The sequence below is a fragment of the Gymnodraco acuticeps genome, unplaced genomic scaffold (assembly GCF_902827175.1).
Source record: "Gymnodraco acuticeps unplaced genomic scaffold, fGymAcu1.1, whole genome shotgun sequence".
NCBI lineage: Eukaryota > Metazoa > Chordata > Actinopteri > Perciformes > Bathydraconidae > Gymnodraco > Gymnodraco acuticeps.
The window spans coordinates 32564-104652 of NW_022990229.1; the positions used below are offsets into that span (position 1 = coordinate 32564).

A 72089-nucleotide genomic window follows, 5' to 3' on the forward strand; every position below is an offset into this window, starting at 1 on the left:
CCACAAGATTACGTTTGGTTGTGCGGCGACAAGCTCTATCAAATGCTGGCTCCCCTCTGGATAGGTACATGCACTCTAGTGGATTTGAATCCAGTAGTCACTGTCCTCACGTCCTTAATGCACACGACACATCATTACCCAGTTCCAACACCACGACCACCACAAGGTAAAAAGAGATCTGACGTCCGCTGGAGCTAAATTCTTTGGCGGCCTGTTCCCATGGTGGGGTACAGTAAACAATGCCCATAACATAGATACCTTACATGTTCGACTAGAGAACCTCACTTACGAGACGACGCAAGGCTTCCAGGCATTGCCCCCATTCATAATAGCCTCTAGGAATATGCTCATGCAGCACCAATTTGTTCTTGACCTTTTGTTCGCCTCAAAGGGTGGCCTGTGTCATGTGATCGGTGACTCCTGTTGCACTTACATTCCCGACGCCACCAAGAACATCACTGACACCGTGCTGCATCTTAACAACTTGTTAGCCGACATGAAAGCGGATGACATATCCAACGCAGGCGGCTGGGACTGGTGGTCCTGGCTTACATCGGGGGGTGGCAAGGATGGCTGGCTAGGATAGTTACAACCCTGGCGATCATTTTCGACCTATTAATCAGTTGTACCTGTTTGATTATCCCAATACTGAAGAAGTGCGTTTCCAGCATGGTATCCTCAGCGTTCGTTCAGTATGCTGCTATTCCATTACAGGACAATCCTACTTTGCGCCACAGCTACGAGAATCGTATACCTTGTACATTCCACCGTACCCCTGTTTGTGAGCAAGAATCAGAAGAGTCTGATTCCGAGACTACAATATAATCAATATAATCATGTGAATCGAGTGTACTCTCCTCTTATGCTTACATTATATTGGAGTCTGTCCTCCACAAAAACAACCAGTTTTCTATGATATATTTGTGATGTGTTTACTTAAACCAGTGATGGAGTGTATTCATTGATGTGTTATATCCAGGGCTGCACATAACTGGTGCGCAGGTGCGCATGCGCACCTCCGCCAAAAAAAGAGCACCGGGTCATTTGACAAAAGGCGCATTTGTGTACCAACATTGAGAGAGGGAGAAGAGAGAGAAGAGAGAAGAGAGAAGAGAAAAGATAGAAGAGAGGAGAGAGAGAAAGACATTTGCATATGAACTCAGGGCCGGCCCGTAGCTCTGGCGTTATAGATGTTCGCCTAGGGCGCCAGATCTGTGGAGGCTCTGCGCTGACAGTTCTGGAAGGGAAAAAAACATTTTTGACCGTTGGGGCTCATCCTAATTTTCGGTCTTGATTTAACAACATTCATAATTAAGTAAATGTAACACCCTTTTCACCCCGGTTACACGTTTCATTTGCCCTGTACAATGGGCGCTGTAAGTGATGAAAATGGGGGATGTTGGCTTATCTGGCACCCACAGCTCACAGCCAAAATGCGAGGGAGAGAGGGAAGGTGCACCGGTTCCGGCGCAGTTGTTATTAGAATCTGGTGCTAGCTGCTCTAACGGATATAAGAAGAATATGTTTCTACAATGATGTGGAGGGAGAGTCCTCTCCAGTCAGACTGAGAGGCTGATAACTACAGCTCAGTGAGGTAAAGGACTCTGAGTGTTTAGATAGTTCACTTTAGTCTAAGTTATCTCAGTGGGTCTCAAACGTTTTGATCACAATTGATGTAAACACATATTTCCAAGGCACTCCTTTATAATTATTGGGATAAACAGGTTTGAAATCATTCCAATGTATACTATAGGACAGTAACCAAAAATATCCTTTAAAACTGGAGAGATAAAAAAAAATGCATAAATAAATAAATGTTAAGGTAAAATAAGATATGAACAACAAAAATAAAATAAGTTACATTCATTTGTTATTGGCTATGGTAGGTTATTGGTTATGTTCACATACTTATTTGATTACATCCACTTGTCTAAGATGACAACAGAGACTTTCGACCCAAAACCAGCTGTTGACTTGTGGATGCAAGCAGCTAATCGCAGACTCAACCAGAGAGAAAGTAGTAGGCCTACATCATCAGCTACCATGTCTGACAGAGAGGAAGACAGTGAGGAGAACAGTCAGGAGGGTATGACAGCTTGTAGGATTACTGGTCGTGCTAATGTTGTCTTGTGTTCACCTCTGCATGTGTGTTCTGTGTTCACCTCTGCATGTGTGTTCAGCGCGTGTGTCTGGCAAATAAAGACCCCCTCAAAAGTTACGGTTTATTTCATTTTAAGGATGAGCACCAAGCAACATCTCAAGGTGCTCCTTTGAGAACCAGGGCAAAAGAGTTATGTGCACCCCTGGTTATATCAGTCTATCCTGTCATTTGTTTTTTTTATTGATCAAGTATGATCAAAAGGGGAGAATGTAGTGGAAATATTTACTATATCCTTATATGTTCAAAGTAACAAAATGCTTCTCATTTGGTTAGATGTGCTGTTTGCCTCTATCTACTCTACTTCAAGGCCACAGCTGCTATTATGAATGGACTCACACATAGTCACACGAGAACTTGCCTTTCCTGAGATCTACAGCTCAAGGACATGTGTCTAATAACAATGTGACCATGTGAAGACAGATTTCTTACCTTCCCACCATTTCTTGTATATAAGCCTTGCTACCATATTGAACTGCGCACACTCGCGCAGACTATTTTATACTCTGTGAGACCTGTGTCTATATTTGATTGTATCTAATGTTTGTTTGAAGCTTCAAATAAACATCACCAGAAAGACAACTCTGTCTGATTCACCATTTATTTGTTTTGATCACTCTGACTTGTACTCTACAGTATTGGGGTTTTTAGATTTCCATAACAAAATGCAGTTAATTTACCATTTACCATCATCTGACCTTTTGCCAGATTGAAAAAATGTTTGATGATTTGATTAAATCAATTTGGCCACCCACAGCCATAAGAATGGGGAATAAGGAAGTAAACTCGTACAAACACATTTACATACAAGGATGTAAGCCACACACACAAAATATATATGTATAAGGTATATATTCTAAAATGTTTTATATTTATTATATATATTTATTATATATATATTCTTTCAACCTTTCTATCCCTAGCTACTCATGTTCCTTCTCCCTGATGTTGCCGCTGCTTGGGATGGCTATGTCTTTCACGACGGCCTACTGCTGTTTGTCAACCACAACAATATGTTTATTTTATCTTTGACCGTGTATTGTTGTTGAAAATGTGAAAAATCTGTGAAAATTAGGATTAATATCATTTGACCTCCAAGGAGCGACAGGGCTCCATAGCTGAGATTGGTGCATTGGCATCTTGGCATCATCTTGGCCCCCAACCTCATTTTCCTTGTTCACGTAAACCAGATAATGAAAACGACCTATTTTTAAAGAACATCGCCTGTATCCCTCCTTTTTTTCCTTCACCGGTGCTGGAACTTTGATCCATTCATCCATTAAATTTCAAACTTGATTACTGCAACAGCATTCGTTATGGTTCACCTGCCTACATTCTGATAAAACTTCAACATGCTGAAAACTCTGCTCCACCTCCACTCATCCCTCCAACCACATCACCTTTATCCTTTTGCTAAGCAAAATAATGACCGTTGCCGAGAAGGATCAATCAAGAGAACGAAAGACAGAGCTTTGGACGTCAGATATGTCAACAGAAAAAGACAGACAGGCGGTAAACACTAACATGAACACGGTATGGGTTGTTTAAGGACTTGTTAGTTGAAAACAAACTATAGGTTACTTACGTAACCCCAGTTCTCAGAGTAACATGAAGTGAGATGTCTCACTATGGGATGCGCCTCAACGCGTATGCAAACAGAAGCATCAATCTCATTACGCCAATCATGATTGGCTGGTGATCTTGACGTCTACGTCAGGGAATCCACCCACCCTTTAAGTAGCTTGCGCTACGTCGCAGCGTCATTCAAAATAAGCACCTCTTCTCGCTTCGCCTTAGCAAGAAGGGCCGTCTGGTGAGACATCTCACTTCATGTTACTCTGAGAACAAACCTATAGTTCTCATTCATAACACTCCATTCGATGTCTCACTATGGGATATTGAAACTCCCGTATTGCCAACCCAGTCTCATAAAAAAACGTGTAATAACTACGTTGGTCCACAATGTAGGACGTAGTATTTCTACAAAAACGCCTCTGAAATTGTAGGATCCCTACGGTTTTTTTCACCATTCATTCCAATGGCTGGCGTCTATGTCACGTGATCTTCACAATTCTCCCTGCAGAAAAAAAAAACATGGCCCGACATTCGTTTTAATCTCGGTGGAAAATGCCTATTTTAAGGTTAGTTTGGCGATTAAAATGCCTTTTGATGTCATTTGATGCGAGAAATATGAGTTGTTATTTCAGATTATGTGTGCAGTGGATGTACACGATCTTTAGTTTGCTAGTTATTACGAAGATTACTTCAGGAAATTGTGTCTATACAACGTTTTCATTGTTACCAAGGTGGTTGCTAGGGACGCTGCTATCGATATTATGTATGTTATGTTGTGTAAAATGGTGTTATCTTTATTGCTACCCCCTTTCCCGTCAATGTATAGTGTTGGTCCACAGTGCAAACGTATTAGTTTAACAAAATCCGCATCTAAAATTGTGGCATAGTGTGGTGCCGAGAGATGGGAGTCGGAGGCGGGGTATCAAAGGTACAAGCTAGACTTTTATTTAGCATCTAAACAACATGTAAACAGCTTCATGCCCGGGAAGCGAAGGCGGAGACAGGAAGTCCGGCTCACTAAAATGTCCGTGCAGAACAATACCCTAACGCAGGGGTTCCCAAACTTTTTCAGCATGAGACCCAAAACAGAAATGTTGTGGTCCTAAGGGACCCAAGCTCAAAAAATGTCATGATTTTCCATAATATCTACAGTTATAAACAAAGAATGCAACACACCATGAATTTAAAATGAAAATATTTATTTAATTATAAAAGTGCATCGCAGCAATTAGGTTTCTCACCATAACAACCTTCCCTTTGAGCTTGCCCAGAAAAAACAAGGATCAAAGTAGAAAGACGAAACATGGGAAGTGCAGTCAAGTATATACAGTACAAATCAAATTTAAATTATACAATTATCAAAAGTGCAATATTAAGTTTGTCATTAGCTCAAAAACTATGTACACACCATTTTAAACTATTTTAAATGAACAAAGAACAAACATGTTGTAAACAGAAAGGGACAAAACACTAACTATAGGAAGTGCAGTCAAGTGTAGTACATCACAGGTGAAACCACATTTAAATGATCAGAAGTGCAACATTAAGTTTGTTACTAGATCAAAAACTATGTACACACATTTTTTAAACACTTTTAAAGAGCCTGTGACAGCATCCCAACAACTGTTGTGCAATGAAATATTGGGCTACTAGTAATCTCGAACCGTCAGTTTAAAAAAGAAAAAGCGATACCGTTCCGTTAAATATCAATAATTTCGAACATCGCGGGGAAATTCCTTCGACTCACTTTGAAGTTTTGGGGGAAGCCGGAAGTGACGTCAATGCGGGAACGCTTCACTGTGCGGCGAGAGAGCCAAACACGGACAAAGTGTGTTGTCATGCGTAGAAATGGTGAATTACTGAGTTTAGGCACGTTAATAACGTTTTAATGAAGTTGACTACAGTATATTCATATTTGTCATACATGTCAATTCGCCGAACATAAACATAAATGACCGTGGTGAAGATAATGATTACATTAGGATTAAAAATCGGTAGTGAGAGCTACTGAATTTCCTCCCGTCGGATGTGATATAAAAACAAATCGATTATTTTTGTAGTTGTAAACTCAAGTGGATGAAACTACATGTATTAGTGCTTTCATGTCAATTCGGCGAACATATGATACATTAAATGATCGTGAGAATGATGATTAAAAATTGTTTGTTTGAGCCGGTCTGCATTTCCTGATGAGAAAACAAACCGATGCTCACAATTAGCATCACAACTAGCATCTCTTCCGCTGCAGCAACAACTACGCGACGACAACAGAAACCATGGAGACAGCGGAGACCGAGGAATTAACGGAGACTTCGTCATTCCGCTGACAGACAGACACGCATGAGGCAGTGACGAGAGGAAGAGAACCGAGATCCGAGGGAACAAATATCCACCATGTTGTTAGCCACCCTGCTAGCATATCAACGGCTAAAGTTACAACGGAGCCTCCCTCCCCCCACCACCCCACCTCTCCAAACACCACGGCAGGCCGCAAGCCGGTTGCTGTAACGGACAAAGACAAATATCTGCAAGCTGACAACATTGTGCATTTAAGCAACAAAAATGGACTACATATTTTTCATCTGAACACTAACAGCCTGATACACAAACTGGCTGAACTCAGGCAGCTATTCATGAACGGTAAGGCAAGCATATTATGCTTTTCTGAGACCAAATTGGACAATTCCATTACAGATTCAGAGATTGAAATTGAAGATTATCTTGTAGTGAGAAGGGACAGGAACGTGAATGGAGGTGGAGTCTGCATGTTCATACATAAAGACACCAATTTCAAAAACCGTACTGACCTGCATCATGAAAATATTGAATCTGTGTGGGTTGAAATTCTTTTTGACAATGCTAAATCTGTAATAGTCGGGACAATCTATAGACCACCGGAACAGAGTGACTTTTATGATACATTAGATGGGTGTTTGGCTGATGTGGGGGATGTAGAGACAATTATTATTGGAGACTGGAACACGGATATGCAACGTAAAGACACGTCCGTCTTCAAGTCCTTCAGTAGGATTTGTGATCTGCACGGCTTCAGCCAGCTAATCACCCAACCCACCCGGGTATGTGAAACAACACAAACTACCATTGATCTCATTCTGACCTCTGACAAGTCCAGGATCTCCAGTAAAGGGGTTATAGCATGCGGGTTAAGTGATCATTATATGATATTCTGTACCCGCAAAAAGCTAAATCAAAGGGCCGGCTGTCACAAAACAGTCATATCTAGAGACCACAAAAACTACTCTAGCGAGGCCTTTAACCTAGAACTGGAGAGCCTGGACTGGTCAGATGAGCTCAGTGGTACACAAGTTGAAGAAACATGGCTTGGTTTCAAAAACAAATTCTCTGCAATACTCAATGATTTGGCCCCCCTAAGAACAACCAGGGTAAAAAATCGCGCTGAGCCGTGGATGCACTCCGGCATACTGACCGCCATGAAAACCAGAGACAAAAAATGCTCTGAGTTTCATAAAAGTCAGTCAATGCTTTCCAAAAGCACGAGCAGTGAACTCCAGGCCCACGTGACTGAACTAAAAATTGAAAGAAACAGACTAAGAAATGACGTAAGCTCCATGATCAAAACTGCCAAAAAGAATTTCATCAATGTCAAAACTGAGGAAAACAAAAATAAACCCCGTGAACTTTCGAAATTACTCAATAACCAGCTTGGCTGCAGTAAAAAACTCAAAACGAGATTTTCTAACTTAAACATAAAGACAGATAACAGGCTCATCACAGACAAACTGGATGTGGCCAAGTACTTGAATATTTTTTTCACAAACATAGCCACAACTCTTGTAAATAAATTACCCTCCCACTCAGGGCTTTTTGGAGTAGATCACATCATGACCTACTACAAAAACCTAGGGGTACGCAAAGATGATTTCAGTCTAGCAAGGGTAACTACAGCAGAGGTACTCATTAAACTGAGCGCCCTCCAACCTAACAAGGCCACTGGCCACGACAATATCCCCTCCAAATTCCTCAGAGACACAGCAACCGCCATCTCACCAGTCATAGCTCACATAATTAACCTCTCCATAAAACAGGGAAAAGTACCCAAAGACTTCAAAATTGCAAGAGTAACCCCCCTGCACAAAAAGGGCAGCAAATTGGACCCAGGCAACTACCGCCCTGTTTCTATACTTACCTCCATCTCGAAAGTCAAGGAAAAAATAGTGTATGAACAGGTCGAAAAGTACCTCGCGGAAAAGAAACTAATCTATAAATTTCAATCTGGCTTTAGAACATCCCACTCCACTGACACATGCCTTCTTTATTTGAGCGACCACATCAAACAAGAGGTGGACGAGGGCAAATACTGCGGCATGGTGATGCTGGACCTACAAAAGGCTTTCGACACTGTCAATCACCCCATTCTGATTGACAAGCTAAAAGCAATTGGTTTTGATAAACTATCGGTGAGCTGGATGCAATCCTACCTGGAGGGGAGAGAACAGATGGTGGAGGTAAACGGTACTCTGCCCCCCCCCCCTCCTAGTGAGCTGTGGTGTTCCACAAGGAAGCATATTAGGTCCGTCACTGTTCCTAATTTATGCAAATGACATGTCATCAGCATGTGACTGCAACTTGTTCCTGTTCGCGGACGACTCAGCCCTGCTGGTCTCTGACAGGAACAGATTGCAGGTTGAAAAAACCCTCAGCTCCGAACTCGGCAGAATCTGCACCTGGCTCGCCGATAATAAATTATCATTGCACCTGGGTAAAACAGAGTCCATTCTCTTCGGTTCTAAACATAATCTCAGCAAATCCGACGACTTCTCAGTTGCAGTGGGCGACATTATTGTCACAAGTAAGAAGGAAATTACATACCTAGGATCTATTCTTGAGGCAAACCTCTCCTGTGACAAAATGGCATCCAATGTAATAAAAAAAGTCAATCAAAGAACTAGATTCCTATACCGGATCTCCTCTCTGGTAAACAAAAACACCCTGAAAACTCTGGCAGGAGCACTCATTCAAGGGTACTATGACTATGCTTGCACGTCATGGTACCATAGCGCCTCCAAGGCGCTAAAAATAAAACTTCAAACATCGCAAAATAAACTGGTCAGACTACTGCTTGACCTTTCATCTAGAACCCACCTCACCTCTGCCCACTTTGACAACCTAGGATGGCTTAGAGTAGACGACAGAGTACAGCTACTTGCAATGGTTCTGGTCTACAAGATCCACTACACCTCTATGGTACCCATGTACATGTCAAAATTCTTCCCAAAGGTCAAGGAATACCATGATCATAACACCAGAGGGAGCTCCACAAATCATGTGAAACCCAGATTTGGCACAAAAAAGGGGGAATACACGTTTCGCAATTATGCCACATCAAGGTGGAACGCTCTTCCCACAACTGTAAAGGAAAGTAAAACTATACTTACCTTCAAAACCTCTCTTAAGAGCACCTTCGGGGGAGAGCATTGCAAAACTGGCCCCGGTAATGGTACAAATCTCAACCTGTCGTTCAATGGACAGCTTCCCCCCCTGTTTAGAGTTTTGAGAGGTCCTGATAATTTATTCCGGTAAATTACTCTGACCTCCTAATTGACCTTTCCGAAGATTATTGAGTCTATGTAAGGTTGCTGCTTGGCTCAGATCCACCAACGTCAGCAAGATCTCACCTCTTCCTAACCCCCCCGAAGAACCAGGTTCAATTAACTGCTGTTTCAATTCAGACAACTCTTTTTTTATCTGTTTAAGCGATCCCGAAGGATTTTGATATCAGTAAATGGAGTGTGCTCCTACCTAAGTGTGTGTGGCAGGGTGCAATCTTACCTTTGACGCAGGAGAGGAGGGCACAGGTGTCTTTTAAAGGATCCCAATCCAACAGGTGGGATTCAGTTTATTTGAAGAAAAATAGGTCCAAACTAATACAGGGTTTTTTCCTTCTCTCTCACAACATTATAATCATACTAACAAAAACACCGTGCTGTGATCATGTTCAAATGAAACTTTAATTCACAGTCTTACATTTATTACCAAAATGAAACTGCCCATTTCAGTTGTGACTTTTTAAAATTCTCCCGATAGAATTTAGAGGTATTTCCTCGTAAAAAGACCGGTGACAATAAAAAGCGCATTCAACTTTCCATTCATCAATTAATTCACATCAGTTTCATACCGTTTTTTCCGACAGAGACGGCGGATTAACACTTAAAAAAAACACATTCCCATCCGCCAAGAGTTCGAAGGAAGGTCCTTACAGGTCGCGGTTATAATATTCCCAAACACATCTTCCGACACAGACGGCGGATTAACCTGTCAAAAACACATACCCATCCGCCAAAAGTTCGAAGGAAGGTCCTTACAGGTCGCGGTTATAATATTCCCAAACACATCTTTCATCAAATCATTCCACTCAGCCAACAACCAAGAAAATCGAGAGATATTTACCCCGTCTGACAGAACCAAATACCGAGAGCTAGTTACCCAGCTCTGAAGCACACAGCCTACCCGGAGAGAGTCTACCAGGGGTCACCCCCCCTCTCTCGCGCTCTCTCAAAAAACCAGTCTCTTTATGCTAAAAAAACTGGATCGAAAACCCAAAAAAACAAAACTCCTCCTATCATGTTAGGGTGAAAAGGACATGAACTCTCTTTGGCCTCTTAATGTGTCTCCTTAGTGTGAAGCCCCCCCCCCCCCCCTGTGGACTGCTGCCAGAGGAGAGGAAGAAAACTCAACCTAAACAACCCACTTTGTTTTGTTTATACTGTAACTATAGAAAACCTAAAATATGAAGCATTTTCATTGTGGGTTATACAAGAATATAATTGATTATATTTGATTATAACTAACTTTCGTTTTTAAGTATTAAACATACTATGAAAACTCACAACACCCTCTTTTCAAAACGCAAAGTTATCAAAATAGCAACAGAAAAAATTGTAAGCATAGATACATATTCAAAAACCGTCAAGAAGCATTCTCATTATGGGTTTATACAATAATATGATTGATCATGTATGATTTATAATTAACTTTCGTTTTTTAAGTATTCACTTCATACCATGATCTCAATTAACTTTCGTTTTAAGTATTCACTTCATATGAAGATCTCAACACCCCCCCCCCATCTATGTATATACTCGCATTTTAGACTCTGTTACTAACTGTATATCTGTAGACTTGGTATGTCTTAAATGTCCGGTTAGGATGTATTAGAACAAAATCTAAAATGAAAATTGTAAATAAGCAATCTGTATGTAAAAAACCACCTGTATGTAAATTGTAAATAAGCCATCTGTATGTAAAATATGTCTTATATGTCTTAAATGATTTGATGAATTGGAAATGGGGGACCCTGATGTAAACAAGACGAAAGTCTTTCTCTGGTCTGCATCCCCTTAACAATTGTATGTTTTGAGCTGTACTGTACCCAATATACAAGCTGTTAATACACTTTTCAATCAATCAATCAATCATGCTTTTTGTAGTTGTAGTACACCAACATGGATTAAACGTGTGGTTTATTTTACCACAATGTTGGGGAAATTAATGGATAAAATGCACGGATTATTATTATTATTATTCCCACTCCGATCGGGACACTAGGTCCACCGTTTCCCCGCAGCGAGGCTCCCCCGTTGACAGTTTACGTGGGCTGGGTGCAGTGGCGGACTGGCCATCGGGACGAATCCCGATGGGCCGGTACCGAAGTGGGCCGGTCGGATAAGTCACTAGCACATCCCCCATAGGCGGCGCGTGAGGCTCAGGTTTGGGAAGGCTAAATAACTTTTTTTTACGCCTCCGGCGTCTATAGAAAAGAGATCAACTCAGTGTGCGGAGTTTAAATCTCTCAAGTCATATTACAGGATAAAGGAAATACAGTTTAAACTGCCGTATGCAGAGAAGACGCCGACGTGTCGCACTTATCATTCATATTACATCATCAATCAGATCATCGATCATATAATATCATAATATATCATATATTTCCTTATCTGAGTCAGCTTCTCCAGCCGTATCTGGCCGTGCAACACTTACAGTCTCACATATTGTCAGGGCCGCCCCTGGCCAACTTGGGGCCCCAAGCGACATTGTGAGATGAGCCCCCCCCCCCAACCGACAGGAGTGAACATTTTTTTTTGGAAACAAAGTAGGCTACTTTGCAAATATAATTCCTGTTTATTATTATTATCAACGGTTACTTTTTTATACAGTGAGGTAAATGGTAAATGTGCATGTATGTCGCTCAGTATGCGTTTACAGGTGTATTTTGCATTTCCTGCCAAATACTAGCCTCAAAAAGATAAAAACATAATTAATGCAAATAAACTACTTCTACTAATAATAATAATCATAATCAATTCAATAATAAAAATACTATATTGTTTTATTATAATATAGTTGTAATATAGTCAAGACAAAACATGCTTATGACATGCTCAAAAACTGATATTTCTTAAATCTGTATTCTAGTTCCCTCTGTCAGCAATGTATCAACAACTACACACACATTTCTATCAGTGTTTCTCTGTGTTGTGGTTGACATGATGATGACTGTTAGGAGTTAAGGGGAGAGGCTGAGCATCACCATGAAATGTGCAAATTGACATAAAAATGAATAAAAGGGGAACAAATGCTCCATGTTTTTTAGGCTGTAAACTTTAACTGTTATGTAAGCCAAGTAGACAGACAGTATCACTCTTCCTCCTGTATATTAGCAGATAAAAGGCATAACATAATGAATGAATGGTAAATAAAGAATACTGGAAATAACTGCATCTCCATTAGCCTATATGCTCTGCAGAGACTGCCTTCTTCATGTCGTGAATTGCAGCTGATGTTTTAAGATGGCAATTGGCAATTTGACTTATACAACATTCGTAAGTTGTACATTTGACTCATACAATAACCCACCTTCGAGTGATGCGCTAGTTTCTTCATGTTTTGTTTTTTGCGCCGGACTGAAACTGTCTTTTCACCGACATCTCTTCACCTGCACTAGTGGCCGTATCAAAGCCGTGATTGGTCAGATGTCGATTCATTGCAACGGTGTCGGGTTACAGACGTGCTCCTCTTGTCACCTCTCACTCTCACTCTCGCGGAGAACTGAGCGGAGAACTGCGCACAGCAGCTGAGGCCCTCTGGGCGGGGCCCCCTGCACAAGGCGGGGCCCCATGCAGCCTGCGTGATTGGCCTGTAGGGAGGGGCGGCCCTGCATATTGTATGCAGAAGTATTATTTTAAGCAACACATTATGTTGACGAAACACTCGAGTCAAATGTAATTAAAGTCAGATCCACTCGTGTCATAGACGTGAACGCGCTCTCAGCTGGTGAGAGAAACCCTGGCTTGATTTACCGAGTTAATAACCAGCGTCGTAGGACCGCTTAGCGAGATCTCGTTTGTTAGTTTGTTGTTGTTAGTTTGTTTGTTACTCAAACATATCCAGGGTCTGTTGAACTGGCTTCGTAGTACAGGGCACAGGTGGCTAGCAGCGCTAATGTCAAAGACACAGACATTGCATTATATTTTACGAGGATGCAGTGACACAAATATTTACATATTTACATTTACTATCTACAGCACCCGCCGCCCCTGACATCCCCCACTCCCCCCGTTGACAATTTACTAGCGGTACCGAAGTGGGCCGGTCGAGAGTCCCGGGATGATTTTTAGTCCCATTCCACCACCGTATGATCGCCCATATTGACGCACCTAATTCCTAAACTTCTAACAGATACAACATAAACCGATCCTTCAGCCTCATATGAGCTCTCAGACACGTTCAAAAGTAAACTGTCATCGCTGTCTGAGCTTGCTGCTGTGTGCGCCATTGGGCTTTTACATGCAGATGCTGGGATTCGGACTGTGCAGCTGGAGCGCTGTGCCCGCAATGACGTCACACATAATTTGGCGGGACTTGAAGAATCCCCGAGAAGATCCAGAATATGGTCAACATTGAAGGGCAGATTAATGGTTATCAAAGTACAAATATCCAAAATCAGTTCAGTAACGGTTTTCAAGGGGACAATATGTACTCAAATTGATGGGTTTGGATGATGGGGGAAACTCGTGTCACAGGCTCTTTAAATGAACAGAGCTGTTGTAAAACACTCTGAGAGACAAAGAAACTCCAACACTTGGCAACTGATTAACTTTTTTTTGTGGAGGCTGATTTAGGATGCCCTCAGTGCCCCTCTGTTCCCTTTGAATGCCTGGAAATAACAGAGAAGATATTATCATTAACATTGCTGGGTTATTGGGTGATTTTTAACACCAGCCGGCGTAGGCCTACGTAAATAAATAAAGTATGCTCTCAAAGTATGCTCTCAAATTTAAAGACCACGCTCTTGAATAAAGATATAGGGAATAACCCCCGTATTCCTATGTGCATCACACTGCAGCAGTCACGTCCGTGCGGCTGATACTTTCTCTCGCTTTCCTTCTCATACTGCCTGTCACTTTCCCTCTAATCTCCCGGCTATGGGGGTTATTCCCTATCTTTATTCAAGAGCGTGGTATTTAAATTTGAGGGCATACTTTATTGATTTCACGTTCAGAATATGTATTTCTTTCCCTCAAACCCTGTCCTCGCACTCAAATAGTGCCTGCTTGCGCTTAGATTTGCTCTGCTTCTGCTCAAACTGTACGCTTACTCAGATATATTGCTGCTTACAGATTTCCTGTGTTCCAGCTTGAAACCTTCTCCTCGCGAAATGTCTGCTCTCAGATTTCTTCTGTGCGTGCTTGGATCTTTTGTGCAACAATCCTGTCAAAATCCCTCTGTGGGGATTCCCCACAGTATAAATCGCTTTGGATTAAAGCGTCTAACAGGTAACTAATGCGCTATAAATGCGGTTGCCAGGTCCACATTGGGTATACGTAGGCCTATGCCGGCTGGTGTTAAAAATCACCCAATAACCCAGCAATGTTAATGATAATATCTTCTCTGTTATTTCCAGGCATTCAAAGGGAACAGAGGGGCACCGAGGGCATCCTAAATCAGCCTCCACAAAAAAAAGTTAATCAGTTGCCAAGTGTTGGAGTTTCTTTGTCTCTCAGAGTGATTTACAACAGCTCTGTTCATTTAAAAGTGTGTGTACATAGTTTTTGATCTAGTGACAAACTTAATGTTGCACTTCTGATCATTTAAATGTGGTTTCACCTGTGATGTACTACACTTGACTGCACAGTTAGTGTTTTGTCCCTTTCTGTTTACAACATGTTTGTTCTTTGCTCATTTAAAATAGTTTAAAATGGTGTGTACATAGTTTTTGAGCTAGTGACAAACTTAATATTGCACTTTTGATAATTGTATAATTTAAATTTGATTTGTACTGTATATACTTGACTGCACTTCCCATGTTTCGTCTTTCTGCTTTGATCCTTATTTTTTCTGGGCAAACTCAAAGGGAAGGTTGTTATGGTGAGAAACCTAATTGCTGCGATGCACTTTTATAATTAAATAAATATTTTCATTTTAAATTCATGGTGTGTTGCATTCTTTGTTTATAACTGTAGATAGTATGGAAAATCATGACATTTTTTGAGCTTGGGTCCCTTAGGACCACAACATTTCTGTTTTGGGTCTCATGCTGAAAAAGTTTGGGAACCCCTGCTCTAAAGCAAGTTTTAGAGATTTTTATTTGTGTTTAATAATAAAGGCCGGACCTGTCATTTCAACATGTCAACATAACTATACCTGTGTCCAGAAATAGTTAAATACAATTAATAATTAATAACATTTTCTTAATCCTATTGAATCTGTAGCTTTGACATACATAAAGAGTCACTTAAAGAAGTTGGGTCATTTGCTCAATAAGGGAACTAAAAGGACTATCAGAAGGAATTAATAATCATTACAAAAAAAAGTGAATTAATATATTTAATATCATTATTAATCAAATAAATTCAGTTAAAAAAATTCCCAGATCATCACTCAATGATCAAACGCAGTATTGTTTCCTTCCACCACACCAACATTATTTAATAACATGCAGTTTTTCCCCATTTCTACTTTGGTTAATATGAAGGGGAATTTGGCCAGCACCTCAGGAACATATTCCTTCTGATATTCAGATAGCCACACTATTTTCTAGCTCCGCTGGATCCATGTATGTGTATGGGACCTCCAGGCTCATGTTTCTCAGATGGATGCGTGCACTCAATGTTTGAAGCTCTCCTTTATAGGCCCTTATCAGCTCGCAGGGGATCGTCTCGTCAAAGTCGGCATCAGGGTAGTGGACAAGATGTACCTGATAGAATCAATTATACAAACAAAATAAATGTTCCTGCTCAAATTTAAATGTATATCAAACATTAAACAACATTTGGCTATATAATATATATATATTATAATATATATATATTACTATCTTATATAATGCTAATAATATTAATTGATTTGATACAGCATCTGAACATCTTGAGGTGATATGTAATTTATTTCACAGGAAGTTTTGGGCACTTACGGTGTCAGAGATTGAGTTGCTGAGTAGCCACAAGGTGGACATTGCGTTAGCTGTCTGACCCTTGTTAGGCAATGTCTGCAGCAGTGTTTCCTCACTTGTTTTCCCCTTTCTGGTTGGTGGAGGAAGTTGCATTGTGGTTGGAGTGTTGGGCATCCAGCCACCATAGTCATACTGCAACAAATTAATATTTGTGTGCTATTACATATAGAACAAAACATGTGCAGACATTAATGGTCCAGAGAGGATGAGGAGAGAAGAGGACAGAGTTTTCTGTAGTGCCTCCTTGACGTTCAATGTTTTTTTAAAGATATATATTCACTATTAAGAAAGAAAAGAAGAAGAATACAGAGCCACATGCAGGATAGGAGAGGTGTGAGGAATTGAGGGAAAATTGAAGTAACTTGAAAGTTTGAAGTGAAAGTTTGATACAGCGTATTTTTGGTATATTCATCTTAATGTCCCCTGATATACAAGAAGTGTGTTTTTATATATTCATGTGTGTATGCATTACAGGAGCCATAAGGCTGTATAATAACTGCTCAATTATACTGGTGTTTGTGTTTTATATTGATTTCTCTGTTTTATTCTTTCATAAATGTGAGGACTAAAATTGCTCCAAGCATTGTGGGGTGCAGGTTTGCAGGACAGGAGACTATGGGGGAGGGGAGCCAAGAGGGAAGTCTGAAGAATGTGTGTGTGTGGAAGCTGCAGGAATACGAGCCAGATGTGTTTGTTTTGCTTCAAACTAAAAGACTGTTTCCGGATCATCTCGGCTGGCGCGCGCTGATACGCTACGACACGCCATCTTTTTGCATCCCCCAATGAGATAACCTAAAAGGAGGAGCATCTGACCACAGCTCCTCCTGTTTTGTTTTTTGCATGTAAGCCTGGGCTGTCTTTGGTCCGGTCTCTTTTATCCTGCTGCCAAGACGAAGTAAATAAAATGTCCCAGCGGGAGGAACCAGGGCCGGGGTAATCCGGATTACTCCGTGAAGTTGTGTTAGTGTGTCTTTTGCCATTGAATCAGCATATTTGTTATAACCTTACCAATGGTTGCTGTGAATTCTTCCTCTGTTAATCTGACCCATTCACAAAACGAACACGCGGAGCCGAGGTGGGTTTTAAAACCACTCTACTCCAACAGGTGGCAGAGTGAAGAGGCTAGGGAGCAGTTACCAGGAGGTGAACTGGCTCCAGCTACCAGTCCACACTCCTCATTTTCTTTTGGTCTGATCGGGACGTGAACGTGTGACCCTTCGGTTCCCAGGCCAAGTCCCTATAGAGACTGAGCCAATACTGCTCTTATTACATAGTATATTATATAGTATATTACATATCCCTCAGCCCCGTGTCCTGGATTTTTATTGTCAGCTCTTTCTGCTACTACATCCACAAACTTACAGTACCTGCCCGTTTTGCAATAAAACCTTTTTAAAGTAATACAACTCCTGTTTCTGTTCTCATTGTTTTTGCATTGTGGGTTAAATCCAGTTGCTCTTGTGAGTTTAACAGCATGTTATAGTTTGTTGATTTTGTCTTAGAGCCTAACTGTGCCTATGTAAAGCCTCGCTGACTTGCTAACATAGCTTTCAAATACTATTTATTTTAAAGACTTGCTTACAATCCTCTAAGTCTAATATACATTTTTTTAACAGAATTCATCCATCGTTCTCCAGGACAGAAAAATACTAATAAAACCTTATTTACCCATTCCACACAAATACATAATAATCGTGGTATAGTAGGACGCTTCACCTGTCCAGTGTTCACGGCTGAGTGCTGTCCTGAGCAGGTGAAGATCACCATGGTGACAAACTTCACCAACTCTGCCACGGTGTTGAAGCTCTGTGGGATCCCTGAGAACCAGAGGGAAGTAAGACGCCTTTTTTAAATAATCATATTACAATGGTACATAACTGTGCACAGTTGTTATCTAAAACATTTAGCTTTTCTTTAGCCCACCTGTTGATGATCGGGAATGAAATCCATATTCAAAGATTTCTGAAATCCAATTATGCAGTCCTTCGTCACGCTCAACATCAGCATCACTCTTGTAGTGGAAGCTGAGCATTCCCTGCACAAACCTGAAATGTAAAATACATTTCTAGCTGGTGTATTATACACACTGCACTAGTATGACACTCTGTGTAGACATAATTGAATTGCCAATCCCTTTAGAAGAATCAGGTCTGTGCTTTTGAAGATTTTGGCAAAGAGGATCCTAACTTTGAGGAATAGTTTGACATTTTTTAAGACATGCCAATTTAGCTTTTTTGCTGAGTTAGCCCAGCTTAACCTGGCTTCCATGATGCATACCACCATTGGGTGTCACTTTGTTATGAAAATTGGTGCCTCAGCCTACAGTGGGGTTACTCAATAAGTACACCATATTCATACTGTAACAAATTAATATTAATCACACACACACACACAGCAAGAGAGAGATAAAAATAAATATGTTAAACTTATAGAGTTTTGTTTTAGTTTTTCCTGCCCCACCATTTTGTTTCCATGACCATTGTAATGTGAGTAACTATGGACGCCGCTGGATAGTCATACTGGGTTGACAATTATTGTACGTGTTGCTAGCTAGCCACACCACTGTGTTCCCAGAAATACACCCACCAACTGAAAACGGATAAACGGTTCTCAAGATGGTAGATGTTCTCTTGTGTAAATAAACCTTCTCAAGGTGTCTCATTTATAACATTTATTTGTGCACACTATTATTCAGATTTTTAAACAAATTATACTTTCTAAAAGAGTAGGGGACATGTCCCCAGCGAAAATGACGCCTATGATATGCAGAGTGTACCGAGTGTGAGGTATGAGCAGCTGGAAAGAGGGAACTCTGTTAGTAACAACACTATTACATTCTAACAAAGTAAGCAAGTTGAAACAATACAGCTACAGTAATTCAAGTATTCTTATTCCAGGTACCTTATGCAGTAGATGTGTCCTTGACACATTGCGCATCAGTGACACTGTGAAGACTTCAGCCAGCAGATGTGTGCGCAGCAGGTGAAAATTGATTTGATGCAGGTTGAAATCTGCACTTCTCACGAAAACCTTGGCCATCAACCAGTCGTACTCAGAATCAGTAGGCAGGAAGATGGGGTTGTCTCCTGCTGGAGTCTGCTTCAGCTGCAGGAGAAGGAAGGGTGATGTGGTTTCTTCAATCCATTGAACCATTTTCTGTAATTTTTGTTTCTTCTGCTATTTACTATAACTTTTCTCTGCTTTTCAGTCAATCTGTTAAACGCTTAAATATGGAAGTAAAAGCAGAGGGACTGTATCCACGGACTGGGACTTCAATCCCTGCTTAGGTAATCACTACTCCTATAACTTTACATATAAAGTAGTTTCATAGCAACTATTTGCTATGTTGCTCAGGAGGAAAAGCGGCGTCCACCAATTGCCGAGTCAATGGTTTCAATAGTGTCCTCGAAGAAGCTGATCCCTAAATTCTTCCCGATGGAATGGCCAATTGGGGTGTAAATTAGTCTCCCCTAATTAGTGTGTGAATGGATCAATGCTGACATGAGAGTAAAAGCGCTTTGATTGGGGCCAGAGACTGGAAAAGTGCTATATATACATATATATATATATATATATATGTATATATAGCTTGGGAGAAGATGAAGTGGGCAGATGAGACCAAAATGTAGATCTTTGGCATAAACTGGACACGCCGTGTTTGGAGGAAGAGAGACGCTCACTATAACCCCCAGAACACCATCCCCACCGTCAAGCATGGAGGTGGAAACATTATGCTTTTGGGGGTGTTTCTCTGCTAAGGGGACAGGACCACTTCCCTGCATCCAGGAGAGGATGTACGGGGCCATGTACCGTACAATATTGGCCTCCTTCCCTCAGCCAGGACACTGAAAATGGGTCATGGATGGGTCTTCCAGCAGGACAATAAACCTGAACATACGGCCAAGGCAACACAGAAGTGGCTAAAGAAGAAGCACATTAAGGTGAGGGAGGGGTCTAACCAGTCTCCGGACCTTAATCCCATAGACAATCTGTGGATGGAGCTCAAGCTTCGAGATGCCAAGCATCAGCCTCAAAACCTGAAGGATTTGGAGAGGATCTTCAGAGAGGAGTGGAAGCTATATGCTATGTAATATAATGAGAACATTTAAATAGACACTTTATTTAATTTACCTGTACAATATCATGTAAGCAATGCCATGAATTCTGCCATTGCAAAGTGTGTAATGTTCAAGTTTAGTTGTCACTGTCAGACATTGTTTTATTTAATTTGTGAGTGTTTAAAAAGGAGGACGGGTCCAAAGTGTTACAATATCCTTTGAGCTGACCTACCCAACACTCTAATGTACAGTAAAACATTTGTATTGCCATTTACATGACATTATGTTCTCAGCAAACCAAATATGCAAATATCAGTCGAGGCTTGTATGTTGTGTGCTGTCAGTGATCTCTTTATGCAACCTGGCATGATATCAGTTGTAGATTTGTTAAAATGGAAAACCTTACCATAATCCACCCTTACTTTCATTGGACACCATCCATTGTTCACATAAATTCCTAAGAATCAATTGCCGATTCATTATTAATTAAAACAGTAGGTATAGGTGGTACCAGTTAAGTAAATATCCTAGCTCCACAGAAATATGAATAATAAGATCTCTATACTCCGGATGTCCAAAGCAACATTTTGGGCTTGCCAGTTGGTCCTGCCAACCACGGCTCAGATTGTTCAATTAGTTGCTTACTTCTCTGCTTTAAGGTCACACAGCGCCAGAGGCTATTGAGACTAATGAAAGCTTTAGCGCAAGTTCAATAAGGAAGACCTAACTCGAGTCACTCACACGTCACTCTATGGCTCCCTTCCCCCCTCATTAAATATGAGGGCGTCACCCCTCAGCAGCCAATCGCTGCACATGCTAAATGCCTGCTCTTCCTCCCTGTCAGTTGTCATTGCAGATGATCACACGCAATGGTAGTTGCAATACAATACTCCTTCTCGTGAGAAAAACCGTAAGAAACAACTAGCTCAAGATGTCCAACTCGGACAATTCGGAACACGAACCTTCTCTGGAAGTCTCCGATCCCGGTTCGGCTCCCCACAGCGGCTTATCAACAGAGGCAGACTTCCTCATCGCTCGGCTCCTGCAGCAGGGTTTTCCCACAGCCCCAGGCCTCACTCTCTCTCAGCTGCGATAGCTCTCGGACCAGGTCTCCAGCGTAGCTCCCCAGTCCGGGGCAGCAGCTCCAGTCAGCTCCCCAGAGAGCAGGACGAGGGCCGCAGCCGCGGAGGTAAAAAAGGGCAGGAAGTCGAGCCCTCCAGGATCCCGTCCCCCTCCAAAAATCCACCCCTTCTCAGGCTCGCCAGGCAGGGAGTGTCACACCCCTTAGGAGAGTAGCGCGACCGGCTCCCTGCAATCCCTGGCTAGCTCCATGATAGCTATCGATGCTCGCCTCCAGGCTCTGGAAGACTCCGCCACAGGAGTCAACTTCCGTTGCACTCAGGTACTAGTTGTAACGAAAATGTTTGCACTCACCCTTACACAGGGTTGGATTGTAACGGAATACATGTAACGGTGTTACGTAATCAGAAAAAAAAAAAAAAAAAAAAAAAAAAATCAGTATATTCAGCTGGTGTTACATTTGAAAACGAGTAATCTGAGTGCAGTTACTTTCGTAAACCTGAAGCGAATACTTATTGGAATTATTGGTGGAAAGTTTCCTCACAATATGTAATATTCATTACCGGCAGAACCGTGTGCACAGCGCTGCAGCGTATCTGCGAGCGAGAGATGCAGCGTGTCCGTGAGGCCCCGCCCCGCACGCAGATGAGAGAGAGAGAGTTCTCTTTCAAAACATATTGGAAGGTAGAAACGGAGATGTTTAGATAAAACGTGGAAGATAACGTTTATGTTGCATTTATTTACTGTCGAAATGATGACATGTATAACGGGATCAAATCTAACTGAATGGCCTGCTGCTGCCTAATGCATGGGGAAAGTAACTGGGAAAAGTTTTAAAAGTTATTACATCGTTTCTGATAATAAATAATAATGATAATGCATTCTATTTAGGGGCGCCTTTCAAAGCACCCAAGGACACCTTACAATGCATAAACTTTTCCAAGGAAAGGTTTTAAGACAGTACAAAGAATGCAGTCTGGGTGAGTTTTTCTTTTTATGTGCGGTGCAGATGAGAGAGCTGTCCAGAATGACACTAAAATGTTGTGTTCGTGCTCTTCATAAGCTATTAAAACAGTAAAATACGTGTCTCCCGTTCACCAAAACATACCCATCGGTTATGGAAAAGAAAGTACTATAAAGAAGAAAGAAAAGGAGGAAAAAAGAAAAGATGGAAAGAAGAAGAGGAAAGAAGAAAAAGAAAAGGAGGAAAGAATAAAAAGAAGAGGAGGAAAGAAGAAAAAAAAAGAGGAAAGAGAAGAAAGGAAGTATTCTAAAAGTAATCTGCCACCGGTACCGGCGGGATCGTGGTTAGTTTCTGATGCGCAGAAGAAAAATCTGGCCCACCCTATATTTTTACAGGCCCACCCTAAGTACATTTCTGCCTACGCTACTGGTCCGCACAGCAGCAACAACCATCACATGAATCTCTTGTCCCCGACACACAAAGCAATAGCAATGTTAAAACTAAGTAAACTGGAAGAAAAAAAAAAAAAAAATCCCCAACAGGTGAAAACCTACCAGTTTCACCCACTGTCTCTGCCTCCTCCCTCCATGCCTCGCTCCTCTGGTTTGTATCCCGGTAGATGAACAGAGACTGATCATACAGCACCGGGCGATTCACTACCGCTATAATGAATTTTCCCTCAAATGTTTGGAATCTGAGGAATTACCTGCGTAGTCTCTCCCAGCATACACGCGGTCTGATTGGCTAGCGCTTGTACTGGCAGATTTGCATAAACGGGATTTTACAGCATATTCCTTCTCCCATACACCCAGACTGTAGAGTTATATTTGTATTTATTCATGTTAGCAAACTATGGATAAGCTTAAAATGAGAATAATTTGGGTAAAACTGTGAGCTGCATTTGGGGCCTGTTGACATGTGTTTTTGAGGACAAAGGAAGATGGGGGAAGGTGAGAGCATGTCCTGATTTGCATTCAACTTAGAACGAGCTACAGTGGTTGTGATGTTAAGAGAGGTCCCTTGGGTTTCTCTGGTGCTTATCAATAGTAGCAGTTAAGTGAATACTGTTCAAACAATACCTGTGTTTGTGTTTTATATTGATTTCTCTGTTTTATCCTTTCATAAATGTAAGGACTACAAATGGCTATAAACATTCTGGGCTGGTTGGAGTAAACAGGGTTTTATGGCTCTGTGGGGGAGGTGTAGGTATGCAGGCCTTGAGACCTTTTGTTGGAAAGTGAGCCTGTTTGGTTTCCTGCTGCGTTTCCTGCTGCGTTGCGTCTCCCAATGAGATGACCTGAAAAGATGACCAGCTGACCTAACACCAAACCCCTCCTTCTTACTCTGGTATATATCCGGTGGATCCCTGGCGTTCGGCCTCTTCTTCACATGCTGCCCTCGGGTGAAAGTAGCTCTGTAGTATGCGGACTAGAGCAGGAGTAAGCCGGCATTACTCCTTAAGCATTGCAATATAACTGTAATATATCATGTTGTATTGTAATGATTGTATTGCATTGTCATATTGCCATTAAGTAGATTATTGTTAACGGTTACTTTGTAGATATGGATTCCTTCCTGTATTATAACCAGCTTCATAGGAACGCGCGGAGATTTGAAAAGCGGACCAGTTATCCCTCCAAATCTCCAACAAAATGGTGACCCGACGTCTATAACGAAGCTGAGGAAGAATTCAGACGCTTTCAAACATCTCAGACAATCAGCAGGACTCTGCAACTTTGCAAATAAGGTAAGCAGACGATGAAAGTCGCCTGTCTGTAATTGGATACGCTAAAACTTTAGGATTGTCTGTAGGCGTTTCACAGTGTTTTTATAGTTTAAATGGAATATACAATGCATATTTTACTATGTTAGGAAAGTTATATACAAAACGTAAACGTGGATCGACAGGTAGACGAAAGTCCTGCGTGACGTAAATAGAGCAGTTTGGCGCGGATCTGCAGGTGTTTATTCCTGAGTGGCGTAGAAATGGTGCAGTTTGTGTGAATGCGAGGTTTGAATCCTGCACGGCAAAACCTGAAAACTCGATATATCAGATCGAGTCGCCGTTTAAAACTGGGGTTTAAATAACAGACCAATGCTAAAAGCTTAAAGCCAGAGGTCTGTTATATATTAAACCAAGGTAGAGCGTTTCCCTTTGTCTGGAAACTTCTGCTGCTGCCATCTAGTGGCTGAAAGGGGGTATCACACCCTTGAAACTTCTGCTGCTGCCATCTAGTGGCTGAAAGGGGGTATCACACCCTTGAAACTTATGCGAGCTTAGAGTTTAATCATTACATTGCTGGCCGGTATTGTTTGGTAAACTGGTACAAAACAATAAGGGATTGAACATTTTTTACAACGACAGCACCAGGAGATGAGTAAACTCAAGAATCTGTAGAGTGTAAATACATTGTGCAAAACACATTTTACACTCGAACTGTTTGCAAATGTAGACAATATAAATAAATGTTCAGAAAGAAGACATAGGCCTACACTTGATTCAAATTTCATTACTGTGATCCGATTGGTGTGCTCTGCAGGTTTACTATTGTTCGAAGTAACAGTGGGATTTAAAATGAGAGAAGATATGGAGATGTTCTTTCATAGTGTGTGGAATATGTGATGCTGGAAACATGTAAGTATTTCAGAGTTGTGTTGGGTAAATATGTAACAATGGATGAAACAATTTTTGGAGTGAGTTTTTGTAATATCATAAGTAGACATTAATTATGTTGTTTAGATGGCATTTAACAACTAAGACAGATAGTATGATTAGAAGAGACAGAGTGGAAAGGGTTGGATTTATTTAACATCAGTGTGCTAGACTTCTTATAGGTAATGTGTACCGGGACCTGGACTCCCCCTCTGAGTTAGAAAGGCTTTGATCCCGACCCTCCAAGCAGACAACGAGACCTAACCCAACAGGAGACTCCTCCTTCTCCATCGTACAGACAGAGAACCAGAGCTGAACCAACAACAACAACAAGACTACATCAAGACTGCAGCCAGAACTATCTCCACCTGTGGCATCCAGAACCAAACCAGCATGCTGACATACAGAGAGATACTCTCATCGGTCCCTCAAACAGGACATGAAGTTCCAAACTGCGCTGCGAGATTTGGCACAATAGACATGAGAGCAGAATCCGCCCTCCATAAAAACAGCAGAGAGACTGTAAAGGAGGAGTGCAACAACAGTGGCATGATGGGGCTGCAGATGTGACTGGGCCAATGGCTGCCTACAAAAGTTACAGCGGATGGATTCAACAGCTGATGGACTGAAGAGAAGACAGAATCAGAGGAGTTGGCATGGTCGATTAGAAGTGAGGAGGCCGGGGTCACGGCTTGAGAAAACCAGGGGAGGAGGAAAGGAGAACGGGAATGAGTGAGTTACACATAAACACACTTATTCACAAAACGCACATTTAAATAACTTGAATTAACTTCATAAATACGTAAAGACAGAAAGATTTATTAATCATTTGGTAAATTAAAAATAGCAGTAAAGAGGAAAATATTAAAGTAAGATGATAATCATCCTAAAACACACTGACAGAGTAGAACCATATTCTTCAATATTTTCATCATGTTAACAATTCATTCTTTAAGACATTTTTATTCACGTGTGAATAAAGTAGTGATCTCATTGGTTACAATATTGATCACCATTAAAAGGATAGTTTTAGGAACCACTCTATAGGACAAATCTTTGTTTGTATTAATGGCTAGTGCCAAGCCACATATTAAATTCCAATCTAAAGTGTTGATTTCACCATTGTGGCATAGTTATTACCAGACTTCGGTTTTAAATCCTTGATAAAGGAGGGAGTAATTGTTGCATGTTCGGACACCCAAGGTTCCACACACTGCTAAAGAGTTTAACATCGTTTTTTAAGTAGACCAGAATTATAATGAGCTATGAAATGCAGAGCGACACAGATCCTAGTAATGTTTTGACTCAAGATAATAGTTATGTACAAAAGTTTCTGAAATAGATCATTAGACATTTTAATTAGTAGTGGTACTCGAAGGAAGTGAGTTTTGTACCAAGTTTCAGGAAAAGTGGGAGGCGGAAGTCCCAATGACAAGTGAGAATCATCTTGAAAATTATAGTTGAAATCGTGACATTTTTTTGTAGACAAAGGATACTGGCCTATGCTGAAATGTCAAAGTCTCTGCAGAGCACGACACATGGCCAAAAAAGACGGAGACCAACTGACCTTTGACCCTGACCGACAGTGTAACTTGACAAGGCACTGTGGATGACTGACTCTGGGGTGAACCTGACCAAACTTGACATGACAACCAGACAGTGTGAGTGTGAATGAATGCCGGCATGTCATCAGTGTAACTGCATGATTCTAAAACAATAACTAACCAAGCATGTTTTTGGACTAACATATTATTTTGGAGCTCCAAGGGAAACGAGAGGTTTCCTAAAAATTCCACAAAAAGGGGAAACCGCACATGTGATATTTTCCTCTCACATGAGTTGGCGGTTGGCAAATGTAAAACTACAATCTGAAGATTCTGTTTCTTTTAGGCCTGAAGGACGGAGAGGAACACTTCTTTTCACTGAAGTGTTCACTGTGGAAATAATGATAATAATGTTCGTTATGTCCCTAACCAATTACCTGACAGTTTTTGTTCCCCTCCCATTACAGGCTTTTGTTACACATGATTTCATGTGTAAAAGGGGGGAGTGAGTATAATGTATAAATGTCAACATGGCTGTAAAATTCACAATTTACATTTTTTAAGGATTGAGCATTGAATGTAATTAACCTGCTCCATATCTGGGGATAAGATACTGTTTGATGAAGGTTGAGATGTTTCTAAATATTGATTTGAATTATAACAGGTAACAAAGAAGCAGTGGCCAAGGGGCTACTGTGAAACCGAAGAAGTTGACCTGTGATAATGAAACAATTTTGTAAGATTTTAACAGACATTAGAGTAACTGAGGTTTGAAATGTAGAAAGAACATATTACAGTTAAAGCTAAAACATAGTAATGTAATGAGACAGAATTTAATTTAGACAACATCATGTAACTAGCCTGGTAAAGAAGTAAAAGCCATATACTTTATTGTTTAGGTCATTATGGGGATATACATTTCATCTAAATTTAGAATAGAAAGACATTTGATGACAGTTTGTTGGAATTCTGTATTCATTTTTTCAGCGTGATAATATCTAAGCACTGACAGGTAGAAGCAGTATCACCAGGAAATCATTCACTTTGTTAGCATCGTGATTTTGGTTGTTGAATCCATAACATTAGTGTGTTTCTTTACCAGAAACATTAGCAGTTCATATTATATTTGGATTTTAAATAGGATTTCATTTAAAAATAAACACGGATGCTTGTCAGAAATTCAGAGCTATTGAAATATGTTATTTAGTTTACCTAAAGATGTTGAGGTTCTTATTTAGTTGGCACAATCCAAGTATTAAGATTCTGAAGCTGCACTGGCAGATAGGAGGTCTACAATTAATTTGGAAAACCTGTTCACAGACGGCTGTTGTTTCAAGACACCCCACCAACAGGCTCCAAGTGGGTCAAAACAGCTGAGCGTAGGCTTGAGGGAGTTGTATCAGATTTCTCCACACAGGTCACCGGCGCCAAAAGGGGGACCCGAGAAGCACGAGGACAAAGTGGCTCAACCCCAGGCTCTCCGACCCCGACCGAGTGACCCAGCGGACCTCTTATGCCGTCTGCCTGGGAGAAAAGGGGGACAGCTCGTACCACGGGAGCCAGTGTGCGGCGGGGAAACCACCTGCTAGGACCAGGGGACGACATCAGGACGGACGTGGCCCTGGCAGACGTGGACTACTCGGAAGCAGCAGACTGGAGGAGCAGGACCCTGGAGACATCTCTACAGCATCGACCCGGAAGCCGCCATCAGCGGGCCGGAGGACGAGGAGGAGGACGAGGAGGAGGAAGACATCTCTCTAGCAGGCAGCCCAGAAGCTGCTGTCAGCGGATTGGGTGGACAAAGACACGGCAAGCCGGGACGGCGCAGCAGAGGAGTCTACTTTGCTCTGATCAGTTCTACCCGTGAAGGGAAAGCTGCATCTCCCCCTCCCTATTAGCTGTCCTTGTGGGCTATTCCTCGGGGGGGGGGGGCTGATGATTCTAGCACTCAGCTACCCCCTCATGGTTCCTTCACTGCCATGGAAAGAGGTGTTCGGTCTCCATGAAGGTTTCAAGTACTCTAAATACCAGCTTCGGATGGATTTACGGACACAGTAGAAAAGAATGACCGTGGGTATATTTCAAAATGCCTTGTCTAAGTTTATCTCTGGAGAAGGAGATAAAAAGGGGGATTTGTAGAGTTATATTTGTATTTATTCATGTTAGCAAACTATGGATAAGCTTAAAATGAGAATAATTTGGGTAAAACTGTGAGCTGCATTTGGGGCCTGTTGACATGTGTTTTTGAGGACAAAGGAAGATGGGGGAAGGTGAGAGCATGTCCTGATTTGCATTCAACTTAGAACGAGCTACAGTGGTTGTGATGTTAAGAGAGGTCCCTTGGGTTTCTCTGGTGCTTATCAATAGTAGCAGTTAAGTGAATACTGTTCAAACAATACCTGTGTTTGTGTTTTATATTGATTTCTCTGTTTTATCCTTTCATAAATGTAAGGACTACAAATGGCTATAAACATTCTGGGCTGGTTGGAGTAAACAGGGTTTTATGGCTCTGTGGGGGAGGTGTAGGTATGCAGGCCTTGAGACCTTTTGTTGGAAAGTGAGCCTGTTTGGTTTCCTGCTGCGTTTCCTGCTGCGTTGCGTCTCCCAATGAGATGACCTGAAAAGATGACCAGCTGACCTAACACCAAACCCCTCCTTCTTACTCTGGTATATATCCGGTGGATCCCTGGCGTTCGGCCTCTTCTTCACATGCTGCCCTCGGGTGAAAGTAGCTCTGTAGTATGCGGACTAGAGCAGGAGTAAGCCGGCATTACTCCTTAAGCATTGCAATATAACTGTAATATATCATGTTGTATTGTAATGATTGTATTGCATTGTCATATTGCCATTAAAGTAGATTATTGTTAACGGTTACTTTGTAGATATGGATTCCTTCCTGTATTATAACCAGCTTCATAGGAACGCGCGGAGATTTGAAAAGCGGACCAGTTATCCCTTAAATCCCTAACAAGACCCACTGGCAGAGGAGGTGGCACTGGTCTCCTGCTCTCTCCCAAATGGAGCTTTTCCCTCTTCAAGCTACCTAACTTCACTCCTTCCACCTTCGAATTCCATGTCGTCACAGTAACCCATCCTATACAATTAACCATTGTTGTTCTCTACCGTCCATGGGGGACTTCTTGGAGGAATTAGATAATCTCCTCTCACACATCCCTGAAACTGGCCCTCCCGCTGTACTTCTCGGAGACTTCAACCTCCAGACGGGGAAGATAGACGAACTAACATCTCTGTTAACCGCCTTTGCTTTCTCACTGTCTCCTTCCCCACCAACTCATAAAGCTGGCAATGTCCTTGATCTCATATTCTCAAAGAACTGCGCTACTTCTAACCTCTGTAAACCCACTCCACACATCATGAACATTGCTCAACTTTTTGAAGCGAGCAACGCCAGCAAACGCTCCACGTCGCTTCCCAAAATACAGTTCTGCTAAAAGTGACGTCACCCCATTCAAAGTGAATGGGCAGAAGCATTTGGAAGCGTAACGCACGCCACCATGTGGATGGGCCGTCACAGTGGCTCTGCGCCAGAAACATCAAACAAATAAAAATTTTAAAAAAAAATTTAAAAAATCATCGACAAAGAACTTCTCAAAGGATATATAATCGGTCCTTTTAGCTCCTCCCTCTTCTCAGTGTTCCGTTCAAATCCCATCGGAATAGCCACACGTAAATAAAAGGCTGATTTTCGATCTGTCCACTCCCTGCTCCGGCCCATTCTGCAGCGTCAATAGCATCATCCCTCCAGATCAGTTCTCCCTTCACCATGCCTCAGTGGATAATGCAATAAAGATGATCAAGTTCACAGGGCTCGGCTCTCCAAAGCGGACATTACCGATGCCTTCAAATCATCCCCATTCATCCGTCTCAGTGGAACTTGTTCGGTATTAAGTGGGAGTCCAAACTCTATCTTCGCCGTTCGCCTGACCTTCGGGTGCAGAAGCAGCCCCCGAATCTTCAATTCCTTCTCGGAAGCGCTCTATTGGATCCTGAGAACATCGTCAGAATCCCCTCCGTCCTTCACCTACCGGACGACTTCCTCCCCATAGACCCGCCACAGGACAGCTCAGGGATCTCACTGGCCAAGCTTAAACACTGCTTCAGGAGTGAGGTGTCCCTCTCTCCAAAGAGAAAACGTTAGGTCCCGACACAGGCTTAGAGTTCTTAGGCATCATCCTCGACTCCATAGACATGAAGGCGTCTCTCCCCTCCGACAAATTGCAGCGCATCCGGGACATCACCAAGTCATACTGCGAGCAACAAGTTATCACAAAACAACAGTTGCTCTCCCTTCTCGGACACCTCAACTTCGCCATGCACGTCATCCCCCAGGGGCGCTCGTTCATCTCCCGCCTCCTGGACGCAGCATCAGCGGTCGACAACCTCCATGACTGCGTTTTCTTAGACGAAGGGCTGCCGCTCAGACCTACGGTTCTGGTCCCTCCTGCTCGCCCACTGGAACGGAGTTACTTTCTTTTACGATGGCCTCGTGCGTTCCTCTGACTCAATGAGGTTCTTCACGGATGCCGCCCATCCATGGGTTTTGGGGGTTTCTTCCAGGGAGAGTGGTTCGCAGGGTCATGGCCCCGTCAATTTCTACCTCAAGCAAGTTCTCATTAAATCCGGCCTATCACCCATATCATACCCGGGACATTCCTTCAGGATAGGTGCAGCCACCTCTGCTGCTAATCAAGGTCTCTCTACCTCATCCCTACAACAACTAGGACGGTGGTCCTCCTCCGCCTTCACAACCTTCATTCGTCCGGACATCAGCGCCGTACGGGCTTCCCAAAGATCTCTCAGACCCTAACTATGGTATCTATGCATATAACTGGTGGTGGCTCATAAACACATTCATAAGTATACATGTCTCACTAAGGTACCTGATATTCAAACTGCATTCCCGTCCTAGTCCGCGGGCCCCGCCCACAGGGAATAACGTCTCGTCTCACGCGCACCTCCACGTAACGGGCTCCATCTCCTGGACACAGGTATCCAAATCCCAGGCCCTCGCTCAAATGTGTCAGTGTAAAGATATATCCTGCGAAGTCAGGCGTGGCGGAAGGCCACCGTACACTTCGGTGTCAGTTACAAAACAAAGGAAAGAGAAAGAAAGAGTAAAGAAAATATATATATATATATATATATATATATATATATATATATATATATATATATATATATATATAGCCTGCGAAGTCAGGCGTGGCGGAAGGCCACCGTACACTTCGGTGTCGTAGCTTCGGGCTACCGTACACTTCGGTGTCGTGGACGTTGGGCCACCGTTACAAAACGAAACCGCTCGCTCCTCGGCGTAGTCAAGCCCTGCTGGCCAGGCATGCGACCCGCAGGTCGTTTTCAGGTAAGACCGGCACTGATTTCGGCAGTCAGAGTCTCAGCATGACCAGTAAGCTCCGGCAGTGATTCCGGCACTATGTCGCTCATATACGTGTTAATCTATTATCTTTCCTTCCCAGATCACCAGTCACCCCACAAGGTAAGCAACTCAGTTCATCTCAGTATTCATACTTCACTGGTTTTGGGGATTTCATCGGAGCGGTGCTTTCCCTCCTGAATGATTATCTTGCAAACCGGGGCCTAATCGCCAAACACCATTACATTCTCCTGTTGTATTATCATGGCAATCATTTCATTCATATGACGTGTAAACAATAAATATGTAATTCTTACATCACGTCTCTCCGGTTTGAACTAGAAATACGTGATGAGAGATCAGATGAAGATGGAGAAAATTGTAATGCAGGTTTTCAGAGAATTACTAAATATAATTTGTATGATGCAATATGGATAAGTAATCATTGTAAAATGACACAAGAAAGACGGAAACATTAGTGACAGGTTTGATATTGTTGTTTCTTTAAAACTAGGAAACCAGTTTTTTATGAAAACAAAATCTCTAATCTAAAGCTCTGAGCCAGAGGCATGGCTTCAGTGGGCTGAACACTGCAGCTCTTCAATGGAGAGCAAGTCTATCATTTGCAGAAGACCATGCTTTTTTTAAGCAGGAAATGTGAAAATAATATGAGAATGCTGACACTTTTTTCCGGCAATAAAAAAAAAATATTGCATTGTCATAGTGTGCAGACATTAGACACTCTTGTACTTATATTTATTGACATGGAAGTCACTGAGGAAAAATACTTACATTTGGAAATCAACCATTAATCAGAGGTTGTCGAAGTACTCAGATCTTGTACTTGAGTAAAAGTAGAAGTACTCAGATCTTGTACTTGAGTAAAAGTAGAAGTACTCAGATCTTGTACTTGAGTAAAAGTAGAAGTACTCAGATCTTGTACTTGAGTAAAAGTAGAAGTACTCAGATCTTGTACTTGAGTAAAAGTAGAAGTAATCAGATCTTGTTCTTGAGTAAAAGTAGAAGTATTCAGATCTTGTACTTGAGTAAAAGTAGAAGTAATCAGATCTTGTACTTGAGTAAAGTAGAAGTACTCAGATCTTGTACTTGAGTAAAAGTAGAAGTACTCAGATCTTGTACTTGAGTAAAAGTAGAAGTACCAGAGTGTAGGAATACTCTGTTACAGTAAAAGTCCTGCATTCAAAATGTTCCTCAAGTGAAAGTAGAAAAGTATTCTCATCAAAATATAGTGAAAGTAGCGACAGTAAAAGTAGTGATTGTGCAGATTGGTCCATTTCAGAACAATATATGATATGTTTTATAATGATTGATCATGAAAGTGTTCTCAAAGCTGGTAAAGGTGCAGCTGTTTGAATGACTTTGTATACTGCAGGGTAGCTTGTGGATTTACTCCAGGTGGAACTAAAGTCTGATTTAACACTTGATTATATTTCACATAATTCATCCACATCTGTAAAGTTACTAAAGGTTTTAAATACATGTAGTGGAGTAAAAGTGGCTATACGCTTTAAACTCTAAAATATAGTTACAGACAGACAGACATCGAGATAGAAAGACATCGAGACAGACATATACATAGAAAGACAGACATACGGACAGGCTGTCTTCTGTACTTGTATGTATGAATATAATAATATACGTACATTTTGTAACGCAGTCTAAAGGCAAAGACGTATAGAACCTTTATTTTGAAGAGTACAGCGCAAGCAATAAGGCACACTAGCCAATCAGAAGCAAGGAGGCGCTGGAGACACACCCACTTATGGAAACGAAACATTGAGTGGTATACTTGTTTTAACAGTAAGAACAGAAAAACAAAAAAACGAGCTGAATTTCCGTTTTTTCGTTTTGGGGCAAAATTGAAAAACAAAAAAACGACCCGTTTCTGCTTTTTTTTTTTTTTTTCAATTAGAACGACGTACCTTCGTCGGAGACGGTCAGTGTATATTTTGGTCATTGGATTTTCTTTTCACAAATGGATATTCAAAAACAAAAAACGACTGGATATTTGATTTTCGTTTTCAAATTGAAAAACCAAAATTGAAATACAAGGCGTTTTTCTTTATCATGGTCAAAAATGGATTTACTAAACTTAAAAAAAACAAAAAAATAATAATCTATTTAGCGTATTTGCAGATCCGTTTTACACTTGCACATTTATTTGTGAGTTTGCAAATCTTTTAATTGCATTTGTGGATGGTGTTTTACATTTACATATCACATATTTACACACAAATTATTTTTATGTTCACACAAATAATTATGAGACATATTTATGCCCATATAAATCACTGCCGAGTCCACTTTCAATGTCTACAGTGGTTGAGTGTGGAGGATGTTCTACCCTTTTGTTTAAGCCAGTTGCTGTAGTCTTCTTTGTAATGTGCTGGGACGGCAGGGTGAGGGCAGCCCACATCCACAGATTTAGTTCTCTAGGTCCTACAACCGACAGCAGGATTTTGGTTTTGATATTTCTAATAATAAGACACTACCTTTGGATGATATCCCAGAGCTCGAGTCCATCATCCCTGTAGTAGAAATTGGGCACAGTCTCCATGCCACGCTCAGTGATGTCCTCTGGTATGCAGAGGGAGCTGTAGGTCAATGAGGACAGTGATCGCTTCAGGAGTTTCATCATATCCTCCCCACCAGCCGCTGCAAACTAGGAAACAATGTAAAAAATGTAAGGAATATAGTAAGAGACATATACTGTACATTTAAAAAGTAAAACATTGCTTAGGTAATGGTTTACTGAAGGTGTGATTTTTCTTTCATACCTCGGTGTAAGTTCCATTCTTAGATATTAGTTGATTTCGAGCTAAGTAGTTGATTACCAAGGTGTCCCATGTGTGAGCCAACAGCAGCTGAAGGACAGAGTGAACTGTCTTTAGTGAAATTATAATTATTTCAAATTAAGAAACGTTGTTGCTACTATACCATTTAGCTGTGTGTAATGCTTGAAATACATAGACATCAATGTAATGCATTAAATTAGGAAGACGCAAAAGCTCATCAACTAAAAAAAACCTTCAACAACAAAAACTGGCAACAATAAGTTTAGCTTTCTCTCTTCAGCTACCTTGTGCAGTGGATGCACCATGGGAATGTTGTGCATCAGAGACACCGTGAAGACTTCAGCCAGCAGATGTGTGCGCAGCAGGTGAAAATTGAGTTGATGCAGGTTGAAATCTGCACTTCTCACGAAAACCTTGGCCATCAACCAGTCGTACTCAGAATCCGTAGGCAGGAAGATGGGGTTGTCTCCTGCTGGAGTCTGCTTCAGCTGCAGGAGAAGGAAGGGGGTGTGGTTCAGAGCAGCAGCCCTACGTTCCTTGGTCTTTTATGTTGTGGAAAGGAAGTTGACCTGACTTGTGTTGGATTTCTTATTTTATGTAGGAATAACATTTACATTTTAAGAATTTACTATAGGTTTAATGGTTTAATCTGATTTTTAGCTAGATGCTCTCTTTGTTTTTCATGTGAAATTCACATTTGCATTGAATCACAAGTAACAGTAACACTATTCAGTTTGTCACTGTCTAGTTCACCTAAGTGAAACTGAATATGGCTTTAAGGGGAATATTGACATGCTTCAGGGTCAGGCAATAGTGAATTAATGGACTTTTCTGTCATCTAGACACCTTTTGCTTTACTCAATAAACCAAATCTTAACGATTGACTATACCTCAGTGCTAATCTCACCTGAATAGCAAGTGGCATCAGCTTGTCATCATGTGTTTTGTGGAGCAGGACGAGGGGAGCCGTCATGTACTGCTGCTTCTCTTTGATGATGTTAGCTTTCAGTCCATCCAGAAGCTTGTAGTCACACAGGAATATGTTGCCTTTCTGTTTTCGAGAGGATAATACAGGATGATATTACACATACTAAATGAACATGTAATTGTGACATGCAAGTGTTAATTTAACATGTCATTGGGCTAAACACGTTTCTAATACTAAGAGTAAGACAATCACCTTCATTTCCTCTACCAAGCTACACGGACCTCTGGGGAAGACCATCTCATCAGTGACAGGAACGTTTTTGGGCAGAGCTGAACAACGTCGGATCAACATGGGGTTGACACCATTTAGGAACTGGTAGCCAAAGAAAGCATCCTCTTTCCAATGTTCCTCGACATAGTCTGGAAAAATGAAAGAGTTGAACTTAGTTGAGTTTCTAATTTTCTTTCTACAAAATCTTACTCTTCAACTATTATCAGCCTAATTACTATGCATTTGAAATGTGTTACACTAAATTCAAAATCAGAGACACTGTTTTCTGGTTGTTTCAAAGTCACAGTTTTGAGTAGTTTTCCCGGAGTATTATATGTCTGGCTTTAAGGCGGTCTGTGGACAGATTTTTACACAGGTGTGTAGTTGAGCCCCAAATAAAGGTCAATAAATGGACAATCTCTGGGAAAGGAGACAAAAGGGGGAGCGGGAAGCCCCCCACGCTTCTTCACGTCCCGTTCCAGATTTGGTGTGCGGTTGGTGTTTTCAAAGTCTCTAGATTTATCCGGTGTTACATTTGTTTAATGTTGTCATAACTGCGGGAAGGTCCAAAGGCCTGTTCATAACTGCTTGCTGCTTTAATTTTTATTGTGCTTTTTATTTTGTGATTTTGTTTTATTTTATTATTTGTTTAGATTTTAAGTGAAATTGAAAAATGTAATGTTATTTTTAATTTTTGTATTCATCGAATATAAGTCTATTAAACTACCATTAAGTACCGTAGATTTGTGTTGATCTGAAAGGGAACACTGTTTTGATATCATCAATCTTAGTCCAGTCATCCACGGAATCAGCCACTCCCTCAAGTTTGAGCTCAATTAGCCTAAACAAAAAGGAAAGAGTAACTTTATTATGAATCTTAAAGTCCTTTCAATAAACAGGTACATAAAAGGATGGATATCTAATTTGAGGACTTTACCCTGTCCCTAGAGTGAAGGCGAGCTCTATGTCCTTGGTGTAGGAGAAGTGGAGCGCAGAAGGCAGTGAAAAAAGGCTATCTGCCTTCATGCAATGGGGTAATCCCTCTGCATGATCATGCCAACTGGGAAATAGGAGAAGATTATGAATTTTGGATAGTCTCTAATCTAGGATATGCATGCTTAATATACCTCATATGTATTCAATATTGCAATTATGAAACTTGTGCAAATGTATAACGCATTTTACTGATCTCTGGCGGGTGCAAAAATGTCATATCATGGTTATATTTATATATATTATATTGTAAGGGGTCTGAGCGCTCACCAATAGTCAATCTCTCGCTGTTTTATCTCCTGCACCCGTATTGTCTTGGATTTTGGATTGCAGTCTTTACAGGCTGTCAGAGCTTAAAGAAAGAGATTAAACAAGGTTCAAAATGTGTGACTTATACAGTGTGGGCATGAATGTAATGAAGCCTAAAAGAGCAGATTGCAAATGTCTTCAGACAGGATGTCTGTCATAGCACATGACTACATCACTGCTGCCTGCAAATTCATAGATTTTGGCCCCATCTGGTGTAAGATTTTGTAATGACAAAAGGAACGTTTTCTCTCTGATCTGTTCCGATCATGTGATTTCTAGTTTAGGGATCAATCATGATTAGACTATATCTCAAGAAAATCACCATGTGGTCGGACGAATAGCTTCTCTCCACGTTATGAGCCTTTGCTGGTAAATTGGTTATTTCTTCTGTGTTTTGTGCAAATCGGCCTTTAAATCATTTTGAATGCATACTACTACATTGTGGTAATTGAATGAGCTAAGGTAAAAAACCATGAGCTAAATGTAGCTTCATGTTGTGTGCATAGAGGCTCCGTATTTAATGAAAAATCATGTGTGCTGTAATTTGACTCGAATTGTGATTCTGTATTTGTTTCAGTTTTCTTTTTTGAGGAAAGAGACAGAATATACAAATAAATCAGCAAAACACATTAACGTTAACCATGTGTTCAAAGATCTCTGAATCCTGTTGTTAGGTAGTGTGTGCGTAGATGGGACATGCATAAGGGATAAAATAATGTCATACTAAGACATTTCCACAAACCTGTTCCCTCTCTGAAGCAGTGCACCTCGCTGTCATTGATCCAGCGGTAGATGGGGAAGTTGTAGGTTTTTCCCTTAGGGGATTTCACTTCCACCTTTTTAGGAAACCAATTGTCTTCAAAGAACAGGAAACGCGGTTTGTCCAGCTCAATCTGGATCAGATCTCCAATGGAGACAGGGCAAGGCACTGTAAAACTAGACACCTGCAGTAATGACAGAAATGATTTGAGAACATACATTTTTTGGCAATTTCTTATATTGGTGGAAGCAGGACAGGTATCACATTAACATATATTCACAAACCACCAGATATTACTTTATAACATCATAATTCAAGAAGAAAACTAAACCTGAGTTATCAGAGAGTTATAACAAGCCCGTCTCTATTTAAACATTGATTGTGATATAACAGACTTACTGCTCCTCTTATAAAGTTCCAGGTCCGAAGATAGTCCATCAGCAACTCACGTTCACTCTTCCCATTTGTTCCCACCAGCTTAATGTAGACATTGTTTAAAGTCCCAGCATAGTCGATATTGGCAGTGAATACTGTCACTTCATAATCAACCATTTTCCCACTGGAGAGAGGAAGAATCCTGTAAGGGAGACAATAATAAAGATGTTGCTCAGCACTAGTTTGGGTTGACTGTGACTAGATAAACCTGAATGCAAAATATAACAATATTTACCCTGGAAAGGAAAAGACAAACCTGACGGCAGAACATTTGGGATTAATACTGGTAATACAATGAAAATGGCATTCGCAAAAAAGATAATATGACAAATACTACTATTTTTGTCAATTCTCACTTATTTATAAGTCTAATCTTTGCTAAAAGAAAAAGATCATAAAGCATCTCTGTTACCTGTTAGACCAAGAATCCTTTGGTGAATGGCTCATCTCTGCTGATTTCTCATTTTATATGTGTATGGGTGTGTCCACTCCTTAGTGATAGAAATGATTGGCTATGGTGGTGGAATGTTGGATACTTTCTACCTGTATGGGGAAAGTCCTGTTAGAAAAGTGCTTCCTCATTACGATCTCTATTTTATAATGACTTTACGTATCTTGTGTATTCACAAGATGTTTATTGGTCGTGGGTTCCTGCATATTTAACTTGACAAAAACGTGGTTTTAGCATCCAGGAGTTTAAGACCTCATTGTGCGTATATGTGTTATCTGTGTGTCTTAAGAAACTAAGGATATCCATACATATTTGACCCTTTGTACAACAATACCGGACATGGGTGAAAAGAAGGTTAAGTAGTAGGAATTAAATGATTTGCCAAGGTGCTACACAAAAGGAATGCCAGCTTGGCAAAGACAAAGCAACTATTCCAAAAAAATACACAAATCATGCGACTGTGTCTCAGGAGGTAGACGGTCTTCCAATTTGAAAGACCCTGTCGTTCCATGTCGATGTGTCCTTGGGCAAGATACTCCCCAGGTTGATCCCTGAGTGCATGTTAGTTCCCTTGAGCAGGTGGCACCTTGTATGGATGTGTATGAAGGGGTGAACGATGAGTTATGTAAAAGTGCTTTGAGGAGTCATAACGAACGGTAATGTAGTGGAAATATTTACTATATCCTTATATGTTCAAAGTAACCAAATGCTTCTCATTTGGTTAGATGTGCTGTTTGCCTCTATCTACTCTACTTCAAGGCCACAGCTGCTATTATGAATGGACTCACACATAGTCACACGAGAACTTGCCTTTCCTGAGATCTACAGCTCAAGGACATGTGTCTAATAACAATGTGACCGTGTGAAGACAGATTTCTTACCTTCCCACCATTTCTTGTATATAAGCCTTGCTACCATATTGAACTGCGCACACTCACGCAGACTATTTTATACTCTGTGAGACCTGTGTCTATATTTTATTGTATCTAATGTTTGTTTGAAGCTTCAAATAAACATCACCAGAAAGACAACTCTGTCTGATTCACCATTTATTTGTTTTGATCACTCTGACTTGTACTCTACAGTATTGGGGTTTTTAGATTTCCATAACAATTGGCGCTGCGAGCAGGGTCTCTGCAAGTTCGATTAGGGACACCTACGGACGCTGGTGGTGGCATGCTCCAGGATCCGCGGATCCTCCTCTACCCCGACAGAAACCGTATGGGACGAGAGGACCAGCGCCGGGGGTGGAACTGATTGATTTCACGAGATCCAACGGATTTAAAAAGGCTTTTCAATACTGGGTGAGAAGTGCAGTGTCTAAATTGTTTAAAGTTAAACGTAATTAAAACTCCATGACATTTATGAGAGGGACTGCTCGAAAGTAGGGTATATCCCGTCGTAGATCGTTTGTTTACGATCAGTTTTTGCGTGATTTGTACTGAGAAACAAATATCACATCATCGACGGATGAAAAAAAAGAAAGGTGTTTAAACACCCCTTGTTTTGTCAGGGGTGGTTTGGTAACATCTAGAGACTTTGTCATGGGAGCAAAGCAGAGTAGGGGGCTTGTACACCCCCCTGAGGGTCCGATTGTGGATGTCATGAGAGTAAAATATGGTGAGGACAGTCTGTCTAAATTAAATATATGGACGGAAATGTTTGGATTTCCAAAGGGAGGTTTTTGAGTAAATTAAAAATCAAGAACCTAAAGAATAAATTACAAGAAGAAGTAGAAATAAAGTTAAAGTAAAAGACTTATATAGAAAACTGGACACTCACAGAAAGTGTACTCACAGAAAGTGTTTATAATAAATACTGGGAGGATTAAGCAGAATGCCGTGAAAGAAGGCAGTTGGCCTTGGGCATTAAAGAAAATATTAAGGTTGAAGATGAATGTGAAGAAAAGAAGGAAAATAAATTATTTCCAAAACCATGTAAACCCCAGACATCTCTGTATCCTTCCATTGCAGGCCTGAATGACCTCTCCTCGACTGGGTATCCTTTCCCTCCCCCGGGGTACAACCCTGGCAATCCGGCTGGTCCACCTCAACCACCTCCACCGCCACTACAAGTCCCAGCCATGCAGTCAACAGACTCCCCGTAAGCTCGTCCACCCCCATCAGCCCCAAGTAGATGGGGACAACAGCGGGATAAACAAACCCAAGCCCAAGCAGGTGTTTGGGCAACACACCTCAGTAATGCCTTTCTCAACGGACTCACAGACACAGCGCAAGCTACGCAGAATGCTGGCCAGTCACAATACCAAGGGAGAGGCAGAAGAGGTTTTCCGAGGCAGAAGACGAGAAGCAAGACCTTCATTTGACGAAAGATGTTTCAAGTGTGGCAGTGTTGAACATTGGATTATGGGACTGCTCACAGAACACTGGCAGTGGAGGCAGAGAGGGACAACAAGGACGGGGCCATTCACAATCAGACTGACCTACACCAGATGGGGAGGAGGGGACCCGATCGAGCGAGACGGAAATTCAGCCAGCAGCATCGAACCAGGGAAGTGACACACACACACACATCATGCTATTGAGTAATTGGAAAATGTGTGAATGATGGTTATTGAGTAAAAGTAGAAGAAATGTCCCACACTGACTTTGGCTGTCATGGGTGTTGAGGTTCCATTTTTTTGGTTGATTCTGGGGCTACACATTCTATAGTAAAAAGGGCAGATTTGCCTTATTGCAAATTTAGTGGTAGATTATGCACTCAATAGGAGCGGCTGGGGTAACTGTAAAGGAGAAGTTTTTGTATCACTTCAGAGTAAAGATAACGGTGAAGACAATCATCCATTTCCCACATCAGTAAAAAAAACAGTTTTCTTTTAACATCTGTCTGCCCTATAAATACTGGGCAGAGATCTGAAACTCCGGTTCGGCTTAGATCTCATTTTTCCACAAATGAGGGTTTTAAAGTCCGGCAGCCATCTCCTACGATGGTTCAAAAACTGGCATTTGATGATAAAGAACTGTGTGAATGTGTATCTAATGACTGCTGACATATCCTGATTCTCAGGTGTTGTTGCGGTTTGACTGATCAACGTGTTTTCCACCTGCGGTGTTCATGGAAGCTTCTTTTTGCATTGTACTAACGTTGTTAAATGCTATGATGAGAGTTTTCTGTTAGAATGTGTGAATGATGAGCTCATACTTAAAACTATGCTTGGAGTTTGCTGCGCAGCTGGTTCCTGTTGCACTCACACCCACACAACACAAAATGTGTCAAATCCCAGGGGCGGTCCACACATTTCACTAGTCAGGGACCCCACTGATAGATAGAGGGATTTGGGTCTAATCGTTAAAGATTTGGAGTCAGTCACTGATTGGACACCTACACACACAGAATGTGTCACGTGACGTGTATCAAATGAAAATGTGCACGAACGTAGCCGTTCTGCGCACATTGCTGTTGGTTAAGGAGGATGACGTTGGTGATGCCATTTTCCACCTTTATGGGTAATTCTCATATCTCTGAGCTTCCTGCCGCGCTTTCAGATGTGCCATACTCACTCTGGGCAGCTCACAGATATGACGTAGGGTTAATGTCCACGTTCCGTTCAAATCAACCCCCGTACCCATTGAAACGTGAAGCTGTTGATGGCATTCGGCCAGTGTTTACCTCTCTGTTTAAACAAGGGGTCATTATTCCGTGTAACGATTCCGGTACGCACTCCAGTGTTTCCTGTCAAAAAGATCAGAGACAAAACCTCCTGACGAGTGGAGATTTGTCCAGGATTTACAGCTGTAAATGCTATGCAGCTATGCACGCTCGTCCCAAGTCCTTATCTGATTCTTTCCTAAGTTCCAGCCTCTGCAGCATTTTTTTTTACTGTCATAAGATCTCTCAAATGCATTTTTCAGTGTTCCTGTACACCAGGGGTGCCCAACCAGTCGATCACGATCGACCGGTCGATCGTGGGGAGATTCCCAGTCGATCGCGAGATGTGTCTAAAAATAGAACAATATTCTGTTTTATCGTTAATGTCCTATAACATAATCTTCCCGTGCCAGAATAATGCACTTGAACGCACCAAAGCTTTGTGATTGGCCGGCGTGACCCCATGTGTGGGGGCGTGGTTGGTGGGCAGTGGGCACTATTTCGCTGACGTTGTCCATGTGAACAGGAGTGACAGTCCGCACACACACAATTATGGCAGAAGCAAAAAAGCCCAAAATATATAATTTTCACTCCGAGTGGGAGGATGATTATTTTTGTATCTATTCCAATTCAAAGTCCATCTGTCTCATCTGCAATGCGAGCGTGGCTTTATCGAAGAAGGGTAATTTAGGAGCGGCATTTCAAAACAGTGCACAAACGCTGCGAGACGGAATTCCCTCCTAATTCTGCCCTACGCTCCAAAAGGGGAGGGACCTGAGAGGACAGCTAAATGCACAGCAGTCCATTTTCACCAGGCCCAACAACAAGAGCAATGCTGCTACCAGAGCATCTTATCGTGTCAGTCACGTTCTTGCGAAACACATGAAGTCTTTCAAAGATGGCGAAGTTGTGTAAGAAGCATTCCTGGAGGCTGCCGATGCGCTTTTTGGGGACAGTAAAAATAACAGGAGCATTTCAACAGGTTTTTGATATAATAAAAAAGTTAGATACCGTTATTAATCAGCTGTAAGTTTTAGTTTGTTTGAACTTATTCATTATAATTATTGTACAAAATGGTATAAGAATGCAAACTTAAATTGATTATAGTCTATTATCAATTCAGGTTAAGAAACTAGTGTTGCTTGCATCCTATTTTAAAAGGCATTTATTTTTATAATCTACTAAAATGCAACAAAAAAAGGGTTTGATTCTATTAATGTTGTCTTTTTTATTGCACTTTGGCAGCAGATTCCTGTGTAGCTTCAGATCTGAGTTGTCTTATTAGTAAGCCTAATTTATACTTTTGTAGCAACACTATTTTTATATAATGGCAAAGAAAGGGTTCAGAGTATTTTCTTTTTTCCCTGTGTCATATGTGGCAGCACTGTTCAATGTTTCTTGAAAACATTACCCACTATAGTGACGTGTGAATAAACTCCAACTCTGTATCAACAACACTGTTGTGTAACTTCAGTTAAATACTTGTATGTGTGTAGATTAGAAAGAGGTAAGATAAAGGATCTGCAGTATTTTATGAAGTATTCATCGTACGAAGGTCAGTTGTATACAAGTAGAAGTGTACTATTTACCTGGTAGTAGGCTGTCAGTAACTACGCCTCTCTTTTTGGACTGGTAGATCTCGGCAGACTGGCAACTTTAAAAGTAGCTCTCGGTTCAAAAAAGGTTGGGCACCCCTGCTGTACACAAAGACAGTCAATTTTGTTCACATTTGAATATAAGTGTAAACCTTACACATTCACACGTTTGTGTCAAGGCTACTGTGTACAACCAGGCATTGTATACAAGGTTGGTCTCTCTCCAAGTTTCTAAAGGCACCGCTCTCATACAAGGCCAGTTTGATGACCTCATGATTTGCGCACCCACAGCAGAACAGTGTGGAGCTGATACAATTTCCTTGTTAAAATACCTCGCAGCCGAAGGCCAGAAGGCTAGTTTGTCTAAACTCCAATATGTACAAAGAACAGTTACATTTTTGGGTCATGTCATTTCAGGAGAGGGGAAAACGCTAAGCGACAGATGATGTCATTTTGGCGTATATGTGTTCATAACACACGGCTGTTGTTATGCTTGCTGTGATGTTACATTAGTCCGTTCTCTGCTTGTAATTATGCCGTTACAAGCTTCAAAGTTGTATTTATCATCTGAATTTGCCGAAACAAGTTTAATATTCTGAAAGCCAATACTTTGTTTATTCGAAAACAGATGAAAACAAACTGCCTTTTATACAAAATGGAAGTATTATACAAGTAAAACTACATGTGGCTTTAATCCCATGTAATTGTAGAATGAACACAGTCTTCCTTTGTATAAGTCAGGTGTCTTGAGTAGTCAAAATTACCTACAAATCATTGTAATAATAATAATAATAATGCATTTTATTTATATAGCGCTTTTCACAACTCAAAGACGCTTTACAGTATGAGGGTAGACAAACAAGGACAGGCAAACAAGTAAGTAAAAAAATTATTGTACACATTGGTAAATATTATTTTCCACTTGTTACCATTGTGAGGCTATTTTTATGCAGCTCTGCGTGATTTTGTAGCTAGAATTCAGACTAATACACTACCAGAGGTGGAATAAGTACTCAGATCTTGTACTTGAGTAAAAGTAGAAGTACCAGAGTGGTACAGTAAAAGTCCTGCATTCAAAATGTTCCTCAAGAAGAAGTAGAAAAGTATTATCAAAATATAATACGGTAAAAGTATTCATTGTGCAGATTGGTCCATTTCAGAATAATATATAATATGTTTTATAATGATTGATCATGAAAGTGTTCTCAAAGCTGGTAAAGGTGCAGCTAGTTTGAATGACTTTGTGTACTGCAGGGTAGCTTGTGGATTTACTCCAGGTGGAACTAAAATCTGATTATATCACTTGATTATATTTCACATCATTCATCCACATCTATGAAGTAACTAAAGGTATTAAATACTTGTAGTGAAGGAAAAGTACACCATGTACCTCTGACTTATGTTAAAGTACCTAAAAGAATAGTAATCAATAAGGTATTGAAATGTTATTTGGCTGATTGTTTTTATATCGGCTCAGCCAGGTTATATGGGAGGCCCAGTCTACGTACACTCTAAAAACAAATGCTTGGCTTAACAAAGAGAATCAAGGCAATAGGTTGCATCGATGGTTATTGAGTTAAGACAACTTCTAATGAAATTTTGTTAAAGCAACAAAGTTATTTGAGTTAGGGGAGAAGGCTTTTCCTCTACAATCAGAGGTGTTTTCAATTACCACTTACTTAATAATTGGTAGCATAAACACAAGTTCTCATTCATAACCCTCCGTTCGATGTCTCACTATAGGATGCGCCTCATCGCGGAGCAAACAGAAGCATCAATCTCATTACGCCAATCCTGATTGGCTGGTGATCTTTGACGTCAGCGTCGGGGAAATCACCCCCTATAAGTAGCTTGCGCCACAACGCATGCGCCATTCAAACACCTCTTCTCGCTTCAGAGCACATCTCTATGATAGCCGGACAAGCTTAACGGTCCACAGACTGAACCCAAATATCCATTTCGGTCGACGGGCGCTCGCCGGCTACTCCTTCTGCTTCGCAGAAAGAAGGTCATTACTAACGCTAGTTATTGTTTAAATCGACCTCGACGCTCTCTTTCCCCGGGAAGAAAGCTAGGTCTGACTTTTCAAGCTAGCGTTAGCTTGCTCCCTCACTACCGACACCACGGTAGCGAGGAAGTTTTTTCTTTTCTCTTCCCCACGGAGGAGGAAAGGATTAAAAGGAGCATACTGCCACACCAGTCAGTATTCTCCGGGAATAAAAGACCCACACCGTCCTTTTCTCCGGATTAAGGACAGGGTGGTAACCTCTTTTCTCCCGAACTACCTGTTGAGAGCGGGTCCTCTCCATGCCACGAGGCGAACAAGATGGACGCCACTCTCCCTCACACCAGAGGAGTCAGGGACTCGGTGGCTCGACTCTGCGGCTGTGGGTTGAAGATCTCGGGCACAGACACACACCACGTCTGCTCGTCCTGCCTCGGGCTGGAACACGCCCGAGGCGCTATCGACAACCCCGGCTCGTGCGGACATTGTGTCCGCTTCACCGTAAAGAGCCTCCGCCGAAGGCTAGCACGCCAAGCTAGCCTGTCGGAACAGGACCCCCCCATGTCCTCTGACCTGCCGGCCGGCAGTCAAGACGCGGGGGCATCCGCCACAGAGAACGAACCCCTCTCCATGTCGGTCTGGGGCTCAGTATCTGAGATGGCCGCAGAACCGGATTCCCGCGCCCTGGCAGGCCGGGACCCGGTGACGGCAAGACACGCGGGAACGGGACCCCGCGCTTTACCAAGCTGGGGCTCCCAGTTATTTCTCACCATGGTCTCACCCGCGGAGGATGTCCTCGAGCTGAACTACGACGAGGACGAAGAGGACGCCTCGGTGTTCCTCCTGTCCGAGTCGGATGAACATGAAGAGGACATCTTCATGTCATCGGCTCAGGCTGCAAAGCCTGGAGCAAGGGCTGCTCTCCCAGACGATAGCACACCAGCTTCGCCCTGTCTGAGCATGGACCTGCAGGCCGTGTGCAAACGCGCTGCGGCCAGACTCGACATCCCGTGGCCTGAAATGGCCAAGGAGACCTCCAGGTCCCGCTACGAGGGGAAACATTTTCCCCAAGCAGCGCGGACAAAGAGGCAACTCCTTCCGGTCTTCCCGGAGATGTTGGATGAGGTGTCGGTCTCGTGGAGAGACCGGCCCTTCAGCAACAAGGTCCCAATCCAGGGTGCCTCCTCCCTAGACTGTGACGGAATGGAGAAGCTCGGCCTGCTCCGCATACCGCCCATGGAACCGCTGGTAGCAGCCCACCTCCTACCGAGGATGGGCCCGTCACCAAGCAGGAACCCCACGCTGCCGGCAAAGTCGGACCGATTTCAGTCGACAATGACTGAACGGTCCTACAAAGCCGCAGCGTTGTCCGCCAGGGCCCTGAACGTGGCCTCGCTGCTAACCGCTTACCAAGCGGAGCTCTGCGAGGACCTGTCGGGTAACCCGGGGGCAGCCACTCTGGACGAGATGGCAGCGGTCACAGACATCTGTCTCCGTGTCCAATGCTGCGCCGTCCAGGCCACGGGTAAGGCAATGGGGATCATGGTGGTGCAGGAAAGAGCGAGATGGCTCAACCTCACCAACCTCCCAGACCGGGAAAAGGAGGATGTGCTGGATATGCCCATCGTTCCCGAGGGAATTTTCGGCTCCGCTCTTGCTTCCATGCAAAGGAGGTGTGAGTCAAAAAAGAGGGAGGACGAGGCACTCCACCTCTGCCTCCCTCGAAGGGTCCAGCCGCTGCCTTCGCAGCAGCAATCCTTCGCAGCAGCAATCCTTCGCCCAAGCTGCCTTGAACTCTGCTCGGTTTAAGACACCGAAAATGCAGAGGTCGCAGCCCGCCCCGAGTCCCCAGCCCATGCTGGAGACGAGGGCGAGCTGGCCCAGAAAATCTCCGGTTCCGGCAGCAGCTCAGGCGCAGCAAACCCAGAATTTCGGCCAGCAGGCGAGGAAGAAGAAGCGAGCGGCGTGACAGCCCCTCCTTCTCTCCTCCGTGACAGAGCTGGAAGTCCACGGTTCCCCAGCTCTAAATGTGTTCCCGCCGCCTCGAGAGATGCCTCAACACCATCCTCAAGTCCGCAAAAACACATGTCACGAATCTGTTTGTTCCTCTGTCATTAAACATTTGCCGCTGACGCATCCAGGCTTCAGGCCGAGGGCGCAGCTCAAAAAAATGATAAGAAAAACAATAAAGCCAATAAACAGCCCGTCAACTGTTCCCCTTCTGAGAGCAGCTACGGCATCTCTCAAAAGGCGGATTACAGGCGGGTCTGTGAAGGCACCACCGTCACGCGCATGCGCAGTGCCGGCTGGGGTTGTGAAGGCACCACCGTCACGCGCATGCGCAGTGTCGGTGGAGATTGTCGAAAGGGTGCACCACTGTGTTCAGACACTAGAGGGCCCCATAACACAACAAATAGAGACTCAGAGGGGAAGAGATGTGACATCTCCACTGGCTCTAAGGAGCATGCAGTGGAAGATGCTCACATCATCTGCTTGGGTTTTCAAGACAGTAACACGGGGCTACAGACTCCAATTCGCTGTCACCCCCCCCCCTCGCTTCTCAGGCATTCTGCATTCGCAGGCCCGAGGAGAGTCAGCCCATATTCTGGAGAAAGAGATTCTCTCTCTCCTAGAAAAGAGGGCTATATCTATTGTACCCGCCGAGCAGAGTCAGGGCGGTTTCTATTCCAAGTACTTCCTCGTTCCCAAACGGGGAGGGAACAGAATTCGGCCAATACTTGATTTGAGGGCTCTGAACAAATATCTAAAAAATATGTAAGTTCAGAATGCTCACTCACACATCTCTGCTGCGGCTCGTGCGACAAGACGACTGGTTCACATCAGTCGACCTGAAAGATGCGTATTTTCACATCCCAGTATATTACCCACACAGGAAATATCTGAGATTCGCATTTCAGGGGATCTGTTATGAATACAGAGTACTCCCCTTTGGTCTGTCTCTCAGTCCAAGGGTGTTTGTACGATGTACGGAAGCCGCGATAGCCCCGTTAAGACAACAGGGCATTCGCCTGGCGACCTACCTGGACGACTGGCTGCTTCTCGCACAGTCGGAGGCTGTTACGCAGACAAATGTCCTCGTAAAGCACCTGCTCAATCTGGGTTTCATAATAAACACAGAGAAGAGCATGTTGTGCCCCGCGCAGACTATACTCTTCCTGGGTTTACACCTGAACTCGGTGCCCTTTTCAGCTCGCTTGTCAGCGGATAGAGTGAACGCTTTCAGAGCTTGTCTAGCTCTTTTCCAGCTGCGCAAACATGTTCTCTTCAGATCATGCCTGCGATTGCTGGGGCTCATGGCCAGGCGCGCCAGATTCATTTTAGAAGTGGGGGGGGGCAAAAAAGTGCGTGTGTATGGCCCAATCCCAAATCACGCCCTACACCGTCCCTACCCCTACACACTCCCCCTCCGTGACGGAGTAAACTCCGTGGAGTAACACATGAGGATCCTCCTGTCAGATGGAGTAAACACAGCAGCAAGCTTTGGGACGGCCTCCCCTCTCTCCGGCAGAAACAGGAAATGCCGTAACTGTATGTAACAACGGTTTCAAATCAGTATCTCTTTGACAACAAAATGTAAATGAATAACTCAAATAAAACTCCAAACATCTTTCATTGTGTTACTTTTTTGTAAAGCTCTTTTAGTTTTAAACCTGATGTTTATAAGCTTCTTAGTTTTTGCAATAGTCTGTAAATATACACAACTTTATAATAAAATGCACACATTTACCTTTTTCTAGACTAAACACAGGTATGATCCTAAGTTAAAAAAATATCATGAGGTTGCTATTGCTAACATCGCAGTTTATCAGTGGATGTTTGCTGGAAGCCTGGAACTACTTGTAAACAGCGTGTTTCCTGACGGACACACACAGCGTTGAGACCGGTCAGGTACCTCTGGCTACAGGTAATGCAATTCATGAAACTTATTTCAAGAAATGGACATAAATTATTTATTTAATCGAACCAAACAACAATTCTTGTGAAAAGAACGTATAACAAGCTTGTTAACAGTAACACAAGCTGTGATGTTGTGTAATTAAAATCACATGACTAAAATGTCCAATAACATGAGGGTGGAGCAACCTTCCAACAAATGTCCCACAATGCATAGGGTAAAACAAAACAAAAATCCCCACGTGGCTAAATCTAGCCTACTTAATCTTTCTACATTTTGCCAAAGTAAACCTCTTTTCGTTCACTGGCAAAGCAGAAACTCCGGAGCACTTTTTTGAGGTCCAGGCCGTCGGTCAAATCTTTGTGGATGTGGAGGAAGAGAAGGTGATTTAAGCGGCGCTCGGACATAGTTGAACGAAGGAACGTCTTCAACCGACGGAGGCTGGAGAAGCTCCGCTCAGCTGTTGCATTGGTCATCGGCACAGTGAAATACAGCCGTAGAAGCTTGTCCACTTCACTGAAGAGGGATTGCGTGCCTCGTCCCTGTGCCGCCAGCATGTCCGCGATTGTGGCCACCTTTGTCACCTGAGTGATGGGTCTTTCAGCGCCGGAACTGTTGTGTGCCTGCAAAACTGCTGGAAACAGTGACAACTGGGTGGACAGCCGTTCCATGTCAACATCACCTGTGTACATGTCGACCAGATTTTGGGGGATGTTGATGCTGCCGAACCCCGGGGGGGTGTTTACTGCTGTGAGGAGTACCTGTTCCATGCTCATCAGCAGAAGCAGAGTGGGTTGGTTAAACCTGCGAGTCAGCTCAGAAGTGAGCAGGTCAACTACCTCAAAGAACTGGCTCCTGAAGTAGTCCTCTGGATTTTCCCACTGATGAGGTGCATCCCCATCATCATAACGGCATGGAGCGCGCCGCCTTTGAGGAAGAGCCGGTGCCTGGACCAGGTCGTTCATGGTCGTTCTTTGGGCATCTTCAAAGATGCTGTGGAATGCCTCTGTGGACCTCAGGTTTGTGTAGTGTGTCCGGAGCATCTGCACTGCTGACTTAACTGTCTCTGCTGAGAGGTCTTTGGACTGGAGCACCCGAGCCACCTCTTCCGCAGAAGAAAACAGTTTAAGACTCAGTCCAAAGAAAACACTGAATTGAGTCATCAATGCCTGCAGCCCTGGTGCCTTTTTGCTTGCTTCTGTGTTCCCCCCCATTCGGATTATTTCATCCAAAGTGTCGTAGACAGCTTCATAATTGGCAAGCAAGGATTTGATTGCACTGCCTCTGGCTGTCCAGCGAGTGGGGCAGAGCGGTGTGAGGCCAGCACTGGCACCAGGAGAGGCAGCAGCAGCATCCCTAATGTTTTTAAACATGGCGAGTCGTTTTGGTGAGTTGTTGATTATCTCATGTATGTCGTGAACTAAACTGAAGGCACCACGTACAATGTTGCACTTTGAAGCAGCTTCCTGAAGAATTAAGTTCAAACTGTGATTTGTGCAATGCATTGAGACTGCTTTGGGATTGATGTCTTTAAAGCGTTAGGCCACACCTGACATTTGTCCCTGTAGAACAGATGCGCCATCGTAGGTTTGTCCTCTCATGTCACCAATGTCCAGGCCGCATCTCATTAACATGTCCTTAATAGTAAGGGTTATTGATTCTGCGTCAGTTTTAGGACAGTCATACATTCCTATGAAGTCTTCATGGATAACATAATCAGCTGATACCCATCGTACTGTAAGAGACAACTGTTCATGCCCGGAGCAATCGCGAGTTTCATCCACAATAACTGCATAGTGTTTTGCATTGCTTTTAATTTCAGTTAATAGAGTGGTCAGAGACTCCCGATACATTTGATTTATAAGTTCATTAATTGTCTCATGTGATGCATATTTCCCGGTGAGCATGAAGCTTTTCAGAGTAGGGTTTTTCTCAGCAACAAGTTCAACTAGCTTTTGGAAATTGCTCTCCTTATCCGCATGCCCCCTGATTGCTAGGCCCTGTCGGGTTAGAAACTGCAGACAGCGCAGTTGCTCCATCATTCCATCTCTTCTTTTTTCCTGCTCAATACGCTGTTGTTTGACAAGCTGTATGTTGACTGGTATTTGACTGAAGAAAGCGCACTTTTTTTGAATACACTCTCTGTGGAAATGAGATTTTTCGTGGCTGTCCAGGAGGCTTGGGCACTTTTTCCAGTTATTAACTCCGGTATTAACAAAGCTATCATCTCCACATTTTGAGAAAGTTACAAGCCGTTTGACAGCAGCAAATCTGCATATTTCACAGAAGGCCCGTTTAGTGGTTTTGCAAATAATTAACCACTCTCTGTTTTTGTACCATTCTGCATTGAAGTACCTTTGTCTTTGCCCAAATAATCTAGCTGTCTCCTTTTTTTCGACAGTTAGCTGTACAGCTTTACCCGCCTCAATGTCCCGACAACAAACCTCCATGCAGTCGGAACCAGCCTGTTTCGGTTCAACGACGGCGGTGCCGGCGGTGGTTTTGACAGTTTCTGCGGCCGCAGAGCTGCTGCTTTTGGGATCATCTGGCTTCGCTGATGAAGGTCCAGGCTCCGGAGATGTGGATGTCAGGGATGTGACCTTCCAGTTGTTAAATTTAAGTTTAGATTGACTGTATTTAGTTTTCTTCTGCGCTGGTTCTTCTGACATGTTTGCAAGTGTATATTCTTTCTATCTGGTTAACGGCTGACACACACAGAACAACGTAACAAATAAAGTAAACAACGTAACACATAAACAAATCTAAGCTTTTTTATTGGTTGTAATTTACATGGATACATTTGAATGGTGTGACAATGTCCTATTTGATTGGGTTAAAATGTACATATTCTTCCTGTTATGTCTGCCTGCTTTATTTTACCTAATGCAGTGACCTGCTCAATCGAAATCAGTCGCATTGATCCGAAGACACATTTTAAGTTGTATACTGTTGGAAAGAGGATATTCCTAGCTTTATGATATCGGGATTGTTTTTGTACTCCAAATATTAAGCAAAATATGTCACATTATATAATGACTGTTACAGAGTCATCATTTTGAGAAAAAGGCCTTCAAAGTGTCCTCTTCTCTGGATCGATCTGATTGATTATTAGCGGAGCAAATGATCAAAATAGTACGGAGGGAAGATATTTTCGTTTGGATTACTGGTCTGGGGGAAGCTCGCGAGTGTGTGTGTGTGTATACGTGTGTATTTTTGCGTTTGTGTGTATTGTTTGTTTCCCGGGGAAAACACTCACGAGAAACACCGGCTGTTGTTATGCCTGCTGTGAGGTCAAGTTACTCCGTTCTCGGCTTGTAATTATGCACTCTTAGCCCGGCTTAGTTGACTACTAGAAATTCGCGTGCAAACCCGTTGCCTTAAACCACTTAAGTTTCTTGCTTGTGTAAAAAACTTAACAGGTTAAGTTGTATACACGTAGAACTTTAAGTAGACTTATCTTAGTTTACATTTGTAGTCTTATCTCAAAATCATTAGTTCACATAAATGATGGCTTAGTTGAACTTGTTTAAGTTAAATATAATAAATAACATTATTTATCAATGCTTAATATCATGTGTTAATATAACGAATGTCTTTTAATAAAATGTACCATTTTGATTTGGGGATTGTATTTATACATTGTTTTACCAGAATTTTATGGAAGGGAAAACAGGAAACAATACATTCAAATATTCCAATGTTTTTATTGCCGAAAAATAACCTCATCAACCAGAAGACAAGTAAAGACAGGAATTATTAACAATTAACAATATGTGTGTGAAAAATCACACACCTGACAGTGAAAGTCAGCGAACAGTGCTGAACATTATGATGTCACTGGTAGCAGCTGAACAGCAGTAACAAGTGTCAGTGCATTTCTTTACATTGTAAGCTGGTTCTTCAATGTTTGCAACCTTGGCTTTAGTTCATCTTGGCCCAACATGAGAAGAACCTTTTGGATGAACTGGAATGTGAGCATCATAGTCTTGGGGTAGTTGAGATGCGTATGAGTATGGAAGACCAAACAGAAATCGCTTTTGGCAGGTCTTGGATGTTGTCGATCACAACTTGTCCCTCAAGGATGATCTTCAGCGAGGCTGGACTACGGAAGATGAGGGACTAGCACCTTCATGCTCAACCAGGAGGATCCCAATGTCAATGTCACGGAACGAGTCATCATCAGTGTCCTGAAACGACAGCAACATAAGAGCACAATCAGGACATGTTTCATTCACCAAGAAATTGTTGGTATATTTGACTCTTTACCACAGCTGTAGGACAGGAAAATAACTCGTTTTTTTCCAGCTGAATCTTTGTCCTTATCATTAGTTTATTGTTTATTTTTGTATATATGATGTATTTGTGACATTGTCAAACACAGAAAGCATACATACATAGACCCTCACATGTACAATAAAGGGAGTAAAAGAGACCATTCTACCAGGGTCAACAGTTTAACCCGTTACCTTTGAAGACGAACTCTGTCCCGCCCATTACGCGGGTGGAGTGGAGCCCCCGGCTGTAGTGCCCCCGGCTGTAGATGCTGAAGGTGGGGTGTTGGCAGATGGGGTCGGAGTAGTGGTAGTAGTGGCCCTCCCAGGTGTGGTTGTTGTCGTGGAAGATGAAGTGGCGGGTGAGGAAGAGCACCTCGGGGCGCATCTCACAGCGCTGGCTCACCCACTCACCGTACAGCCCCGCGCGGCCAGGATGAGGGGGTGCAGCTCGTCCGAGCAGAAGATAATCCGGCAGGCGTGCAACCTAAGGACACATTTTGAATTGGGTTTATTACCAAATGATAACTAGAAAAGAAAACGAAAAAAATACATTAACTCCACTGCACAACGTTAACTAACCTCTGTACAACGTTAACTAACCTCTGTACAACGTTAACTAACCTCTGTACAACGTTAACTAACCACTCATGGCAGCAGAGTAGGTATACAGTTTCGCAGTCCCGAGCTAATGCTGTCTCACGTGCTGTTTACGCAAACCTCTCTCTACTTGACGTAAGTGTTTAGCGGGATTTACTAACTGTCACTCGATTCTATTGGCTCTAACGGTTCAGAAAATGTGTCAATCACCCAAATCGACCAATGGGTTCCAAAGATATGATCCTGCGTAGTATAAACTACGCCCGCTCCGGCTCCATTACGTATTACGCAGCCAGAAGGAAGAGCTTCACCACCGAGCAGGTGCTAGAGATGCTAGCTGACGATAGCGGGACTATGATCATACCAGATGACTCTTCGTCGGATGATGAAGATCTCCTCCAGCCAGACCTGGATCCGGAAAGTAGTGACTCGGATGTTGAACTTCCAGCACGGGAAAGGTATGTAATCTCTCTGTTTTTATATATTACTTATGTGTTTGGTGGAACTGCGTCACAGTGCTAGCTTAGCCAAGAAGCTACAGGAATGATTAGGCAAAATGCTAAATAGTGTTACTTGTCTTTTTGGAGTTACATTTTCTAAATGAATGGCCAGTGAATGAATATATATATATATATATATATATATATATATATATATATATATATATATATATATATATATGTGTTTACTTATTTATTTGGTGTAATATTATTCATTTATAGTCCAATATTATCCTTTTTATATATTACTTTTGTGTTTGGTGGAACTGCATCACAGTGGAGAGACAGCAAGCGCATTTTCGTGGCAAGTCTTTCCGGCATATGCCACAGAGGTCGCTACTCTGTGGTAGCTGTGGCAAGTTCTTCCGGCATATGCCACAGATGCCACAACTTGCCGAGGCATCTGCCGCTGCTCAACGGGAGTTGCCACAAGATGCCAGAGTAAGAGAAGGTTTACGGTAGCTGCCACTCGCCTTCCGTGGCAAATGCAGCTATTTAAACCCGTATTTATCGTGTAAAATGTTGCTGTTTTGGCATGACTTTATCGAACTGATCTGTACACAGGACTGATGATCTTTACACAGGACTGATGGTCCGATCTCTATTTTTTTAAACATTATAATTTCTATTCAATTTTACTTGGAGCATGGTTTGCTAAAATAAACAAACGTGCTATATTTATGATGAAATATTGGCGAGTGAGGGTTGCAACGCCCTTGGCAATTTTCGCTTCTTGAGGGGAGTTTCCACTGCTTGCTACGATAAACCAGGTGTATGACTAGTAAAGACAAATAATTAACAAATACATATCTGTATTGACACAGCAACGTGTACACTGGTGTTATTAGACTTGGCTACAGACTTAGGGCAGCTGTAACTGATTGCAGTTGCCACTGCTAGTGAGATGCTAAGGTTTACTTTATAAATTAGGCAAAGGACTTATATTTGCCCCATGCCTTCAGCAGCAGCAGGCCATTCACTTTGATTTGATCCAGTTATGAAATGTCGTCATTTCGACAATAAAGAAATGCTACATAAATGTTATCTTGCACGTTTTATCGAACCATCTCCGTTTCTAACTTTCAATATATTTAAAAAGAGATCTCTCTCTCATCTGCGTGCGGGGGCGGGGCCTCACAGACATGCTGCTGCACTGTGCACACAGTTCTGCCGGTAATGAATATTAGGATACATTTTGTGAGGAAACTTGTCCACCAATAATTCCAATAAGTATTCCAAAATGTATTCACTTCAGGTTTACGAAAGTAACTATTCGGATTAGTTGTTTTTCAAATGTAACGCGAGCTGAATACAGTTAGGCTACTTGGTTTTTGTATTCTGATTACGTAACGCCGTTACATGTATTCAGTTACAACCCAACCCTGTGCACAGATCATCAGTCCTGTGTACAGATCAGTTCGATAAAGTCATGCCAAAACAGCTACATTTTACACGATAAATACGGGTTTAAATAGCTGCATTTGCCACGGAAGGCGAGTGGCAGCTACCGTAAACGTTCTCTTACTCTGGCATCTTGTGGCAACTCCCGTTGAGCAGCGGCAGATGCCTCGGCAAGTTGTGGCATATGCCGGAAGTACTTGCCACAGCTACCACAGAGTAGCGGCCTCTGTGGCATATGCCGGAAGTACTTGCCACTGCCTGCAGATGCCACGAAGTGAGCCAGGCCCTACTGTCACAGTCAGGGCCGCCCCTGGCCGACTTGGGGCCCCAAGCGACATTGTGAGATGAGGCCCCCCCCCCCCCCCCAACCGACAGGAGTGAAAAATGTTTTTTTGGAAACAAAGTAGGCTACTTTGCAAATATAATTCCTGTTTATTATTATTATCACAGTTACTTTTTTATACAGTGAGGTAAATGGTAAATGTGCATGTATGTCGTTCAGTATGTGTTTACAGGTGAATACGTCTGCATTTCCTGCCAAATACTAGCCTCAAAAAGATTAAAATATAATTAATGCAAATAAACTACTTCTACTAATAATCATAATCAATTCAATAATATAAATACTATATTATTTTTATTATAATATAGCTGTGATATAGTCAAGACAAAACATGCTTATGACATGCTCAAAAACTGATATTTCTTAAATCTGTATTCTAGTTAGGGATGGGTATCGTTTGAAATGTATCGATTCCGATTCCGGTTCTGCTTATCGATTCCGGTTCTTATCGATTCCCCGTTTCGATTCCAAAATTGTAAAATAAAGAGGTCAAACGTTTAGATAACAAAAATATATTTATTCTTAAAAGCTTTAACTGAAATTGTTACTAAAAAATATACATGCAATACAAATGTATTGCACAATAGCTGTGCTTTATTTTAACTGAGCTATGCCTGTGGCAAGCTATTAACAGGCATTACACTTTGCCTTTTCTTTTTTAGTGTAGTGGAGCCTCACTTCAGAGTGTTTACCGCGACCTATCTTTGGTGTTATGAAGTGACTGAGCTCGTGAAATGTCTACGGGAGGGCGGGGGAGCATCGCTGCGGGGCCACTGTGGACCTCTGTCGCCTGTCAGCGCAATTTATATGATGCCGTTTAAAAAAATGAAGGGCGGTGCCGGCCGTCAGCGTACCGAGCCGGCCGTCAACGGCCCGCTGACGACCGGCCGTTCTGTGATTCTCCAGGTCCGCCCTGTATTCCACCGGGTCACCGCAGCACCGCGGTGCAGACGGACCCGCTGGAATACAGGGTCTACCGCGTTTAGGAACCGTTAAGCAGAACCGAAATTGTGTATTTTGTATGGGTACCCGGTACCCGGCATTTTCTTATCGGTTCTCATCTGGAACCGAGTTTCGGTTCCCAACCCTAATTCTAGTTCCCTCTGTCAGCAATGTATCAACAACTACACACACATTGCTATCAGTATTTCTCTGTGTTGTGGTTGACATGATGATGACTGTTAGGAGTTAAGGGGAGAGGCTGAGCATCACCATGAAATGTGCAAATTGACATAAAAAATGAATAAAAGGGGGAAAAATGCTCCATGTTTTTTAGGCTGTAAACTTTAACTAAGCCAACTAGACAGACAGTGTATCACTCTTCCTCCTGTACATTAGCAGATCAAAGGCATAACATACTTGAATGAATGGTAAATAAAGAATGCTGGAAATAACTGCATCTCCATTAGCCTGTATGCTCTGCAGAGACATGCCTTCTTCATGTCGTGAATTGCAGCTTGACTTATACAACATTCGCAAGTTGTACATTTGACTCATACAATAACCCACCTTCGAGTGATGCTCTAGTTTCTTCATGTTTTGTTTTTTTCCCTCTTGCTTGTGCCGGACTGAAACTGTCTTTTCACCGACATCTCTTCACCTGCACTAGTGGCCGTATCAAAGCCGTGATTGGTCAGATGTCGATTCATTGCAACGGTGTCGGGTTACAGACGTGCTCCCCTTGTCACCTCTCACTCTCGCGGGGGGTGCGCACAGCAGCTGAGGCCCTCTGGGCGGGGCCCCCTGCGCAAGGCGGGGCCCCATGCAGCCTGCGTGATTGGCCTGTAGGGAGGGGCGGCCCTGGTCACAGTGTTGGCTTAGCCAAGAAGCTACAGGAATGATTAGGCAAAATGCTAAATAGTGTTACTTGTCTTTTTGGAGTTACATTTTCTAAATGAATGGCCAGTGAATGAATATACATGTGTTTACTTATTTATTTGGTGTAATATTATTCATTTATAGTCTAATATTAACCTATAAGTATAAACCAGTGAATTAATCTAATCTCTTTGTTTTTCCACATTTGTTAGATGAGGAATGACCCCAGCAGGACAAAGCCACACACCCAGAAGACTTTCAGGGAGCAGCTTGCTGCAGAATTGTTGGAGTTTGCTGAAGGCCCTGCTGAAGGCCCTGCTGAAGGCTCTGCACCTCCACCAACCCCTCCTCCACCACTCACATGCATGCCCGAGTATTATGGGGAAGATGCCACCAAGGTCAGGAAGAACTGCAGGAGGTGCCTAGATGCTGGACTCAAAAGGGTGAAGACACCTGTGTACTGCAGGAAGTGCCAGGTCCCTCTGTGCTTCACTGTCAAAAAGAACTGTTTCAGGGAGTGGCACGACCTAAATACTGGAACATTCAGGTAGGTATAAAGTTCAGGTAGGTATAACGTTTTGCGAGTGTTTATTTAAAAAAATATATACTTGTTTTTATATACCTAGTGTGATTTTATTGTATAGTGTGTTGGTAAAATATTTGTTGTTTTTACAAACCTACAGTGTGGTTTTATTGTATAGTACGTTGGTAAAAATGTTTGTTTTTACATGCCTATAGTGTGTTGGTAAAATGTTTGAAATAAATCTGCCCCAGTTGGAGTCAAATGTTACCTATGTTTCCGTTTTTTTTTATTGTGCAAGTACACTTACACACAATGACCTACAGTGTAGTTTTATTGTATAGCGCATTGGTACAGTTACATACACACACAGCTACACTTATGCTACGTTCACACCGGACACGATGCAACGTTTGGGGGCGGCGCGATTACATGTAAAGTCAATGCAGAGACACGATCAGACGCGAATTCGCTCCAACGGCGCGCATGAAGCGGTGGACGCGGCGCGAATCACGCGATTGAAGGGGGCCGCGTCAAACGCGAGAGTTCAATGTTTTCAACTCGGGCGTCAAATTCACGTGACGCGTTCTCGCGGAAGCCAATCAGCGGTGAGGATCTCAGCCTGCCGTCACTGACGTTCAACCAGAAAACATCAGCCATTAGCTGTTTGCAGTTAGCACACAGAGATCACAACTCCTCATATCTGTTCAGAAACTGTACAAAAGTTAAACAAGAACAAACCACAGACTGTCTGTGTCATGGCGAATACAGTCGCTGGTTTATTTATGTCTGTAGGCCGTTGTTATGAGTGTGGCGTGAGCATATACAACGTTAGCTTAGCCTGGTCGACCCAATCTCCATTCAGAAAACAAACATTTTAAAAGGTTTTTCGCCTGCCGTCTTGTCTGCAGACTTGTCAAGCATTAATTCATGGTTTTTACTAACCGGTATCAGTATGTTGTTATGTCGGCATCATTTAGAAACGTGTATTACAATTTAATCACGGTAAAATATGTTCATTTTGTTGTAGTTGTAGCTCCCGAGCTAGCGCGTCTTGTTTGAATGATGCGAGTAAACACAGCTGGCAGCCGCGGTGAAACTCGAGCGTTTAGAGCGAAGCGAATATTCGCATCGCGTCCGGTCTGAACGCAGCATTACACATACACACCTACACATACCAACACAGCTACACTTACACACCTACACAAATATTTATTTTTAAAAATTCTTATTTTTTAAAATATTTTATGTTTTGGGTGGAATGAATACCTATAGTGATGATTCAATGTAATACAATGATTTTTATAGTCTGGTACCTGAAAAAGGTCAAATGTCACTTGTTTTGCCTCAATCTTGATACAGGGTACTTATTATGTTATACTTTGGATTCCTAAAGCTTTTAGGCTACTAACCCATCATTCAAGGTTGGTGTTACGTTCCCTTCTAAATCTAGGGGGTACAAAGGGAAGTAACAACACACCAGGATGACCAAGCACGACAAAAAGGAGAGAAAACCGATCTCTGAGTAACGAACCAGTCGTTTAATGAACAAAACATGAACACGGCTCACCAGCCAACTTGCAAAACAACTCTAGCAACAAAACTATATACTGGAGACATGGACACCACGCTGCACACATCCAGCCCGGGGAGAAGGGGGGAGAGAGAGACAGCAACCTTCCTCCTGTCCTATATGGAGGCCCTGATTGAGGATTGGGAGCACCTGGGGAGAGGCTGCACCTGGGGACAATCAGGCTGCACCTGGGGAGTCAGAAGGAGAGAGAGAAAAACACACACACGACCACACAAACACTACGGCACGTAACAGTTGGTCTTCACTATAAGTAATGGGTTTTCTTTAGGCGGAGACAAGAATTTACATTTTTTTGCTATGTTCCATCTGAATTTACTCTGACACAGAAAAATCTATATTGATTTTGACACTTCTACATCCAACTCACAGATGTAACCTTGCTTTGATAACAACAATTATTCATATAAACCTTTTAGAAGTGAAGTTATAGTCATTTGTTCTGGGAATGTCATTTTCGAGCCTGAAACCTGAAAAACAGGCTCGGGGTTTAACAGGTTAAAAGAGGACTTTTTTATTCCAGCCCATTTTCAGGTTCATATTTGTATTTTGTGTCTCTACTCTGACATGTCTCCATGCTTTATTGTTCAAAAATGTCTATTTTTCTCATACTGCCTGTGCTGCCTCTTTTCACCCTCTGTCTGAAACCAGAGCCCAGTCTGCTCTGATTGGTTAGCTGGCTCTGTTGTGAGTGGTCAACCGCTTAGAGATGTCCCGCCCCTTAGCCTATCACATACAAGGTGTTGGAGCACTATTACTTAATGCTCTAAATGTTGTTCATTTTTGTAAAACACTATGAATTGCCTTGTGTTGAAAGGAGCTGTATAAATAAACTCTCCTTGCCTAGCCAATAGAGCAAGCGTTACATAGTGATGTCATTATGATACTGAACTATACAAAGACATCCAATTGAGGCGTTTCAGGCAGGGGTGTGGGAGAGAAACTCCAGCTGGAGGGAATTTGGTGGTTTTAAACTTTGCTGACCATTTACATGCACTAAAACCTATAACACACAACAAGAAAGGAGAAACACCAAAAAGCCTAATAGGGCCTCTTTAAACGTGTGACCACCTGGTGACCACCCAATAAAAGAGAGGTGTGTTACTTATTACCAAATAAGATAGATAACAGTCAGTAAAACAATGGCATGGTAATACAGTGTTTCTAATTGTGTGTGTGTGTGTGTGTGTGTGTGTGTGTGTGTGTGTGTGTGTGTGTGTGTGTGTGTGTGTGTGTGTGTGTGTGTGTGTGTGTGTGTGTGTGTGTGTGTCAGCTTCTCACCTCCTCTGTATGGTCAGTGCTCCGCCTCAACTCTTATTTGAACTAGAATGGAAATCCTCCTCCTCAGTCTGGAGGTCCAGAAACGTACACAAGTTAAACAACCGCTGAAATGAAATGTGTCTCGTAAATATTTAAAACAAAAAGGGAAAATGTATCTGGAATTCTTACGAGCATGAGATGCACATTGCTGATTGCTGATGAGTCATTGATGTATCATCAGCTTCACCTTCTGTGGCTTTTTATAATTTGCATGCCTCTCAAACGCACATATTAGCACCGCACGTGGCATTTCCCCTGCTAAAGTCAGACACTGAATTTAAAAAGAATGTCTTACAAAACACGTGAAAGTATTTCAAATGTACTTCTTAAAAGAAACAAGCGCAGATGTGTTTTATTTTACAACACAATAAATCAGTTAACCTACAGACAAACATGTATTAACTTAATGTATTTAGTTTAGTCCTAATATGTATGTAATTGCTGCAGGGGCCTGGCAGCTTTTTTAGGGATATGTAGACAACAAGTTTATAGAAAGTGACCTCTTGTCCATTTATTTATTTACCATTTAATATATCGATAAATTCATCAAGTTATATTTGTTTCAAATATATTGTTTTTATTGTTCCCCTTTTAGAGAGATTTAAAAAAGATTGAAGATACTGAAGATTTATTGCATAATGAACATGCAATGGGCTTCAACTTTAATGACTCAATATTTATTTTCCCCTTCTTGTTTTCACATATTAGTAGTTGTTTTTTCCTTGACATAAAGACTTCCCTTACTGGCAAGTGTGTCATAGTGTTAAAAGCAGCCTTATGGAAAACACTATGACACTTATTTGAGAAAAAAAAACGACATTCATCAAATTCCAATGTAGCTGTGTTTGGTTATTATTGAAAAACCCAAGAAGCTGCAATATAAAGAACACAATGTTGAATGAGTGTTAATCCTTCCAATAATACGTGACCTGTTTTTACACCTTTCTTATTGTGAGACTGAATCGAGCACTATCCCCTTCCTGCTTCAACTACTGAGACCATATTTAACACCCGCAGTTCATCTTCCAACTCCTTTGCACGCACAACATGAAAAATGTAAAAAAAGAAAGTAGGACCTAATTGTTTGAATAGGTAGATAGATAGTCTTTTTTACCTATGGGAATGTAACCCATGTACCTTAAAAACGTATAAACCCCCAAAGTTCCTTCATCATGTTACTTAATTTGGCATTTATTGATTTTTGATGTGCTTTAATGTAAATTAAGTTGTGCATCCAGGGCAACATTGGACTCTTGCTCTGGTCTCTCCTACTCCTGAAGGTACCAGCTAGTTGTTAACTGTGTCTTTCTGGTGTTTGGTGATGAGCAGGTATTGTAGGCTACAGGTTTTTTTTTTTTTTAATGAAATCTGTTCTTTGCTGCATCTCAAAATGACACAAGAGTTGAGAAAGTGAACCAAAGGTAGCAAAAAAACAAAACAAAGTGATGCCATAAAGCTCTGTAGAGCCGAGCGAAACTGCGTTGTGTGATAATAATCAATTTTTAACAAACAATCATAATGTTCTTACACTCAAACATATTAATTTAAACCATTGCTCAAAACATTAACATAGTACAGCTTTAAGTTGAGCATTTTCTGATTAGTTTTTTGTAAGAGAGCTTAATATGAATGCTGGACCAAGGTAAAAGTGTGCCACTCATTTGAGACACAGTGTGAATACAGCTCAGTCAGTTCAACCCAGTTGGTGGATGTTGCTGCTACTCTAACAAACCAACAGGTGGAGCTAGAGTCTCGTCGGTATCCTGCAGTGACGCTGGTTGTGTGTCATCACACAGACACACTACAGGAAAATGGGCAGTCATTAAGTGTCTGTGAGTGTCTCCACTTCTATACTTAGGCTTCCAGAGACAATTTAAACATGCAGGCAGATGCTAAATGTAGCTGCTGAAGCCTCTGAGGTCTGAAGCAGTCCCTCATGGTAGACTGTGCAGATGGTCTGGTCAGATGGTCCGGCACATCAAATGGGGATGAATCATGATCAAATGAAACATCAGTTTACAGTTTGTTAGTAACTGTTACAGTTTGTTAGTAATACATATTTTACTTAATGAAGTAAAAAAACTAAGCCAAATACTCTGTTTTCACTGCATAGCCCACTGTGACACTCTTACAATGTGCTGCAACTACACAGTAAATTTCTCTGAGTAAAATTGACTCAAATGTTACTCTAAAAATATTACATTTGGTCCCAACCTATATAGAGTAAAATGTACTCTTTGTTCAGAGTTGTATTTTTAGAGTTCATTTTACTCTATTATGTGCTTAGATTTGACTCTGCTTAATGGTTATTTACTCTATGTAGCGTATATTAAAAACAACTCTACTGCCATTTTACTCATAATAGAAGGTAATTTTACTCCCAATCGAACGTCATTTCACTCCAACTAGAAGGTAATTTTACTCCAAATAGAAGGTAATTTTACTCCAACTAGAAGGTAATTTTACTCCCAATCGAACGTCATTTCACTCCAACTAGAAGGTCATTTTACTCCAAATAGAAGGTAATTTTACTCCAACTAGAAGGTCATTTTACTCCAAATAGAAGGTAATTTTACTCCCAATAGAAGGTAATTTTACTCCCAATAGAAGGTAATTTTACTCCCAATAGAAGGTAATTTTACTCCAACTAGAAGGTAATTTTACTCCCAATAGAAGGTAATTTTACTCAGAATAGAATAAATGAACCATAATGATCTTTATAATAAAAAGGTCAATAAACCAAAGTGCTTAAGTAACACGAGTGGGCGTGTATGAAGCTGACCATTGAGCGGCCCGACCAAGCAAGCAGGCAGAGAGTTAAAATACAACCCGGTGTGGGCATTTATTCATCGCTGTGGTTCATGATACACAGCCTCAATATGACTGTCTCACATGAACAGTTACCAGCAACAAGGACCTCACACACACTAACAGGAAAACAGAACCTACATACACACAGGACTAATCAAACCAACAAGACACAGGTGAGGAGGGAGGAGAAACACAGGGCACCAGGTGAACACAATCACCAGCAATAGACAAGACGGGAGGGGGAACACTTTTCAAACTACAACAGGAAACAGAGACAGACAAACTAAAACATAGACAGATCGTGACAAATAGATGCATAAATGACATAGATTCACATGCTTCCTGTGCAATGTTTTAGCGTGGAACAAAGTAATATACTTCGCCAAAAATTAAGCTATATAATATAAGACACCGAGATCTACGCCCCCAGAGATCACCTCCGTTACAGCGTGGTCATGGTTTGACTCCAATAGAATTGACTCTGCATTTTTGATCGCACTCTAGAAGCTATGAGTAATAAATACACTCCAAAATGATTAAATATCACTATTTCAGAGCAAAATAGTAATTACTCTGGAAAAAATACTCACCAATATTTCCTGTGTATACAGCTTAAATATAGTGGCCAAACAATCTCTAATTATCTACTTCTTTTTGTATCACTTGTAGCCTTATCACACTATTTAGCAGCGGAGGGAATTATAATTGTTATACAATTTTTTTTCTTTGAAATGTGGACTCACAATTGAACTTAACCAATACAAATATAGAAAAATATAAATATAAAAATATAAAACATATTACTATGACTAACACGGTTGACTTTTCATCAATGTTGGCATGAAAGTTATTAGTTAGAATTAAACGATTTTTAATAATCTAGTCTACTGCTTCTCGCGCTGTGAAAATGAATTTGGTTCTTTGCACTCTGTGAATAACTGAGTCACAATCCAGTTGTTTTCACTGACAAAGATCACATCATAAAATACATATTTGCATGCTGCATAATTTCTTTGGGCCCACTTGAGCAAATTAGCCTTTTACCGATTCTTATTCATAGACAAGAGAGATATTTGAAGCATGACGGACATTTTTTAAATATTAGGCTTATGTTATTATAGGGAATTCAATGTAACAACTCTTGGGTACAGAAATAAGTCATACGTGTAAGACACCACAACATTATCAGGTTTGTTGTGATAAAGAATATTTTTTTATTTTGTATGTACAGTATTTACAGGACATTCAATAAAGCCACGTTTTAGTGCAGAACAACCTTTAAGAGATATACTATATCTACTATGATGTAAAACCTCTCAGAATCACCAAAAAGAGAAATAATTTAATTAAAGACAAACCTTAAAAGATCAGTCAAATGGATCCCAAAGCATGGAAACAATTTAAAAGGTAAACATTTGTAAATAACAAGTTTGTTTTCTAGTGGAACACAGATTTTAAATAAGGGTTCTGATTTTAACGATAAAGAAAAATGCATATTACCGTCACCATTGAGTAATTCAGGAAATGCAATGAGTCAGATTTGAAATCTGGGGAAAATGAGGGCGATATTTTGAAAAGACCACTGAGCATTTCTGAAGTCTTTGATTGTGACAAATTCCTCTGAAAATACTCCCTCAAATCTCTTTGTTGTGAATGTCCTTCTACCTTAGGACTGTCACTGTAGTTTGGAAGTTATGGCAAGTTTAAAAAAAATGTTTTAAGTAGAAAGTAGGTTTACTGTGATACAATTTTCCATTGCCTTCTGAGATCTGGCATTTTGTCATCCAAAATAATCACCCATTTATTACAAACTTCAAATCCTTGGATTAAAAGCTACACTTTTGCCGGCAACATGATGTCAAAGCATGAGAAACTAAACTATTTGTAAGAGGAATGGCATTGGATGTGCTTTGTGTTTGTTTCCTTTTCTATAGTTTAAACAGCCAGACGGGAGTTTCCATTTTTAAAAACAAACAGTTTGTGGCAAAATCAAACTAAGGGGAACAGAAACACTTAGATCAGCTTTATAAATTAAATCAAATCCAGTGAAACAGAGGGCTTCTGTTTAGCAAACACACTATAATGTCTACTTTAGCATTTAGCCCTGTGTTAGAGGGAAGAAGGTACGGAGACTCGGACCCACAACAAAGCAGAGTCTTCATTCACAAAACCAGTATCACTTTAACATCAACACTTCTGACGAGGCAAAGTCTCTCCCTGGTTTCTCTGAGCCATTTTGCAGTTTTAGTTTCCTCCTCCTCTTGGTTGTCTCAGTCTCTCTCTTTCTGTCTCTGAGTGCTTGTCTCATATGATTTCCAGAACATCGCAGGGCACGAAGCCTCTCTTCTTTCCACTCGCCACTCTGATGAAGCCGCTGTGTTCACCCTCACTGCTCACACAGATCTGAGGCAAATAATGAAAATGTACTTTAATAGAAATTGAAAATAACCAGTGCAGTCAAACATACAATAAAACATTTGATCAATGTTAGTAACAGATGGAAGGACACAATATCTGATACTGATGTGAGGTCGATATATATACTTTAAAGTAGCCCTGTTGTCTTTTTTGGCTCCTAGGCCGTTTCTCATGTTTTAGGTTAGGCATTAGGGGTGTAACGGTATCCGTATTCGTCCCGTACCGTCACGGTTCGGCGCATGCAGTCACACCGCGAATACGCCTTTTTTTACGAGTGGGAAAAAAGTCTGTCACTCAGGGCAGTATATATATATATATACTATATATACTATATATAATCCAGGGGGCGGTATTGCGCCTAAAAGCCAGCCGGCCGTAAATAACAAATGAAGAACAAGAACAAAACACAAAAAAACGAACACAATACATGAAGAAGAACAGTTAGTAGCTATGGCGAGTTCACACAACACACAGGAGCTAGAAGACCCACCTGCTTCTTTTAAATCAGGTGTGTGTGGGAACATTTCGGGTTCCCTGTGGACTACAACAATGATGGGGTGCGAGCGGTGGATCGGACGAGGACGGTGTGTCGGCGTTGTTCGACAGCAGTGCGGTATGCTAGTGGTAACACGTCAAACATGCTCAATCACATCCGAGTCAGTCTCAGTCCCCAGCGAGAGGGTTTTCTCGACGGCAGGTGACATAGTTACATTACATTACATTACATTGCATTTAGCTGACGCTTTTATCCAAAGCGACTTACAATAAGTACATTCGACCAGGAAGACACAACCTTGAAGAAAACAGAATCATATAAGTACATCAGGTTTCATAGAGCTAAACATTTCAAGTGCTACTCAACTGGCTTTAGGTAAGCCAGTCCTTTATTAGTATAAAGTGCTTCGTTAATAGTTCTAACGCTCGAAGTGGAGTCGAAAGAGATGAGTTTTCAGTTTGCGCCGGAAGATGTGCAAGCTATCTGCCGTCCTGATGTCAATGGGGAGCTCATTCCACCATCTTGGAGCCAGGATAGCAAACCCACGTGTTTTCGCCGATGGGAACTTGGGTCCCCCTCGCAGCGAGGGCGCAACGAGTCGTTTGGCTGATGCAGAGCGTAGTGCACGCGCTGGGGTGTGCGGTTTAACCATGTCCTGGATGTAGGAAGGGCCAGATCCATTCGCAGCATGGTAAGCAAGTACCAGTGTCTTGAAGTGGATTCTAGCAGTTACCGGAAGCCAGTGAAGGGAGCGGAGGAGCGGAGTGGTGTGGGAGAATTTAGGAAGGTTGAAGACCAGACGAGCCGCTGCATTCTGGATGAGCTGCAGAGGTCGGATGGCACATGCAGGTAGACCAGCCAGGAGGGAGTTGCAGTAGTCTAGGCGTGAGATGACGAGAGCCTGGACCAGAACCTGAGTCGCTTTCTGAGTCAGCTGGGGACGTATCTCCTGATGTTGTAAAGCGTGTATCTGCAGCAACGGGTTGTAGCAGCGATGTTTGCAGTGAAGGACAGGTTGTTATCTAGGGTCACACCCAGATTCCTTGCAGTCTGAGTCGGGGAAACAACTGAGGTGCCGATGTTGATTGTTAGGTCAAGAGTGGGACAATCTTTCCCGGGAGGAAGAGCAGCTCAGTCTTGTCAAGGTTGAGCTTGAGGTGGTGAGCAGACATCCACTGAGAGATGTCAGCTAGACAAGCAGAGATGCGTGCGACGACCTGGGTCTCGGAGCGGGGAAAGGACAGAATTAATTGGGTGTCGTCAGCGTAGCAGTGGTAAGAAAAACCATGCGGGCTAGTTACCGCCAACAGATCTGCCCTCACTACTGACAACGTAGACAAACTCATCTTTTTGAAGAACAACTTGAAAATAGAGTAAAGCTTGAGTACCTTTTATGTAAGGGATAATGTGCAGCAACGCGGTCATTATGGGGAAAAGAACACCGACAGGCTGATCAGGAGCCCGACGCGAAGCGGAGGGATCTAGATCGGCATGAAGGTGTTCTTTTCCCCATAATGACCAAGTCGCTGCACATTATCCCGCTTATTACATGGCCACATTCTCAACAAAGTAATATTATGAATCCCAATATTAATTGAAATGCTTTTATGGATTTAGAAAATTATTTTATTGATTTAAAAAATAGTTGTATTGATTTAAATTGACATGCATCCGCTAAGAAAAATAGTCCGTTGTTACCGTTTGAACTAACGTAGCAACGGCAGGAAGTGCTTCGATAGCGTTTTTGATTACAGATTTGAAAACATCGCTGCTTGCTTTAAAAGTAGCACAATTCATGATGTCAAACCTTGGAAAGTATCTAGATATCCCTGCCCTAATGCCAAAGGAACTGCACACTGAATATGTGTCGCCGTTTGATGTCTATGTCTGGACCGCTGCGTAAAAAGGAGGGTTTCTGCCCGTTACTTCTCCGCTGTTTTCTTGTCCCTCTTGTCTTTTTCTTTTCTTCACTGGGGACTCATCAGCCACTAACCATTACTCCAAATTACTGTGCTCTCCAAATATATTAAAATTAATGTTAAAATCCTCCATGTTGCTATCACACGACAGCGGAAAACTAAAGACAATCAGACAGTTTGCTTGCTTTTCAAACTGTTACATTTGAAAAACAGTTAGAGCGTCTCTTGTCAGTTTGAAAAGCCAACGGTAGGAACTGCTTGCGTTTTTGAGGAGCTTTTTGATTACAGATTTGAAAACATCGCTGCTTGCTTTAAAAGTAGCACAATTCATTATGTCAAACCTTGGAAAGTATCTAGATATCCCTGCCCTAATGCCAAAGTAACTGGCAACTGAATATGTGTCGCCGTTTGATGTCTATGTCTGGACCGCTGCGTAAAAAGGAGGGTTTCTGCCCCGTTACTTCTGCGCTGTTTTTCATGTCCCAGTTCGAAAAGCAAACTGCATGCAGTTTGCTTTTCGGCCCAACGGTATACAGATAAATCGACCGGACTTCTTTCTGAAGATGTGAGCGTCCTTAACAACGGTCAATAAGTCCTTGACAGCGGTCTGTCTGTTCGGTATTAACAACGTGTCACGTGTTCTGAATTGACCAATCAGAATCGAGTATTCAACTAAGCCATGTAATAATTAGGCATAATGGCCTCACACACTCACAAGTTAATTACACATGTTAGACATTGCTCCTAAAGGTACAGATTTTATTTAGTTTTTTATTTATCATTGTATTTATTTTATATTTAGACATCAGGAGATGTTATACAGAACTGTATTGCCTTTTATTGATTGTGATTGAAACACTTTATTATTTATTGAAATATTTTCAAGACATTCTTTTTAGTTGTACAGCTTATTTAACCTTTTTGTTTGACATCATAAATAATATGGCCATCTGAGTGTGTGTGTTACTGTTTGTGGTTTGTTGTTAGCTGTGTAATACAGTTAATGATTCCAAATATTAGAGTTCCTTATTTTCATACCAAAACTTGCACTACTGTTAAAAATAAATAACAGCAAAAAAGAATTATGCATTTGGGACTTTTTTTGCTTTTCCTTGTTGTACCGAACCCGTACCGAACCGTGACCCCCAAACCGAGGTATTAATCGAACCGTGACTTCTGTGAACCGTTACACCCCTATTAGGCATGCATCTACTTTGATAACCTGTCAGTTTTCATGTTGAACTGTTCTACAACTACATGCTTTATGGTATTTTGCAAATCTAATAGTCAATAAAGATTTGTATGTATGAACCATAAAGCGCCCACATGTCGTCTAGTCTAAACATAATCAACAAAACTTCAATTTTAATTTTATCTTTGTCTCTCTCATCTCTGTTTTTATGGTCCAGCTCAAAGGGACAATTTACAAACGCAACCTATTTTTAAAGATGATGATGATGATGATGATGTAGTTGTGCTTGTTTATAATATTGCTATGATTATTAGATGCCCTGAATGACCCTCTTGATAGATTAGAACACATTGTATCTGCATACTGGCTTTTAGTACGCTCCAAAACCTTCCCCTGGGTTTTGTGTCAACGGAAAAGACAGGCAGCGGGTCACAGACTCTACTCGTTTTATCAGCGGTTTCATCTCCACTGGGGGTTCTTTACTTAAAATCCCAACATGTCCTGGAAAGCATTGTGGGAAAAAAGGGGCATGACCTAAGTAGAGCCATTATACCAAAATGGTAATCTAATGGTTACTCCGGCAAAGGATCCTTTCAGCATACTCCAGTCAATCTTTTCAGGTTATAGGTGAATGCGAGGGAAGAGTAAGGGGCAACGTGGGGGCTGCAGGAGGGTAATAAGATGGCTAAAGAGCTGCTAGATGATGTGAATCTGATGAGCTCTAATGACAAGAGTGTGATCATGAATTACACCCAGGTAGAATGTGGAAGTTTAAATATTCACTCTGAAGGTCATTGCTCCCCTAACCCATAATGACAAGGACGTTCATGTGATCAAGACTGCTGATGTTTCGTTAATTAATAATGTGTTTTGTGTTGTTGTGGCTCT

General features: G+C 41.9%; 1 protein-coding gene across 1 annotated transcript; it reads right to left on the reverse strand.

The window, feature by feature from the left end:
- Window positions 1–15635: 15635 nt before the first annotated feature.
- On the reverse strand, window positions 15636–39153 carry LOC117547981 (arachidonate 8S-lipoxygenase-like). Its single transcript, XM_034218895.1, has 15 exons — window positions 38838–39153; window positions 38390–38567; window positions 37973–38174; window positions 37192–37273; window positions 36866–36988; window positions 36666–36769; window positions 35911–36077; window positions 35638–35781; window positions 35015–35218; window positions 34713–34799; window positions 34428–34597; window positions 18147–18268; window positions 17940–18040; window positions 16185–16355; window positions 15636–15968 (listed from the first exon to the last, which is right to left on the reverse strand). Exons 1-15 carry the CDS (start codon window positions 38870–38872, stop codon window positions 15789–15791), a joined length of 2070 nt encoding a protein of 689 aa, XP_034074786.1. The 5' UTR covers window positions 38873–39153; the 3' UTR covers window positions 15636–15788.
- Between the last annotated feature and the right edge of the window lie 32936 nt (window positions 39154–72089).

Excerpts from the sequence above, each read along its gene's own strand:
- LOC117547981 (XM_034218895.1), bottom strand. The coding sequence starts at position 38,872 with ATGAGCCATTCACCAAAGGATTCTTGGTCTAACAG. Across the intron at positions 34,598-34,712 it reads AGAATGGAACTTACACCGAG|TTTGCAGCGGCTGGTGGGGA; the intron begins GTATGAAAGAAA and ends ATTGTTTCCTAG. Across the intron at positions 16,356-17,939 it reads CAGCCGTGAACACTGGACAG|TATGACTATGGTGGCTGGAT; the intron begins GTGAAGCGTCCT and ends AATTTGTTGCAG.